We start from the raw sequence: 72089 nt of genomic DNA, 5'->3' as shown, positions 1-72089 counted from the left end.
TAGTCAGTGCTTATGAGAAAAATAACGGCTCAATTTTTGCACAGAAGTATGTACAAAAAAATATATACAAGCACTGAATTACAGGCTCCTGGCTTTGGACAGGTACATACAGAATATGTCGGGATTAAACATGTTAGCGGGCACCCAACCCACCACCTAACCGTACATTGACTGTTGTATGCATGGTAAACACTTTCAAATATGCTATGAAATTCGAAATCGGACGTGTGTATCTGTATGCTTTGTCATTGTTGCATCTGTTGAGTTATTGTATTTTCCTACCAATTCACACTTTTGTATACATGAGGATTTTTTTAAATGTAAAAATTTCCTCAAAGTGTTTTTCGACAATACAACTGACATTATGGATTGCTGTCTGCATGTTATGGTGGTAAATTATTATTTTCAAACATGCATATTGGTTTTAATAACATCAAAGCATAATCTAATACATGCAAAATTCATTGACAAACGCAATAGTTTGTCAACGAAGCGTACAGTATAAAAAGGTGTAATGACAACGAAGCGTACACAACATGAAAATAGAGACATTTTAAAACGTGTATTTGTTTGTTTCTAGATACAACATAAACAAACGATCTTTATAAGTTTGTTAATTTATACTATGAAGTTTTCAAAATGTAAGTTTTAAAAACTATGAGGTACGAGAAACATTAAGTTTTGAATGTTTAAAAATACCAAGCACGTTTTATCATTGATATCGTCGTGCGTTTTTTGATGTTTGTATAAAAAAATGTCACATTTTTGAAAAACCTTTTAGTAACTCATGAGTATTATGGCAAAGAATATATTGGCGCAAAATATACGAAGAATAGATATTGGATTGTCTTTATAAGTATGAATTCCTTACTTTCTGAACTCAGTGCTATACGGTGTGCTCGACTCGAACGCATCAACGTCCGGTTTCATCTGTATCGGGGGTATACAGGGTGTAATTAAGTGTGTTTAAAAGTTCGGTGAGTGTACACGGATCACATAGTGATTTCCGCGCTTTAAGTACAAAATAACCGTTGAATTGAGGATGTGAAATACCAATTATAATAAGTTTTTCTACAGGGACAGCCAAATTTACTAATCAAATTTTTGTATCTATGAAAGAATTTAGTAAACGATTTTAGTAATTTATGGTAAAGAAATTCCTGACAATAATTTACCAGTGATGCTTTGGTTACGCTCATTTAAATCTATGATATCAGTACACACACGGGCATACCGAACGAGTTTGGATATATAAACATCGTATAAACACCCTATGATTGAACCAACGGTACATCGCCGTCTAACAAAAATGTCGAAATGTACAAAAGGACAACTACATACTGCTGGTTAAGTTGATTTAGTAAAAGTAAGTTGTTTTGGGTAATTTGCTGAAGTATATTAAGAAAACTCTGGATTATTTTACGACAAAAATATCATCCAGATAACGGTAGGTATTGTTGAATGTATCAACCAAATGTAACAATGATGGATCTTTACTGAGTTTGGTCATAAACTGCGATTCATTGCTATTAAAGGAGCAGATTTAGTGTCCATAGGAATACCTACTGTCTGACATTACACTTTATCGCCGGAACGTACATATATGTTATCTAGCAGAAAATTTAAAGCTTTAATCATACCCTCATATTTCCAGTAAGTATATCTAGCATTCTTTCCTTTTTCGTGACAAAAAGCTTTAAACGAGTGACAGCAAATAAAATAACAATGCGATTTTTCGAACGATCATTTTATCAAATACGAAAACTTTTTCTTTATAAGATTGTGTGGAAGTGTTGTGTACAGAGTAGAAAAATCACAACTTTCAACAGAATTATAAAGACCACCAAAGGCTGTATTTTATCTAAAACCTCTTAAGAATTTTTAAAACTCCAAATATAATCAATACCATAATGAGGATTTTCATACATGTAAGCTTAATTACTAGTGTTGTCAACGAATACCAAAAACGTTTACCGGTTGACCGGACTTTTAAATGAAAAAAGATTTGATAGAAAAAAAGTTCAATGAAGGATAAAAAAAACTTAATTCACATAGTGTTTTCACTCAACCCCCCCCCCCCCCCCCCCCTTTTTAACTTAATTTGGGAAAAATTAATTGACCAATAGGGATACATGTAAAATCGATTCTGGATTAACAAAACTTGCAGCAATGATTACGGTAACTGTAAAGCTTGATAAGCTTAATTTTATACTAGGTGTAATACCACCATTTATTTTCCCCTATTAGACTTTGTTAAATTTGCACTTTTCAAAAAAATGTGCAGAATTTATCTTTGTTTCAAATAAAGAAATACTTGGCATGAGTAAAGTTTTATCCTGTCCAGTTCTATAGAAAAAGTTTCACATAACATTTCATTGCATATAAGAAAATAACCATCATTGGAAGTTAACCAATCAAATTTCTCCCCTTATTCTATCTGTGTTCAAGGTTTAGTCACCATGTAACCTCAAGATTACAAAATTTTCTATAGAAATCACAAATAAAAATTAATGGTGTTTTGAAATACCCAAGACATATGGTTATGACACAGAAATAGTTTTACTGCAATAAAATGTAGGATTAATTACCTACAACGGTCAAATTCAAGGGAATATTTTTTTAGACCTACTTTTTTGCAACCGGATGTGACGTACCATGATTTGGTGGTATTACACCTTGATGAACAAAATGGTTTTAGATCTACTGGTAGTACTATTGATCATTTGTCAACAATTACAAGTATTATTAAAACAAGAAAAATGTGTAAATTGTCAACTTTTGCGGCTTTTATTGATTTCAAAAAAGCATATGATACGGTAAACAGATTTTTATTATTTGAAAACTTGAGTCAATAGGAATTAGTAAATATGTTGAATGCTTTAAAATCTTTATATCACAAAGTACAGTCATGTGTTAAAGTTAATGGAAGTTTAACCCATGGTTTGATGTTCAATGTGGTTTAAAACAAGGGTGTGTTATCGCCTATTTTATTCAATATTTTTATTAATAATTTAGTAGATGAGGTTAAAAGTTTAAATGTTGGTATTCCGATAGAGGAAGAGAAGGTATGTATTTTGCTCTTTGTTGATGATATTGTTTTACTTGCTGAAAATGAATCAGACTTACAGATGCTCCTAGATTGTTTACTTATGTGGTGCCATACAAATGATATTAGGGTTAATTTGAGTAAATCTAAGATTATTCATTTTAGACCACCTTCTTTTCCAAGGTCTATTTATACATTTATGCTGGGTAAAGATAATATTGAAATAGTAATACAATATACTTACCTTGGTTTACATCTTACAGAATTTTTAAATTATGATTTAATGGCAAAAGCTATTGCTAAGTCGGCAAGTAGAGCTCTTGGGTTATTGATCGCAAAATGTAAATGAAATTGTGGCTTTTGTTATTCTACTTATACAAAGCTTTTTGACATACTTGTATGGTCAGTCATCGATTATGGTGCTTCAATATGGGGAACAAGAGAATTATCTTGCATAAATGCCGTTAAAAGCAGAGCGATGAGATTTTTTATGGGTGTAGGAAAGTATAGTACACCAAACTTATCTCTGTATGATGATATGGGCTGGATGCCATGCAATGTAAAGCAATGGACAGCTGTATTTAGATTATGGTCCAGATTTGTAAAATGGACAATGATAGATTGAACAAAAGGGTATGTATATGGTCATATAAGTATAAAAAATAAGCCAATTAAAAACTGGTGCTTCATAGAAATGACTAAGTTTAAAGAGTATAATCTTGAACCATATTGTAACTGTGATATATAATTGTTAACTAAAAATGTAATTAAGGATATAGAATGCTTAGCTATTGATTTATATAAAACTAAGTGCATAATAAGTTGGTTTCGAATGAAAATGTCAAACTAGGTACTTATAAATTTTTTTTAAAAAGAATTTAAGGTAGAAAATTACATTTGCAAAACTATTGCAGGGATATATAGAAGTGCTTTTGCAAAATTTCGCTGTGGTGTTGCGACCCTAAAATTTGAAACGGGCCGGTATCAGAACTTACCTGTTAATGAAAGAATATGTTTTAGTTGTAATGATACCATTGAAGATGAGAAACATGTAATTTTGAAATGTCCACTATATGCAGATTTTCGTGCTGTGTTGTTTAGTCATGCTAAATCTTTTTGTCATGATTTTAATAGTATGTCAGATGACGATAAATTTGTATTTATATTTAGTGATGAAAATGTTTCTTTTATACTGCCAAAATCTGCTTTGATATTTTACTGAAAAGAAAATGTTTATTATATTCTTAACATTTGTATACTTTTAATTTGTTTTATGTTTTATATTGTATGTATGTATATGTACATGTAAAATGTATATGTACATGTAAAATGTATATGTACATGTAAAATGTATATACCATTTTTTATAGTCTCTCATATCTCTTTTTAGAGTGGCTCTTATTTTATATTGGAAATTGTAATATTATGTAAATGTTTTATAAGAGGTGAGACTCAAACAAAATGGTTCATTCTGGCTATTCCTACATTTTGAAATTTATAAGTAAAATAGTAAAATTTTATGTAGGAGTTCCCAGAATTTTTGTGTAAACAATGGGATTATGTAGGATTATGTTGTAACAACACTATGCCGATAAGATCTAATGAATCAAGGAAAATGCAGGTAATTCTTGTAGAAAATAGAAATAAAGAATAATTTATATCACAATCTTTTATTTCATTTATTAATTTCAACGGCACAATTTATGTAAATAATATTCAAATGCACAATATGAATTCATAGCCATAATTGCATGCACAAGTAATTCCAATAATTTACAATAATATATACAAGTAAATAATATCATTTGTAATATCAAATGTTAAATCATTCTTTAATCAAAGCAATAAATGTTGAGTTACACTAAACAAAGCACCAAAGTTATGCTAAATTTATATTTAAATTTAAATTTAAATTTATTTATAGCACTCACATAGTAATACAACATATATTACCTAGTCCCACTAGGCCACGATCGCACTACGATATGTGAAAAAAATGCAAATGTTGACGAGCGTAGTGCGATCGTATAGATCGCAGTGAGGTCGTAACACGGTCGTGGTAATTATGGTCTTTGAGATCGTGATGAGCGTGGTCAATTTTGAACATGCTCAAAACAAGCGTGGTGCGGTCGTGGCGAAATCAGGTCGTAGTAGAAGCGTAGTAAGAGCGCAGTAAGGTCGTGGTAAGATCGCAAAGGCCGCTGTACCATCGTAGCGAGAGCGTGTTTCTATTCGGGGAGACTACGCTACGATATCAGAGCGACGTTATCACGACCTCTCTACGATCATCACGTTCTCACAGCGACAAAACAACGCTCCCACTACGACCATACCACGTTTACACCACGCTGTTGAAGACCAAAAATAAAGGCAACAGTAGTATACCGCTGTTCAAAACTCATAAATCCATGGACAAAAAACAAAATCGGGGTAACAAACTAAAACCGAGGGAAACGCATTAAATATAAGAGGAGAACAACGACACAACACCGAAACGCAACACACACAGAAACGGACCAAGCAACAGACAAAACACCACGAGAATAACAAATATAACATCGCAAAGTACGATTCTAGCACGCTCATGCCGTCCTCATGACGCTCTTCTTACGACCTGTCTACGTTCGTACTACGTCTATTTCGAGTTCTTGTCATGCTCATTATCACTGTCACATGAATGTATAAAAAAAAAAAAGCTGTCAAATAACTGCGAGTACATTCAGATCTGTTCATTGTGTCTTTTTGTGTCAGGATGTATAAGTACCCGGCCACGTTCACTTATATTTGTATCCATCTGATGAGTTAAGCCTTTTCAACTGATTTTTATAGTTCGTTCTTATTTTGTACTGTTATACTACTGTGTCAGGTTAGGGGAGGGTTGGGGTCCTGCTAACATGTTTAACCCCGCAATTTTTTTAATGTTTGTGCCTGTCCCAAGTCAGGAGCCTGTAATTCAGTGGTTGTCGTTTGTTTATGTGTTACATTTTTGTTTTTCGTTCATTTTTTTACATAAATAAGGCCGGTAGTTATCTCGTTTGAATTGTTTTACATTGTCTTATCGGGGCCTTTTATAGCTGACTATGCGGTATGGGCTTTGCTCATTGTTGATGGCCGTACGTACGGTGATCTATATTTGTTAATGTCTATGTCATTTTGGTCTTTTGTGGATAGTTGTCTCATTGGCAATCATACCACATGATATATTCAATTTCAATTGAACCATGGAAACACAAGACCATGTATTACATGTAGTAATGCTTCTTCAATAAATAACTCAGATTCAAAATCTTAACGACCAAGACATGATCCATTCTACCATGTTTTGCTCTTCTTCTAAGGTCAGATCTGTGTGCAATTTGGATCTTTTGTCCCTTTTTTCCAACTGATCGGCCATGCCTGACACATCTGTGTCATTCCCACTTTCGTCCATTGAAACATCTTCATTTGTTTTTGATGGACCAGCAACAGCACTAGTTTGAAATGTAGTTTTGTTTGAATGGTTCGACACCTCATAGGATCAAGATTAATATCAGAAGCCCCTCTGCCTCTACCTCTACCTTTACCCCTTCCGCCACGCCCACGAGTTCTGATGGATCTTGGTGGCATATCTGTGTTGTTTCCGTAAACGATTCTTATAAATGAGAAATAGAAGGAATGAAACAGTATTTATATGGAGTTCGGTGCTGACATTATTGTTGAGAGCGTAGTAGAATCGCGGTATGAGCGTGGTATGGTCGTAGTAAGGTCGTGGGACGAGCGTGCTATAATCGCAGTAGAAGCGTGGTAAGATCGTGTTAACGTTGCAATCGCATAAATCGTGGTATGGTCGTAGTGAGAACGTGAAAGGTCTTGATAAGAATAGTGAGGTTGCAGAATAAGCGTGGCGAGAACGTGGTATTATCGTAGCGGGATCATTGTAGAAGCGTAATGAGGACGTAGTAGCATCGTGAAAGCAACGAAAATGTACATTTTCATGCCGCTCATACCGCGACCTCACCACCATCGGATTTTATTTTAGATCGTGGTGAGCGTAGTGCGATCGTGGTCTAGTGGTACTGGGGCTAGAGAAAACAAAGTCTTAATCAATGTACAGGAGATGCCGATGAGAAGCAGCATCTCCATACTCGACTGGAGTAAATTCATTATTCTGTAACCTTATTTTCCATTATTATCTATGATAATTAAGTTTTTGATATTATATTCATTTTTAAAAATCATAATTAAATTTTGTTAAAATAATGAAATTAATATATTCTTTGTGCCTGTCCCAAGTCAGGAGCCTGAAATTTAGTGGTTGTTGTTTGTTTATGTGTTACATAGATATAGGAAGATGTGGTGTGAGGGCCAATGAGACAACTCTCCATCCAAATAACAATTTAAAAATTAAACCATTATAGGTTAAAGTACGGCCTTCAACACGGAGCCTTGGCTCACACCGAACAACAAGCTATAAAGGGCCCAACAATTACTAGTGTAAAACCATTCAAACGGGAAAACCAACGGTCTAATCTATATAAACAAAACGAGAAACGAGAAACACGTATATATTACATATTTGTTTTTCGTTCATTTTTTATATATAAATAAGGCCTAGGCCATTGATTTCTCGTCTGAATTGATATACATTGTCATATCGATGCCTTTTATAGCTGACTTTGCGGTGTGGGTTTTGCTCATTGTTGAAGGCCGTACGGTGACCTATAGTTGTAAATGTCTGTATCATTTTGGTTTCTTGTGGACAGTTGTCTCATTGGCAATCATTCCACATCTCCTTATTTATATTTGAGGTTGAAGTTGAAAGTGTGGGTAACTTTTAATTATTTTTTTTTATATACTTTTTTTCCAGACTTTCCAGACTTTTAAATGCTTTGAATTTACTACTTTTTCTTTCATTTTATTTTAATTTTTCCAATGCTTTTACTTCCTTTTCTTTCATTCTGGCTTTTCCTACATTTTGAAATTTATAAGTAAAATATTGTCTTGTCTTGTCTTGTCTATATTGATTAATATTGTTAATCCGACAACCATAAATTAATTAGACTTTGTCTCACAGCTCGGGACAAAATTCATCGTCGTCCCCAACCCCACACGAGGAAGGAGATTGTCACCCAGGCAAAACAACTTGGGTTGAAAGGGGTTAGCAGACTGTCGATATATGGACTGCTAAAGAAGGTGCAGGAAAAGATTTTGGAAGATAGGAAAGCCATTGGGGATAAAATTGAGGTACATTTGCCGGAGAAAGCGTTTAAAGATTTATTTACTACTAGGAATATGACCCCCCCCCCCCCTTATTGGCATGGACGTGCAGACCTCCCTAAAGGTCTTTCTGATTTCACGGATGGAAGTTATAGACGATTGGGCGTTGTAATGGGCAACACAATGTCATCATGCACTGTACCTTTGTAAAAAATAATCCAACAGGTAAGGCGAATGATGAGAACGAGGGATACTTTCACTCGGAAAACTAGATTTTCACCGCGGCCACGGATTTGGTTGAAACCCTTGAGGATATGGATGAACAGATCGTAGAAGGCCCAAAAGACCTTTCAAGAAACTAGGGAAATGGTGAATACTTCCTCGGTCCAGTGTGGGGTGTAGCCCTTTTCGAATGTACCTTTCTTCTTCGGAAAATCGCGGTGGTTTCATGGGAGGTAAAGGTTCCAATACAACTTGTTTTTCATGTTCTTTATGACTTGTGGCAACATGGGCCTTCTTGATAGCGGTGCTTGGTGATATTGTACTGGCAAACAAGATCGTCCCGGACATCGATATAGGTGTGTGTGGAGTTGGCTGAAAAGTATTTGAACATTTTATCTTTCATGGTGCGGCTCCAACGTTTGACAATACTCGACTTCTCTTCGTTCCCGGTAGAGTAGATATCGATACCATGCTTTTGAAGTAGCTGATTTACGTGTTTGTTGTAAAATTCAGTGCCTTTGTCTGTCGATAGCTTCTTGGGCACACCGCTTGAAATGCACCCGCACTGTCACCCCTTCTTTTTCTTAAGTGGTATCATCCAGCCATATTTGGAAAAGACATCGATAATGCTCAGGATAAATTTATTTCCTTTGTTGTCCCTGGAGAAGTCACTCATATCAACGAGGTCGTCCGCCAAGGTCCCATCCACACCACCCACTGCTACACAGTGTTTATGAAGTTAGCGTCAAACTGGTTTGTGCAACACCTCAGCTAGCTCATCGGTCCAGCGAACACTTTTTTTAACACCCAGACCGAATCCAACTTTGGTACCGATAATGGGTCCGACAATGCTGCAGTCCAAGTGTTAAGCGAGGCTACATTGTAGCATAGCTTTGTCAACGATGGAGTTGTGTGCGGATGGATCCTTATACTGGGCATAACAAATATCGTGGTGATGTGCTGCCTCGTCAACTTGATTAATGGGTTTTGACCAAGCCTTCGGGGTGCCATCGGGAAGTAGTCGCTTGCTAAGTTAAGTCCCTGGCATGGTGAAGTTGTGTCCGGGTAGATGCATTTCCATGGGTAATCGTTTGATTAGATTGTTCATGAACCCTGTACCGGTTGTAGCAACAAACTGATACATCTTCGCATCGCACACCTTGCAATATCCAACCTTTCACCGTCGCCCGTTGCTGGTCATTACCTCGCTGGTATTAACTGTGTCCGTCTTCCTACGACTTTCACACAGAAAATCACCGCTATTTTTGTTTTAATAAATGAACATTATATTTCACTTGTTCGCTATGCCCGTGTCTGTTGTGACGTTTTTGATTTTAACGAACGCAACCTATGTAGTACTGGTAAATTATTAAACCAGGGATATCGTTACCATAAATTACTTAAAACCTTTACTAAATTTTGTCATAGATATAAAGATTTGATTTTTAAGTTTGGTTGTACCTGTAGAAAACTTATTTCAAACGGGATAGCACATCCTCATTTTTACGGAAATGTTGTTAACCGTGCCCGGATATTTAGAAATGATCCATGTAAACTTGTTGCTCCTTTAAATAAACTTATTCTTAAAGGTTACCTATTCAACACTGTGATAAGATCATTGAATATTGTTTTTATTGATATACATATTGACTTTGTTATAAGTAGATTAAAAGCAAACTAAATATTACTATTATGTTATATACATATACATTTTCATGGACCTTCAATCTGTCGATACCTGTAACTTTGCATTGCACAAGGTCATGTTTTTTCTCTGGCTGTTTATAACGTCTTTACACTAAATCCATTGTATGTTGGATGTGTACGGATTGATTGCTTAGTCTTAGAGGCATGATTTTTTTATTAGTTGTTAATGGCTTTGAACTAGCTGTCTGATAACTGCGAGTTCTCTCAGGTCTGTTCATTGTGTCTTTTTGTGTCGGGATGTATAAGTACCCGGCCACGTCCACTTTTATTTTTTGTCTATCTGTTGAGTTAAGCCTTTTTCAACTGATTTTTATAGTTCGTTCTTATGTCGTACTGTTATACCACTATCCCAGGTTAGGGGAGGGTTGAGATCCCGCTAACATGTTTAACCCCGCCACATTATTTATGTATGTGCCTGTCCTAAGTCAAGAGCCTGTAATTCAGTGGTTGTCGTTTGTTTATGTGTTACATGTTTGTTTTTCGTTCATTTTTTTACATAAATAAGGCCGTTAATTTTCTCGCTTGAATTGTTTAACATTGTCTTATCGGGGCCTTTTGTAACTGACTATATGCGGTATGGGCTTTTCTCATTCTTGAAGGCCGTACGGTGACCTATAATTGTTAATGCTTTTGTTATTTTGGTCTTTTGTGGATAGTTGTCTCATTGGCAATCATACCACATCTTCTTGTTTATATTAAGGACATTTCCTACAGTGCCAACGCCCCCACGAAGAGTAATCACTACCTCCTACCTCAGCAATCGATAAGACGGTCGGTCATTGGGAAGTCAGACTGTGGTAAGACGACGCAGCTGAAGCACCTATTCCTGCGCGATGGATGTCTCCGACTACAATCAATTGTTCATCTTCGGATAATTCATTCACCAACCTATCTACCAGCTGTTGGAGCTAGCGCTGGAAAAAAAGCTTCCCTGAAGAAGATATCCGAGACATCCTACAGTGCAAGGGCATGTCACCCTACTCGTTGATCGATGTGGTCAACTCCTTACTACCACCACGACACCTGACTGGTATCGACATTTTTTTCATCCAGCAAGAAAGCGATGTACTAGACCCCCGATAACTTGATCCCAGCCGCAAAAACATCATGGTGTTCGCCGATGTTGAGAGAACAGAACACGTGTGAAGACAACAACAATTGTTTCAACCTGTGCCAGAACTACTTCACACTGCCCGGCAGTCGATTCCAGCAGAATGCTAAGAATATCGACCACATCCGACGCGATTTACTGCAACGATCTCACCAAGGAATAGGTTGACGCTCTGTGTAAGCATTGCTGATCCAAGCCATATGGATTTGTAACCGTCAATTTTAAAAGCACCAAGGCAAATGGAAAATATCGATGCAAATTAAATGAGTTATATGCGGTATAAGATAAGAATAGATCAGCTCGAATATTTCTTTATGTAACTGCAGTATGAAGAATATCTAGACACAGAGGAACCCAGCCCTACAAGTTCGAATGGCCCTGCAAATGCAATTTTGAGTGGGTTCCAGTCGATATGAGGAGCATATGTTGAAAATGCGGTTGCGTGATCCTTCATCCGATCTAAAGCATTGGAGGTAATTTCAACGCATGGAACTACACCCTTATGGTAAGGTGGAGCAATTTTCTCAACCCCAATGCCCTGCCAAGACGATTCGAGGCCACCAGTTCACATACCCATGACACTTGAATCTTTCGAAGAAAAGGGATCCGTATCAGCTGTGAAATACCTTCATGTCTAACTCATCTATTAGGGGCGTTCGCACAAACGCTTAGTTGCGTTCAACAGCATTCGATCTATTAGATAAATGACGTAAGTTGCAAGTCACCAAATGATAGATTCAAGACAGTAATATTCAGCATCGTCTCGACAAGACTGAACTTAGCCGGGACCTTTACAAGGTGTTCAAGCCTGTGGTTGAGGCTCAGCGAGAGACAGCTTCACAGATCACCGAAAAGATGGCAAACCTTCCTGCAACAGTTCCAGCCAGCCCTCCCTTCACCACCGCCAGATTTTAACCCACTACTCATTGCACCACCTACAGACACCGTCATTGGAGCTCGAGCATAGCAACATTTACAGCTCAGTACAACTTTTTCCGCCGACCACGCCTTTGGATTGCGATCTGAAAACGTTGGTATCTTCATCGGAAGCTCACCGGTTACTTTTGACGGCGATAATTTTTTCATGGATTTAGTGAAGTACAAAGGAACCCTTGGCTTCTAGGAAGTCATGGTGAAAAAGAAACCATAATCGTTCGAGCTCGACGACCCTGACGACTATGCAGAGATCCTGAAAAGTTCCGGTTCTATGTATAAAGGCAATTCCATCCTTTCAAGAACCCGAAGGCGAATAAGAATTACAAGTGGAAGGGAATCGTGTCCCACATCTACCAGAAGTACCGTATAGCGGGTTATTTTCGCGGGGTGTAAATTTTCGCTTATTTTCGCGGATAGAATAAAATCGCCAAAATAAAGTCCGCCAATTTAAAAGTGTACATGCAAAGGTAATGTTAAAAATGTTGAATCCGCCAAAATAATAACCGCCAAAATATTTCGTATACCTTATTCAATGAAAATCGCGAAATTTTACACCCGCGAAAATAACCCGCTATACGGTATAAGTTTGGCATTGAGCTGCAAACCTTGCTTTTTTCAACTTCAAACAGCTTCTCGATCGCTTGGATCTGTGTGCTTCAGCTTACCGAACATGAAATAATGGTGTGCGCAACGAAATTGTAACGATTTTCCATGCTATGAAAAAAGGTAGACATATCAGCATCGAAGAATATATGGCGCTTCATCATACCATCCTATAAGAAAATGTTGCAAATCAAGAAAGGTTACGCCTTAAGGTACGCATACGGTGGTAGAGGAGTGTTTGAAACAATCGCCAGTTTGGCTGGACACATGTTTACTTCATCTGCTACCAAAACCTCAGGAAGTAAGGCCGTGCGTGCAAACACCAATGCAGCCTTGAAAGGTGTTGAAAAAGGGGCCCCAAAACCGTCGACTACGTGGTTAATAAAGTGACCAGGCCCCGAAAACGCAGAATGTCCACTCAACAGTCCAATGTTCAACGCAGCAAACCGCAACAAATCCAGTTGAACAACCTGATCTCCGATTCTTGCATTGGTACCATCCACGATTTCGTGCAGCGCTTTAAATTAATACATAATGCCCAACATCCTTATAATCAGCGAAGGGTTGACCTTCGACGAAAGTCTCCAAGAATATCAGGTTCACGAATACGAACCTCAAACAGGTGACAACCTGAACTATCCAGGTGAGATCCGAATCAACATCGAAACCCAAGACTTGGTCCTCCATCCCGCTGAAAATTATCTCTTGGGGCGACTGAAAATAACCACGGTAGTGCATCTGTTTATGCAGATCTAGTGTATCTCATTAACAATGGGATCATGTATTTCTTGAAACCATCAGTTACAATTAATGCAAGCTTTCAAACCAGCTGATCGAACATCCCAGTCGTTGCCATCACCATTCTTGGAATGCTGATTTATCTTAACAATTTCTCCAAATTCCAAGGATTCAACTAGCTGTGTTACAAAGAACGATCTCCGAAGCCGAGGCCGAAAACACAGGGTTTGCAGCACGTCATGGGTTTATTATCACCAAGCCCGCCAACAAAGGACCGTTTTCATTCACCATACCTCTGAGACACATTTTCGGCTTTGCAGATGATAACAACAAGATTGTATATGGATCAAGCACGAATTGTCACTCGTGCGCGACTCGGACGACAATGCCATCCTGCTGCTGCCGTCAACGACGTTGCGAAAATAAACTTGAGGACGTGGCGAAAATCAATCTGAGTAAGATCTCTTGGTTTGTTCCTCACGCCCTTCCTTCCTTCTGATAAAAAAAACTGTGTTTATACAAGACCATCCAGAGCAAGAGTAAGATCGATTGTGTGATTCTAAAAGTGTTACCCAAAACTTTACGTTCCATTGGCGTTTGTCTGCCAAGAGCGGTCGGGAAAAACTGAGATACATCATCGTAGTTTTTCAGACCGGTAAAAGTACGATCGGACTCAAAATGTAACCGTGTTCGACCACTGCCAGTTGCGAACTATCTACGTCACTGTCATCGCAGAACGATATCCGGCGGTAGACTTCAATGCCAGTTTCACACAAACAAAGATCGCCAGAATGTACAAGAAAGTCGCAGAGTTCTGAAAAAACTACTTTAACATTAACCCCTCCGATTTCGTCGATCTGTACCAACTGCTTGTCATTGATGTGAGTTACCAGTCCGAGCGGTTGAAAGAGTCGATCGTTGACATTGAGATCTTGATCGAGTTCGAGCGCAAAGTACCTGCGAACACCGAGGTATTTGCACTTGTGATTTCCAACAGAATCCTGCAGTTTGAATTCGATGGTCAGAAGATGAACGTCGTTTACAAAAGGTAAACAACTAAGAAGTATGACGGTATCGAAGAGTGGACGCAAAAATATGTGACAATGGTGTACCATAAATAAATCGATAACACATGGTTGTAGTAAATTGATAAAAACACTAACCCCAAGCATGGGTTTTCTTTCATCGTTTCTAGAAACGATAGCCAAATCCTTACTCGGTTCAACCCCACTGCAACTCAAGGAATCCAAGACATACGAGATGGCATTGATGAACCTGGAAACCAATAACCCCATCAAGGAACAAGTATTTTTTGAGTTGATAAAAATGAAAATTAGATCTTTGTCTATTGGTTACAGTATTCAAAAAGCTAGAGAGGAAAAAGCTGCAACACTTTTACTTGAAAATCACATTCAAAGTTTGAAAATCGTATGAACATATCTCCTGAAGGTCAAATTCATGCAGCTTTAAACCAGAAAAAGTTAGAACTAAAAAATATAAGAGAAAGAAAAATTGAAGGTGTTTTTTAAGATCCCACGCTATCTGGCAAGAGAATGGGGAAAAGTGTTCAGAGTTTTTTGGTAAATTGGAAAAGAACATTTTTATTAAAAAAACGGTAACTGAGCTCATAGATGAAAAAGGAAAACATATATCAGATCAATCTAGAGTTTTACAAGAAGAAATGATTTTATTAAAACATTATACTCAAGTACAAATCTGGAATGTGATGATGAATCCTTTTTCAAGCACAATGTTAAACTCACATAAGAAGAGAAGGATTTGTGTGAGGGTAATATTTCTTTTAAAGAATGTGCAGAATCTCTAAAATCTATGTCAAATGGAAAGAGTCCAGGCTCAGATGGGTATACCATAGAATTTTACAAAGTCTTTTGGCGAGATATTGGACCTTTTCTTTTTAGATCATTATATTTTGGCTATATTTATGGGGAATTTTCTAAATTTCAGTATCAAAGTGTCATTACGTGTATTCCAAAAGAAAATAAAGATAGACGCTATCTAGCTAATTGGCGCCCAATTAGCCTTATGAATACTGACACCAAGATTGCTTCTGTCGTTATTGCTAATAGAATAAAACCTGTTTTACCATCTATTATCAGTGACTGCCAGAAAGGCTTTATTAAAGATAGATTTATGGGTGAGAATACGCGTCTATTGTATGATTTGATGCACTATTTAGAAAAGCATAACAAAACTGGTCTTTTACTACTAGTAGATTTTGAAAAGGCTTTTGACTCTATTGAATGGTCTTTTTTGAAAAAAAGCATTGAAGAGTTTTAATTTTGGGCCATCTATATGCAGATGGTTTGAATTATTTTATTTGAAAGCATCAAGTTGTGTTATCAAAGATGGCCATCTTTCAAGCTTCTTTAATTTGGAGAGAAGCTGTAGACAAGGTGACCCCCTCTCCCCTTATCTTTTTATTATAGGTGTTGAGTTACTTTCTATGAAAATAAGATCAAACCCCAAAATAAAGGGAACTTTTGTTCATGAAAATGAATCCCTTTTGAGTCAATATGCTGATGACATTTTCCTTGTTTTGGATGGAACTGAAACATCTTTGAGGGAGACTTTAAATTGTTTTGACTCATTCCAAAAAGTATCTGGGTTAAAAATTAATTCTTCTAAAACTAAAGCTGTGTGGGTTGGGAATAAAAAGTATTCAGATCTGATTCTCTGTCCTTATTTAAAACTTCAGTGATGCTATTCAAATTTTAAACTTTTGGGAATTAAATTCTCTTTAGATCTTGATAGTATGCCTGAAATTTATTTCTCCAAAAAGATAAAGGAAGTGTCAGGCATTCTTAAGAGTTGGCAACATAGAAAACTAACCCTAATGGGAAGGATTACTGTTATCAAGACTTTGGCACTTCCAAGATTAATTCACCTGTTGACTGCACTACCCAACTTGCCAGAATCAAAATTAAATGAGTTGAATAATTATTTTTTCAATTCATATGGAATGGAAAACCTGATCGAATTAGACGAAGTACTTTAATCGGAGATATTCCACAAGGAGATTTAAGTATTATTAATATACATTATTTTAATATATACCTTCAGATTGGCTGGATAAAGAGGGTTTCATCCAATTTATATGGTAGTTGGCAATCATTATTATTAAAATGCCTTGAACAGTATGGTGGAGAAAGGGTATTGCATTTTTAAAAGGAGAATATCAGAGATTTCTGATAGTCTTATCAATCCTTTTTGGAAGGATGTATTTTTTAGCTTTCATGTACCAATATTTCTGTTCAAGATCTTTTGTCATTAGATATTTTAAATTTCGCACCTCTAGTAGATTTTTCGTATTTTATTCAGTGGCATAGAAGGGGAGTGCAGTCTTCGTTTGACCTTGTTAACTTAGAGACTAAGGACTTTTGTAATTTTGATCAGATAGGACCAAGACTTCAAACAAATAATTTTTTTAAGTAGTATGGTCTCATTGCAAACATTCCAAAGTATATGAGAGAATATATTAAAGAAAAGATTGCTCATGTAAATTTTGAAACTTTTAACTGTATTGATAATTTTTTGGAAAGATTATTGTGTAACAAAAAGTCACGGTTTGTATACAAAGATCTTGTTGACAGAAATGTGCAACTGCCAACAGAAAGTTCTTACAATGGGAGGAATCACTAGGTATTGAAATTGCAGATTGGTCATAATATTATATTATTTTAAGAAAATCATGTAAAGACACTTATTTAAGAACTTTTCAATACAAATTTTTACATAGAATAATTGCAACTAACACTTTCTTGTATAAAGTTAAACTTAAAGATTCAAAGCTTTGTACTTTTTGTAATGTTTCTGATGAAACCATGGAGCATTTATTCTACGAATGTCCAATAACACATTTGATATGGCAAACTTTTTCACAAAAATTGAAAAGATATTTTGTGAACTTTACATTATCTAAGGAGCACATTTTTCTTGGTCTTCAAAATGAGAGTTTATTGCTGAATTTGAATATTATTATTGCAAAGAACTATATATACAGATGTCAATTGTATGAAAAGAAACCAAGTAGTATAGGGTTATTAGCAAAAATAAGAAAATATCAGAAAAACGAACATTATATAGCAAAGAAAAATGATACCACACCTTATTTTTAAAAATTCTGGGCCCCAGTAGATTACATTTTTACTGATTAGTCACCATTACTTTTAATTCAAATCATATAAAATAAAAAATGAAACTTACAGTTCATAAAGAGCTGATCTTTACAAAGATAACATTTTTCTTTGCAATACACAAGTTGATATATGTTATGTTAATGCAAGTGCGAGAGTGTGTGTATGTGTGTGATTGTTTCTTTTCCACTTTTTATTATAATGTTGATATTCAAATAATATATATTCACACCAGAAGAAAAAAAAATGTAGTCAATTTTTTGTTGTATATATATATATATCAAACCCCTTAACACCATAGTCAGGTGGTGATGTAAAGGGATTGTAAAAGCCTGACTACTGAAAAAAAAATAGAAAAAAAAATGACTCCATCCCTAACATGCATATGCATACAGGTATCAATTCCTTCTGCCACTCTCCCGACGATGGTACCAACTGGTTTTCCAACTCACTGAGCACAGGTTACTATGGCATTGAAGAAATCAACAATGAAATCCAGCGAAAGCTACGGCTCAACATACACAAAATGAAGATCATCATCGATGCCAACTGGGCGACACTTAGAGCAACTCTGACCCTCGCCATACTCTAAAAAATAGACTTCAACGTTGTCAATAGCATCAACACCGTCTTGGGATTCAAGTGGCAGATTTTCACGTTCGGTTTCATCACAAACGGCATATACAGAAGGGGGGCACATTGTAAATATCATCAGAATCAACAGCATTCTTGTAAAAGTGATATTATTGCGGCGGCTACACGCATATTTCAGACTAATTGTACACATCCTGCTACAAAAGCATGACATTTGGCATATACCTTATTCGACTATTACTCTTTCATTTCAGATACTGAGACAACTGCAAAAAGTGTCTCACTTCCGGTAAATTCCAAAATGGCGGTTATCATACTTAAATCAGCCTTATATCGAAGGCTAATATGTGAAAAGGTGTTTTTATCATGCTACTAACATAATATTAAATACCAACCTTTGTTATCTACTACCTTTGTATATCACTACAAACCATTAAAGTCTGAAATGGCCTATAGCTGTACTCAACTGTACTGATTTTTACTCGACAAGTCTGAATTGGTCTGACTTTTACTTGACATAACTCGACGCCAGCCTGAACCATACTCGACCGTACTGAATCTTACTTGACCATAATCGTTGCCGTTAAAAAATAGTCTGAACTATTACTCGTTCAATCTGAAACAGTCTTAACCTATTCTGAACATGTACTCGACCTACTTTTCCAGTCGAAACCTTACTTAACCAAAGGTCTGAACAATACTCGACCAGTCTGAACTATACTAGACCAAATAACCTCTACTTTTTTAACTGTTAAAATAAATTTCTGTTGAACTGACATATATAACAACAGCCAACAAAAGTTATAAATTGTTTAACCTATTATTATATTTAGGATAAAAAATATTATATTAAATATAATTTATATCAAAACGGGATAAAATTAAATAAATAAATTGTTTTACTGATTAGGGGTGAAATATAAAGTATCACCTCTGCTTGGGACAAAGCTATAACTGAGATCACACACCTGGTCAGAGGTATTAAATTTTAAATAACATGTATTCAAAATTGCAACATCCTGTTTAACTTAAATAACAAGGCCTTCCGAATATACTAGACAAGTAATACACGAATTTAAGAAAATAGGGCTTTCTTTTTACCTGTAAAACACATATGTACTTAGGTAATTATACCATATTCAAGTGTTTTAAGTATGCCATGTCTTTAATTTGACAAAAAATACTTCAATTAATTGAAATAAATGTTTACTGTTACTTTAGAACACATCTCCTTTTTTGAAAAGGTTATCAAGGATTGCTTTGGAAATTTTATTATCATGATTATATTAAATTCTTGGTTTAATAAAAAAAAATCAATCAAGGTCTCATTTTTGAAAATTTATTAAGTTGTTTGAAAACCTTCCATCCTTTACGGGTAGACTTTTCATAGATAAAGAAAGTCGAATAAGATAAGCGAAATGAGTATGTTAAATTTAATGTATGCCTTTTTGGGCTTCTTCGTGACATTTGTTGTTTTTAAAGTGATTAAGATGATAACACAATATTGACTGCTGTACCCCTATTTTTGACATTTTTACTCTTTGAGTATGTTTGTTTAGTTCATGCATCATTGACAATGTAATGGAATTTGATGCGACTGTCATACAAGTGAGAGATTTAGCTAGCTATAAAACCAGGTTCAATCCATCATTTTCTACATTAGAAAATGCCTGTACCAAGTCAGGACTATGACAGTTGTTATCCTTTCGTTTGATGAGTTTGGACTTTTGATTTTGGACTTTCCTTTTTGAATTTTCCTCGGAGTTCAGTATTTTTGTGTTTTTACTGGGTTTTTTTATATTATATTATTTTATATAATAATTAATTTTTAAGGCAGCTAAATCCAAGAGCAACATATACATGGAGCTGCAATTTTTTTTTTTTTTTTTTTTTTTCATTTGTAAGGCAGCTCAATCCAAATTCAACATAGACATTGAGCTGCAAAATTTTCTTATAAATTTTTTTTCTTATTTTCAAGGCAGCTAAGTTCAACATATACATTGAGCTGCAAAAGTTTCTTATCATCTACATCCGATTTCACCTGGATAGATGCACGCTTGATAAAGCTAGTTTGTCTAGCGAAATATTGCGTTTATTTTCATCATTTTGTAAATATTTTAAACATTCTTATATTTACATACTAAATAGTGTGTTAAAATTACATTGTTAGGCAATCTATTATTTTATATATATATATATTAATATAAAAATTACATTCACTGCATTATTAACTAAACCCAACTAAATTTCAAGTTGTTGTTCAACTATTGTCTTTTATTAAAAAAATATTTCCTAAATTGAGAACATTCAGTTGACAGATAAAGAATAGGTCTTGGTTGGTTAAGTATGATTCAGACTAGGTCGAGTACGGTTCAGACTATGTCGAGTATGGTTCATATTAGGTCGAGTACGGTTCAGACTGGTCGAGGACGGTTCAGACTAGGTCGAGTATGGTTTAGACTCGTATAAAATGGTTAAGGTCAAGTTCAGACTGTTAGGTATGGTTCCGACTACAGTTGAGTATTATCCAGACCAATTCAGACTGGTCGAGTACAAATCAGTACCCTACTTCTGGTATAATCCAACATGGCGCACATACTACTAGAATAACCTTATTTTAATATTCAACAATATTCCGACAAAAACATGGATCACAATAAGTATTTGTAATCACGCATTGACAGGTGCATTTGAAAGGTCATTGATACATATTTATCCAAAGCTTTTTGTCCTCCAAACCACAACCCATAGTTAGTCTACCCCTGTCACGGAATAGCGAAACAGTAATGACAGCATCATCAGTAACGACTATTCGAATCATGACTCATGCAAGGTCGTGTTTCATCACATCAGACACATGAATCATGATTTAATCGCAGCCTCTTAAAGTAAACATGGTTATAAACTTGAAATACATCACGAGGTCGATAAGATATAATATCATGAGCATTTTTTTATAAGAAGCAAGAGCTACAGTAAGGAGATGGGTAATACACAGAGGAACCCAGAGTCAAAACAAAATCCTCAAAATTGGCAAAGTGTTCTGAGGGATGACGACATAAATTAAAACCACTCTCAGGCATATGTAATGTTTAGAAGGATGTAAGGCAGATCTTTCATCAAAATGAACTTGAAGTTAAGTCAAGTGATACCGGTATACAGTAGTATAAATGCTAGAAACCAACCACAAGAAAATCAACCACAAAGTCCGGATGATAATCAAACTTGCGCAAACAGATCTTGACTTACAATAACTTTCAAAATATGACCTCTAATTATATATACACATGGACAAAAGTATTGCAACACCTTGATTTTTTATAAATTGAAAAATCTGCCTCTTATTTTGGAGGGAATATGATAAAATAGTTGTAACATAATATTGAAACATAGTTTATGATAACATTATCATTAAAACAAACAAAAAATGTATAAAAAAAATGTTTTATCCAACCACAATTTTAATAACAGAATAAAGTGTTTGTGTACAAAAAAATGCATTTTACAACTTTTACTGTAGTCGCACTTTACAATGTCAAACATTTCAAAATTAATCTTAAGATGGTTGTTCACATCATGGTTGATCGTTATACGCCAAAGAATTAGTACTTTGTGCACAGCCTCCATTCAAATGGATAACCGCCTCTTAACGTCTTCTGATTCCTGGCATAAATCGACTAAATTTTTGCTATGGTAGCAGCAACCATTTATGACAAAGGGGATTGTTTATTTCATGACGTGTTTGAACTGGGATGTCCTCTCGTGCACTTTACGCCAAATAATGTCCAATATATGCTCGATTTGGTTCAAATCCGGGCTACGATCGGGCCAAGGAAGATAAACCAAATGCCATTGGAACAGTGGATCTTCCTCCACGATGCTAATTTTAAACTTTGGCGAGCTCTGCACTTCATTGGATACGGAAAACTGTGTGTCTGTTCGTCGGCAAAGGTCCCAGAAATGGTCTTATCGCACGATAACCAGTAGCGATTAGTCGATCTCGAACAGTTCTGGTTTGAAGGCTCCAGTATGGCCACCACTCTCTTTTTAAGATTGTATTGTATGCAATGGGTTTTCCTCTGACCAACCTTAAGTATGCTTGGTTTTCCCTAGCAGATGGTAAAGGGGGTCTTCTTGATCTCGGAAGGTCTTTAACATCGTTTGTTGCCTGATTTTTATTCTCAAACTCATATCACAATTTTGATGACCAACAATACGTGCAATTGTCACAGCGACATTCCTGCTTTTCTCGTGCTGAGAATCTGCCATATTGCTGCAGTTAAGAGTTGTTGAGGACCAATTACAAGGTGTCAATCACACAACTTTATAAACTTGGTTATTTAAATTGTTGAAAACAATGAGGATAAAAATATCTGTTTTGTTGTTTACGGGTACAGTAGCTGCATGTGCAGATAAACACTTAATTGATTAAACTCGTGTGATATTTTAATAATGTTTAACTTGTTTCTGTCAACAAATTATATCTTTAAAACATATAGAGTGTTTTATTAATTTCAATTTCAACTTGGTGTTGCAATACTTTTTTCCATGTGTATATATGCCTGTACCAAGTCAGGAATATGACAGCTGTTATCCATTCGTTTGATGTGTTTGGACTTTTGATTTTGCCTTTTGATTTTTGATTTTTCCTTTTTGATTTTTCCTTTTTGAATTTTCCTCGGAGTTCAGTATTTTTGTGTTTTTACTTTTTACCTCACAAGGCATTCATTACCTTCTCATTGAAATGTAATGCATTACCAACCTTTTGGTAACATAATAAATGTTCAAATTTTTTTTTTTTTTTTACAACAAATAAATGTTCAAATTTTAACATAAAAAGATTGAATATTAACAATTTCAAACAATATAAAGTAAAATGACACTTCAAACGAATGGACAACAACTGTCAAATTCCTTACTTGGTACAGCAGTTGGACTCCCCCTGTATCCCGTAATGGTGAAGCTTATTAATTACAATAGAATGTGAACCTTAATTGAATGCCTTAGTAAAATTCATGACTAAAATATATGTTTGTTTACCGTTTTACATGTAAAGTGAGACAGTCACTATAAATTCAAGTAGTTGTGTTTTGCCGGATTGACCTCTGCGAAATCCATGCTGTAGGGGATATAAAAGGTTGTGATTATCTGCATGTTTCATGATGTGTTTAACTAATATGTGTTCTAAAAGTTTGCAAAAAATATCTGTGAGAGATATAGGGCGGTATTTTTCAGGGTTATATGTTTGGCCTTTTTGTAAACAGGAGAGACAAGGGCAGTTTATCCGTCATCTTGATCAACACCGGTTTTAATTGACTTGTCAAATATAATAGTAAGTATCGGTGCAATTTCATGCGAAAGTTCTTTTAAAATCTTGCACTGTTTGTCAAATTCTGTTTTGGAGATATTAAATGCTGGTGTGAATAAAGACTGGAATTGTGAGTTTAGTACCCCAGCTTTTTGTAGTGGACCAGTTAAGAGTTTGACATCTTGTCTAATTTTAGTCCGTGAAACAATAAAAAAATCATGTTTTTATGTTTAATGTGGGTCAAACAATTTTTCATAGTGCCAAAATTTGTATCATCTTGTAATGGTAATATGATGCTTTTATTGTATTCCCAGTATGATTTTCGTATACATTTCTGTACCTGGTGTTTAACCTATTTGTAATTTTCAGTATCATGATGCATTCCCAGATTTTTTTGATTTTTTTATAATGCCTATCTTTTTTTCTAATGAGCCGTTTTGTTTTCATTGTGATCAATGGGATGACCGTCCTTTGTTTTTGTTGTTTGATGTGGGATATGTGTGATATTTCACTACATTTGTTTTTTGTGTTTTAAAACTTTTCCACATTTCATTTACACAAAGATATTGCTGGTTTTCGAAGAGATGTTTATTAGAGGTGTTTATATAATTATTTATTGTTCAATTGTGCTCCAATTTGCTTTTTTATATAATGGAATTATTCTAGGCTTTTATTTAAGTTTTGATGAAGCTATTGCAAATTCGGCAAACTCAATATCATGATTAGATAGGCCGGGAATAACTTCAATACGCTGTATACATAATAACTTCTTTTCTTCTTTTCTTCGTAAATTCCTCCGCAACGGAGCACCCGTGTCACACGGTAGTAAAAAAAAATAGTTCTTATATTTTAATGTTAAAAAAGTAGTAGGTGAAGGGATATATTTACAGGCCATTATTTATCTTTTTATTAAAATTTAAAACACTAAAAAACAAAATATTTGCTATGTTAAATGAGTTTTAAATAGGATGTTGATAAGATAAAAGATTTAAAATAAATACGATTGGTGCTCAAGAATTTACAGTGATAATGTTTACATCAGTTTAAATAATAATTATTGCATTATTTACATGTATATGGTAACTCATAAAATTTAAAGGTGATTTATTTTAATTGGCTATATCCTTAAAAATGGTTACGAATGGTTGTAAAAGATAAAAAAAAAATAATAATAATAAAAGCTTCCACAGGTTTGGTCTTGATATATGTAAGTGTCCTTAATCTGTGGTCCTTATCAAGCCTTATATTACATGATTTAAACTTTTAATGCTTAAATTCATTAAAATTTAAAATATAAAATTTTATATAAAAAAATTTACAACCATTAGAGTTTGTGTCCATTGGGTGACAACCATTTTATACAGTCTTAATCCTCTTTTGTAGCAGTATTCTATTTGTATGAAGTCCATAGCATAGATCTCTGCTAATATTTTCAATTTGCACAGTTGTCTCTGGACTAAAGTTCATTTCATTGGCTACTTTTGTGCAGTCGATAATTATTTGAATTATTAAGGACTGGTTCCCTTTGAAAGTATCATTCCATTTGTTATCTCCAACAGACTGTATAATGATTTTTTTCAAATCCGGGAAAATGTTTTGCCTTTTTTCGTGCAGGGCTGGGCACTTGAGTAGGAAGTGTTCTAATGTTTCTGTTTCAAGCTGACACAGAGTACAGTGTGCTTTTTCTTGTTCCCTTTTGAATTTCTGTATGTCACATTCTAAAAGGTATGTACCAGTCAGTAATCTGGCTTTGATTTGTGCCTTTTTTACCTCATATGTTACTGATGGTAGAGAGTTCCATACTGGGTGAGTCTGGTGTATTTTGAGATCTGTTGTATTGCAGAATTTCAAAGTGGATTTTTCTTTCATATCGGTTTGTAGCTTACTTGTCCATTTATCGGCTATGGCTATATTAATTTGTTTTTTCCATTGAAATTTTGTTGGAAGTTTTTCTTTTAGCTCGTGAATTGGAGTTAAGCTGTAGTACTGTAAGATTTCTTGCACCCTTGGAAAGAAACTATCTGGATTTTCTGAGTTAACAATCAGTTGTCTTTCCATTAGATTCCTTAGTTTGGTGTTTTCACTTGCTAGGATAGAATATAGCAGGCTAAGTTGCCTCTTGTGAAGTTCAGCTTCAATTGGTATTGCGCTGATCTCATCGAGCTGCAGGTCACTTATATACTCTGGCTTGAATATCTTGTTGCATACTTTTCAAGTTGTGCTTTAATGCTTGAATTACTTTAGTGCTTGTAACATTATTCTTATATAGTACTGTACGTACTTTGATTTACGTTCGTTGAGTTACTTCCCTTTGGTATTAGTCTGATATGATTTATGTAAACCCCATATATTATTTGTATCATTATTCGTGTGGAATACAAATGAACACGCTACTTATTTTGTCATTCTTAATATCGCCATACACGGCCCCAGAGAATATTGCATGGTGCCAGATAAATACGGGAAATGGATCTTAACGGAGTTCCACAGCCTCTGATGAACTGGGATTCAACAAATCTAGTTGATACTTGGAAAAAATTCAAACAACATGAGGGACTCATCCTCGATGGACCGCTCGCCGAAAAAGACGAGAAGGTAAAAATTACTTATCTACTATTGTGGGTTGGTGAAAAAGGAAGAGATATTTATAACACATGGCAATTAAGTGAAGACGATGCAAAGAAACTTTCTGTCTATTTTGACAAGTTTCTTGCATATGTTCAACCAAAGCAGAACTCTTTACTTGCAAGGTGTAAATTTAGATATGAAACACAAAGTAGTGACACTGTTGAGCAGTTTATTACTCGACTGAAGCTCATTGCTAAAGACTGTAATTTTAAGGACACTGGCGAGATGATCAGAGACAGTCTTATTTTCGGGACAAGTTCGCCTAAAGTGAAGGAGAAACTTTTAAACGAAGGTGACACATTGACATTGGAAAAAGCTATTCAGATCGCGCAGGCATTTGAGTATAGTCAAGGACAATTAAAGGAGATGACAAATTTAGAACCGTCTACAGCCGTACACGAATTAAATCTTCCGAGACACTCGCAGTATAACAGTGCCTCATCTAGGAAGAACCGCAAGACGTCTGACCGAACTAGGACGGGTCCAGTCAACCTAGATCGAGTTAAAGTCGAGCCCCATCGTTATTCTTCACAGCAAGGATGTGGCAATTGTGGGAGAAGACACTACAAACACGAAGAATGTCCGGCGAAGGGAAAGAAGTGCAACAGTTGCCAAAAGTGGAATCATTTTGCCCAAGTATGCAGATCCAAACAAAGGGTAGACGAAGTAGTGCTAGACACAGATAGTGACAGTGACCAAGAGTTTTTATTGATTGTATAAATGAACATAATACCTTCATTAATGATAAGAATAAGGTAAAGAGTTTTTTTTCAAAACCAAGTAAGTTTAAGCTTGACACTGGTTCTCAAGTGAATATTTTGCCTAAACATATATTTGAAAGTCTCAAATTCAATGGCACTCTCAAAAAGTCCCCTCGTATCTTGACTGCTTTTAATGGTAATGCCCTGTCATCGCTTGGCGTCTGTTATCTCCCTTGTGAACATGGTTCTGTTAATAGTTAATTAGAATTATATTGTCTACATACTGATTCCCCACCAATATTAGGCATGCAGTCTTGCTTGGATTATGAATTGATCAAATTGGTATACAGCACTGAAACTACGTGTACTTCTGACTCTGACCCAATGACCAAGTCGTCAGTGTAAAAAGATTATTCAGATATTTTTAAAGGTGTCGGTCTTTTTTTAGGCAAGGCAACAATACACATTGATTCAGAGGTACCCCCAGTTGTCCATCCCCCACGGCGCGTCCCTGTAGCGTTACGTGGTCGTTTAAAGTCCGAATTAGATCGCATGGTGAACGCAGACATTATTTGTAAAGTAAACGGCCCCACACCTTTGGTTAATTCCCTTGTCGTTGTCGAAAAACCTAATGGTAAGCTAAGGGTATGCCTAGACCCGAAAGATCTGAACTCTGTGATTCAGCGTCTGCACTATCCGATCCGAACATTAGAGGATATTCTGCCCCAATTATCGAACGCTCATTGTTTTACTAAACTTGATGTCGGATCAGGTTATTGGACCATTAGTCTTGACGAGCCGTCTTCGTATTTTACTACCTTTAATACACCCTACGGTCGTTATCGTTTCAAGTGTTGCCATTTGGTCTAAATTGCTCACAAGACCTTTTTCAAGCGAAGATTGACGAGTGCTATGCAGAACTTGACGGTTTGGTCGCGATCGTCGACGACATACTGGTTTACGGATCAACCCGGGAAGAACATGACTCAAATCTGCGGCGAGTATTACAGATCTCTCGCGAAAAAGACATGAAACTTAACGATGATAAATTAGAGGTTGGGGTCACTGAGGTTACTTATTTTGGTCATGTTATAACCTCATCTGATCAGATGACAGATCCTCAAAAGGTCCAGGCTATCTCGGATATGCCACCCCCTTCTAACAAAGCTGAAGTACAGACTATATTGGGTTTGGTCAATTATCTTTCAAAATTTGCGCCCAACTTAGCGGAAATCACTAGCCCAATGCGAGCCATATTGAATAAAGATGTTGAATTTGCATGGGATGAACCCCAAATCGCGGCATTTCAAAAGGTCAAGGAGATTTTGACGAGGTCACCCAGTCCGATTCTTTCTTATTATGACCCAACCAAAGACTTAACTTTACAAGTTGACGCATCCAAGTACGGTCTAGGCGCAGTCTAACTGCAAGACGACAAACCGGTTGCTTACGCTTCGAAATCCTTAACAACATCAGAAATAAATTACGCACAGATAGAAAAAGAAATGTACGCAATTGTTTTTGGGTGTACCAGATTTCACCAATACATTTATGGCCGTAGTATCAGGGTTGAAACGGATCATAAACCGCTAGTTTCAATTATGAAGAAATCATTATAAGACGCCCCCGCATGATTACAACGCATGATTTTACGGTTACAGCGTTATGAACTCGATGTTGTACATTTGCCCGGAAAATGAATTCTCGTGGCTGATACCCTGTCGCGCAAATTTCTATCGGACACTTATCCTGGTCTTTCTGATAGTTTTGAGGCACAAGTTCAGATGATTTTTTCTAGTCTACCGATTAGTGATAGAAAGATAGAGGAAATCCAAAAGGCCACGTTGTCAGACCCCCAGTTTGATATTTTAAAATCTGTAATTCTTGAAGGTTGGCCACAATCTCGTAGTGAATGCCCAGCACAAGTTTTAGAATTTTGGAACCATAGAGATGAACTTTCTGTGAATAGTGGTATTATTTTTAAGGGACACAAAATTGTTATTCCAACTAGTTTGAGGGCCCTCATATAAGAAAAAATTCATACTGGGCACATGGGAGTAGAGAACGGCATTTGCAGAGCTCGCGATGTTCTCTTTTGGCCTAAAATGTCATTGGATATCTCGAACTAAGTGTTAAAGTGTTCAGTTTGTTTAATTTGGAACGTAGAAATTCTAATGCTAAAGAACCATTGGAACCGCACAAAATTCCTCAATATCCTTGGCAAGTTGTAGCAACTGATCTTTTTATTGGAATAATGCCGATTACATTGTTATAGTTGATTATTATAGTCTCTATTTAGAAGTCCATAAACTACATGGTACTACAAGTACAACTGCTATTAATAAGTTAAAGGGTACTTTTTCTAGACTTGGTATCCCTGAGACCGTTGTTTCTGACAATGGTCCTCAGTATTCGTCCCAAGAGTTTAGTGAGTTTGCGAAAAAATGGGATTTTAAACATTTCAAACTGTAAAAAATATGTTTAATAAATGTAAAAAGGATGGTAAAGACCCATATGTAGCTATCTAGGAGTATCGCATAACTCCTTTGGATATCGGATATACCACTTCACAGTGACTGATGTGCAGAAAACTCAAATCAGTTCTACCTACCACTCTAGAGGGACTTGTACCAAAAACACCTATATTTAACGAACTTCAGAATAAAATTGATTGTAAAAAGTCTTATCAAAAAAATTACTATGACAAGGGATCAAGACCATTAAAATCTTTAAATTCTGGAGATTCTGTCAGAATAAGGGGAAGTAGTGGACTCTGGAAACCTGCTGTTATCTCTAGTCAACACCCTGGTAGTAGGTCTTACATTGTAGAAAGTCAAGATGGTGGTATTTATAGACGTAATAGACGTCATATATTCGAAATACGACGGCAAGGTTTCAGAAGACGAAAATTGGACGAGAAAATAATCTTCATTAAAAAAGTTGAAATAACACCTAAAATAGGTTTGATACAGGGCTATAAGTGTATATTGATATACGACAAAGACGGATTGATATCGATTTAATCCCGATGTCTTGAAATTTTATTTAAAAGCGACATTTTAAAACATACAAAAATTTAATGTGCAAATGAATTACGAATTTAAGTAAACGGTCACAGCCAAAATAAATCAAAACCAAGATTGTGTTAGACAATAATTTTTTATGCAATTTGAAAGTGTGAAGGAATCTATGATATGTTATTGCCGTACTTTAGGGATATGAAGGGTTTCCAAATCAACCAAATGTTTTCACGAGGAATTTTGAAATAGCTTATTGTCAGCATATAAGTTGATGCAGTATATAACTTAGTTCATCTAAATACAGGACAAAAATGAGCAAAAAGTTGAGTGTTTTGACTATTTATTGACAAACTTGTAATGACAAAATTTCCGGTTAACGGTGGGCATAAAAACCGGAACCGGCTTTGATAAACTCGTATGTTCCGGATTCGCATATTCACTTTTAATATTTTATATATATAAGGTAAAGTACATGTATTCATTTGAATGAAGATAACACATACACTTTAAGTTTCAAATCATGTATAGGAGGTCCGGCAGAAAAAGGGTGCCGACAAGCAGGGCAAATAATGGAGGCGCAGCGGCAGCTGCAAAGAAGTCGAAACAGCAACAGGAAGAGGCGACTGCTAATATTGCAGATAGATTAGCCAGGAATTTACCTAGAACAAGTGGAACACCACCTGTACAGCTCGGCTCAAACACTGTGACAACTAATGTACTACCACAGAGTCCAATAATGATCCCAGCAACACTGCCAGCAGAAACAATTTACCCTGCTCCAGGTAATACAACATTACACCAACCCCTAATTAACACAGGTTATGCCTTACCCATTGAAACGGTTAAGGCGTCAGATGACATAGCGCGAAACGTTTCGCAAAATGTCAAACAAAAAGTAATAAATGGGGAATATGTAGATATGGGCAGTTTGTTAAATAATTCACAAAACATAACAGGAGTGAATCAAACACTTACATTTAATCAGGGACAGATTATATTACAACCTAAGCAACAGGAAACAAGAATTACCACAATAGGTATATGGACGGATGCCTTTTTAATATATATCAGTATTTATTGTTCTATACATACATCTCAGTTCCAAGAACTGTTGAAGTATATGCAAACTGTCAGGTTAGGGGCTAAACGCTATGCAGGTTTAGGATGGAAATTGTATGATGAACAGTTTAGACTACGTAGATCACAGGATCCTGCTGGATCCTGGTCTGTCATAGACACTGAGCTATGGTTATTGTATATGCAACCAGCAGGTCCAATTAATGGGCCAGAGTTCAATATTGCACAAAAACCAACAAACAATTTTCTTAAATGCTATGCATATAATTATAATGGGACGTGCACCCAACAATATTGAACATACAAACATGCTTGTTTAAAATGCAGTGGGGTACATCTGGTTATATATTGCACTAATAGCAAAGTGACTAACTCTAATAATCCTCAGTCACCTGGGATTGTTCAGAGATTCAGATCAGCCCGGCCTCAAGCACCACAGAAAACAGCTTCTAATTTTCAACCCTTTGCACCTAGGCAAATGCAAAATAACACAAGATTCCGTTCTCCTGGAGCATTTATGGGACAAAGGCAAAACCCCAGTCAAAATTAAATCGTTAAGAGAATTACTGTCAAATTATGAAAACAAAACTGATGCAGCAATGTTATTATTGGGATTTATAGAGGGGTTTAGATTAAACTATACTGGTCCAAGGATCTCGAGTTTTGCAAGCAATCTCATTTCGGCAGAAGTTCACAAAACCGAAACTAATTTAAAATTACAAAAAGAAGTGCATCTTGGTAGAATGTTGGGCCCCTTTTCAAAAATACCAATTTCAACTTTAAGAATATCTCCTATTGGGTTAGTTGCAAAAAATGACGGGGGATGGCGTCTTATAACTCACTTGTCATATCCTACAAACTGGAGTGTGAATGATTTCATTGATCCAGAAATTTGTAAAGTAAAGTATTCTTCTTTTGATAAAGTAGTTGGGATGATCTCTGAATTAGGAAATAACGTGCTTTGCGCAAAAATGGACATTAGTCAGGCCTTTAGAATTTTATTGGTTCACCCACTGATTTTGACTTTCTGGGAATTTTCTTTGATGGGAAATATTATATTAATAAATGTCTGCCTGAACGCTGCTCTATATCATGTGCCCTCTTTGAAAAATTTGCCACCTTTTTGCATAAAACAGTTGCATTGAAAGCTGGCATTGAGACTTTAGACCACTATTTGGATGACTTTTTCTTTGCTGGTGAAAGTTCAACGGATAATTGTACCATTTTGATGGACACTTTTAATGAAGTATGTAGGCAGTTAGATGTATCACATTTCTAGGCCTTGAAATTGACACAGTACTTATGTTTGTTAGAATCCCCCCCCCCCGAAAAACTGGATAAACTTAAATTTATGCTTGATCAGGTCTTGTCAAAAAAGAAAATGGCACTGAAGGAACTTGAATCAATTACTGGTTTAATGGCATTTTGTTCAAGGGCTATTACATCATTCATTGTTTATATGTTCAGAAAGAATTTGTCCCACTCAACAGTATCTGGCTATATATCAGGCTTAAGTTGCTTTAATAAAATCAACAATTTAGAAGACAATACACAGAAATTTGTGGTCAGAAAATTGATTGAAGGAATAAAAAGGTTGGGGGGCCCAAATCAAAAGGACACTAGATTACCTATAACAAGAGATATATTGGAAAAATTATTGAGGTCACTGGCGGTGATTTGCAAAAACGGGTATGAGACAAAACTGTTTATGACTTCATTTTCGCTAGCCTTTCATGGTTTTATGAGAGTATGTGAAAGAACAGTTGATTGCAAAAATAAGCAGATGCATACTGTAAAATTTGAAAATATAAAGCTTTGTGATACAAGATTAGAGGTTTTATTGACGTCATCTAAAACTGATCAGTTTGGTTCTGGAACAACAATCGTTAATTCTAAGCAGAAAAACAAAAATATATGTCCAGCACAAATAATGGCTAATTTTATTAAAGTTCGCCCACCTTATCTGGGACCTTTATTTTGTCATTTTGATGGATCCCCCCTTACAAGATACCAGTTTTCAGCATTATTAAAAAGGTCTCTGTCAGTAATTGGTATAGAAAACAATGGATTTAAGTCCCATTCCTTTAGAATTGGCATGGCAACTACATGCGCATTAGATGGTATTTCTGATGAACAAATTAAAGAAATGGGACGTTGGAAGTCGCAGGCCTTTTTGCGATACATTAGGATTTAAATGTGCCTGAACATTATATATGTACATTTATTTGTGTAAATATGTTTCTATTTGCTTATTTCGTAATGCAGTCTTGAGCTGGCATTTAAATAAATAGTATTATGTAAATAAATGGTATGTCCTGCATCAATATAAGCAAGTAATAATTGCTTTCTAAGAACTGCAGGACATGCTAGTTTGGATCGTTGGATCCTCGATTATTAAGCATGCCTTTGGGGAAGCCAGAGGAAGACCGGGAGGGGTAAACTTGGGGCTGCAGAGGATGGGAGTAAATATTTGGTGGCAGGGAAAATGTGGAGGTAAAGTGCTGGACATGAAAAAACAAAAAAGAACCATGTGAAAATATGAAGATCCGCCAACTATATTAGTTTTACATATTGGAGGCAATGATATAGGGAAAGAAAGTACAAAAACTCTTTGTGAACTAATAAGGAAACAGTTCAGTTGGATGCGTCAACTGATGTTGGACACAATTTTTGTCTGGTCTCAAATTATTCCGAGATCAAGTTGGCGTTATTCTGACAATATTAATGCCATGGAAAAATGTAGATTGAGGGTTAATACCTCTATATCATCATTTGTTTACCAAAACAGATGGTTGTTACATCCATTACCCTGAGATAAAGGCTAATGAATTATTCTTAATGAAAGATGGAGTGCATTTGACGTCTTTGGGAAATAACATTTTCTTGAATAACCTCCAGGGAGGATTAGAAATGATCATCAGGAATCTTGGCATTAATTTAACCTTCCCCGACTGTAATTAGATACAACTGTTATGTTAACATTTTATATCTGACGTTTCAAGTAAGTTACTAGGAAGTAACTTGAAAGTTAATATATTAAATTGTATTTGGCACAGCTTCGCGCAGCTTCACCCCCTCTTTTCAGTGGCGGTTGTCCAATCAGATCAAGTTGTTACTCTGATCTTATCGGACAATTTGACACATTTCGCTGCGCTGGATTTAACACATTCATATATTCAGTGAACAGTAATGATAGCTTCTGATTACCAGGGCTCATCAGTCAACTTCTCGTACCAGACATATTACTTAAATATATTTATATTAGTGGTCTGCCATAATTTGCGGTAGCAACATTATAATTCACATATATATTAAATACAGACATTGATAAATATATTTCAGAGCAAGATTGCCAATTTAAATACATATTATATATCAAGATAAAGCTGTGGCCAAATACTGCCGAAACCTTATTATCTATTGGTTATGTTTTGGGCCTCGAGGATAAAAGGATTTAAAATCTAGAATTTTAAAGCCCGTTATCCATTGGGTACAAACTCTAATATTTTAATTTGGGTAGGTGGTGGTTCACTGTTTGGTATTTAACATTTGTGTTGATTAGTTTGATCGCAACCTCGCTTTGGTCTTTTCGAAATACGACGGCAAGGTTTCAGAAGACGAAAATTGGACGAGAAAATAATCTTCTTAAAAAAAACCACCATCCTCCCAATGTAAATTAATTTTGTGTTAAATGTGTATTTGTTCTGAATGGAAGTAAGAAACCAGATACTGCTTTTAAGTTTATATTTCAGCTTATTTCTGCTAATGGTACTGAGATGGGAGAGTAGGAGACAACTAGTGAACATAAAGTAGATGTAAAAGTTGGACATTGGCAGAGCACATTTCGCTGCGCTGGATTTAACATTCATATATTCAGTGAACAGTAATAATAGCCTCTGATTACCAGGGCTCATCAGTCAACTTCTCGTACCAGACGTATTACTTAAATATATTTATATTAGTGGTCTGCCATAATTTGCGGTAGCCACATTATAATTTATATATATATTAAATACAGACATTGATAAATATATTTCAGAGCAAGATTGCCAATTTAAATACATATTATATATCATATATGTTATATTTTATTCAAGATAAAGCTGTGGCCAAATACTGCCAAAACCTTATTATCTATTTGTTATGTTTTGGGCCTCGAGGATAATAGGAACCAGAGAGGAAGTATCCCTTACTACTGTTGAAAATGACACTATTGTACCCCCTGTTCGTTACGAACCGCAGTGCGACCTAACTCCCCCTGAATTAGCCGAACCTACTTCGAACATAAATAACTCGCCTCAAATAACGAGCGATACAGAAACTACAGAAACCCAACAAATTCCTTCTGATGGTTTATACATTACAAGATCTGGACGTATAGTAAAGCCTTAAATCATTGAATCAATTTAACTTCCTGTATATGCTTATATATTATTCTTATTCATATATGGTGTTTATATAGATTAGACCGTTGGTTTTCCCGTTTGAATGGTTTTACACTAGTAATTTTGGGGCCCTTTATAGCTTGTTGTTCGGTGTGAGCCAAGGCTCCGTGTTGAAGGCCGTACTTTAACCTATAATGGTTTAATTTTTAAATTGTTATTTGGATGGAGAGTTGTCTCATTGGCACTCACACCACACCTTCCTATATCTATATACATGCATTTTGTGTCTTTTTATGCTTGTTTAATGAACTTTATTATGCAAGGACAATTATTGAACACTGACTTTATATTGGAACATTAATTGAATTTGTCTTTTGTATTTGTATAGCTTGTGTATTTTATTTTATTTTTATTTGTGTTGAGAAGGGAGATGTAACATTATTCTTATATAGTACTTTACGTACTTTGATTAACGTTCGTTGAGTTACTTCCCTTTGGTATCAGTCTGATATGATTTATGTAAACCCCATATATTATTTTATCATTATTCGTGTGGAATACAAATGAACACGCTGCTTATTTTGTCATTCTTAATATCGCCATATACGGCCCCAGAGAATATTACAGTGCTTTATCACATATTTTGTACTGATATGTACGTTTTTGCATGGCCAATAATAGCCGGAAGTCAATGTTGGTTATCAGCCCTCGGGAACGATATCGATATCAGCCCTCGAAATCCATATCAAGCCCCCGAGTTTAACTTCCGGTAACCTGTCAATCAAATGCTATTTGTAAACAAGTTGAATACAATGAAAAGAAATTTAGAAAGTTACAAATTAAATCTGCTGTAGAAGAACAGTGAAAAGTCACAAAAGTTCCCGTAAAATTTTGACGTCATGAAGAATTTAGAAAATATATATGACGCCATACTGGAATGAGAAGCGATATAGGATTCTTCCTAAGCATTTTTTTACTTTTGTAATGTAACACTTTAAAGTCGTTTAATATTTGAAATTCTTAGAATTAATATATTTATTGTTTATTATTTCTGAAACTGTTCACAAAACTTTGTTAACCTACTGTGATACGAACTTTTTTAACTCACAGTCGGATACATTTATTTATTTTTTTCGTTCAATATCTTTTTGATTTTTGATGAAATATCAAACATAATTTGGTGTTAGCTATTTGTTTTCTCCTGCTTGAAAATATGTGATAAATAGATTATAACATGTCATTTTCCATATGGTCCATGGTATCAGCCCACAACCCATATCAAGCCCTCGGGCTAAAGCCCTCTGGCTTGATATGGGAGTCTAGGGCTGATACCAGGGCCATATGGAAAATGCCATGTAATAATCTATAAGTATATAATAGCTACTACATGAATGTTAGTTTTTCATTTTTGCTCTAGATGCTTTAACATGTTTTAAACTAAGTCTTTAATTTGATGTGCCAGTTCAGTGGTCATGTTGATACCAGTATTGTTTTTCTTTGCATGATGTACTGCTGTTTTATGTATTGCGCTTATCATATATATACGGGCGTTTTTCAATAAAAGTGTGATTTTCAGACCCACAAAAAACGTAAAATCAGCTTGTCTAAAATTATATTTCAAGAGCTATTTTGAATACATCTATTATAGACCTGTTTGCAAATAAAAAGTGCAATCTTAAATACTCTTTAAAATGATATTATTTTAATAATTTATGTACTGTTTCGTAGGCGACATTTTTCCACTACAAAACTGCTTCTAAAAGCACATCTTATTGCGTTTAAATGTATGCTATATACATTCCAGTTTGTTTTAATTTATATACCAGAAAGATCTATTTTTTTCTGAATTGGAGAACCATTTTTTATCGATAAAGACTACACAGTACTTTACATATGAAGGTACAACTCATGTAACGTAGTGGACATTTTGATAAATTTCGTAGTTGACAAAACCGTTTCGTAGTGGACAAAAAGTTTCGTAGTTGACATCAACCCTATTCTTTGTTGATAAAAACATACTGAAAGTTACGCGAAACTTACACTTGTTATTTGTTTTGCACGAATATAATTGAAAAGAGAGTAAAAAACGACTGCATATTAGTGGTAGTGTCCACTACGAAACGGTTTTTCTGCCATACTTGTTTCGTAGGTGACGTGACTGTTTCATAAAAGCACGTACAAACGCTGTATACTGATATTGGTTTCATAATTTTAAAACCAGGAAGGAGATTTGGCCCGTTTCGTAGTGGACATTTACAAAAAAACGGTATCACTTTGGTCCATTTTATGTGCCCATTTTTGGTTGTCGACAACTTAACTGCCGTTATCGAAAGCATCACTTTTTTTGTAAGACCCTTATGTTTATATCTATTGCAAAAATTGATTTTATAAAACCGTTTATTAGCAAAATTTAATTATTTTGTTTCGTAGTGGACATTATCAAGTTTGTCAGGAATGTCAGGAACACACCTTCTAGAATTAGAAATCCTTTGTCAAATAGATATAGGAAGATGTGGTGTGAGTGCCAATGAGACAACTCTCAATCCAAATAACAATTTAAAAAGTAAACCATTATAGGTTAAAGTACGGCCTTCAACACGGAGCCTTGGCTCACACCGAACAACAAGCTATAAAGGACCCGAAAATTACTAGTGTAAAACCATTCAAACGGGAAAACCAACGGTCTAATCTATATAAACAAAACGAGAAACGAGAAACACGTATATATTACATAAACAAACGACAACTACTGTACATCAGATTCCTTACTTAGGACAGGTGCAAACATTTGCAGCGGGATTAAACGTTTTAATGGATCCAAACCTTCTCCCTTTTTCTGAAACAATAGCATAACATCACAACATAGAAAAACATACAATAAAATATCAATTGGCAGACTTAACTCAATCAAAAAACGTATGATTACACAATGAACGAATAAATTTGATCTGCGATATCTGAATACAAATGCACAGTAAATTAAATATTAGAGACAAACATTCATGACTAAAAAGCTAACAAACAAATTCAAACACACTGAGAAATATTTAACCAATCAATGTTCACTTCAGAAAAACAACCGTTTTTTTTATAATCTTGAACTTTATACAAATGTTGTGAGAATAAGTGAAAAATTGAAGATATTACAAATAATCAAAGCTGGTGTACAGACAAGATCCATATAAATAACAAAAATAACAAAAAAGCATTATAAACAGTATCAACAGGTCGAATTAACAAGAAAATACGATTTGAGAGTACTCGCAGTTACTGACAGCTAGTTAAAAGCCAAAAACAATTAATAGTAAAAAAGCATGCATCAGAGACTAAAATCGACTAAAACACATCACAGGGATTTAGTATTTTAACGTCATTAATAGTCAAAGAACATAAGAAGACATGACTTGTGCAATGCCAAAAATAAATGTATCGACAGGTAGTAGTATAGTGAAGAGCGACTTCTATAGAAATAAAAGTTAACGTGTCTGTGTCTCTATACATCTCGCCTCAAAAGATAATGAAATTTAGTTATGTTTTAATTTGCTAATGACAAAATCAATATTAGTGCCAATGTGAACTATATTCAGAGATCTAATTACAATATTGGTACGATAACCCTTACTTAAAAGTTTGTTTAGTGGTTCGATGAGTTTACAAGGATCACATAGTGATTTCCTCGCTTTAAGTACAATATTACCATAAAATTTAGGATGTGAAATACCATTTTTAATAAGCTTTCTACAGGTATAGCCAAATTTACTTATCAAATCTTTGTATCTATGAAAGAATTTAGTAAAAGTTTTAAGTAACTTATGGTATCGAAATCCCTGACACAACAATTTACCAGTGATGCATTGATTACGTTCGTTAAAATCTATGACATCAGAACACACACGGGCAAACCGAACGAGTTGCGATATATAAACACCGTATGATGGAGCCAACGGCACATCGCCGTCTAAAAAAGGAAAATTAACAATAGGAAATGAAGAATCGTCTCTTTTGTCGTAAATTTTAGTTTGAAGTTTCCCGTTTGAAATTGAAATGTCTAAATCTAGAAAAGGACAACTGTTGCTGTTTATGTTAGATTTAGTTAAAGTAAGTTCGTTTGGGTAAATTTCTGAAGTATATTTAGAGAACTCTGGATTATTCAACGAAAAAATATCATCCAGATAACGGTAGGTATTTTTGAATGTATCAACCAAATGTAACAATGATGGGTCTTTACTGAGTTTGGTCATAAACTGAGATTCATAGCCATATAGAAATAAATCTGCTATGAAAGGGGCACAGTTGGTGCCCACAGGAATACCTACTACCTGACGATACACTTTATCGCCGAAACGTACATAAATATTATCAAGCAGAAAGTTTAAAGCTTCAATCATGTCCTCACATTTCCAGTAAGTGTATCTAGCATACTTTCCTTTTTCGTTACAGAAAAAGGCCTTAAACGAGTTACAGCAAATAAAATTACAATGAGATTTTTCGAAAGACCGTTTTATCAAATACGAAAACTTTTTCTTTATAAGATTGTGTGGAAGTGTAGTGTACAGAGTAGAAAAATCATAACTGTCAACAGAATTGTAAGGACCATTGAAAGCATGTATTTTATCTAAAACCTCTAAAGAATTTTTAACATTCCAAAAATAATTAATACCATTATTTTCATAAGCTTTATTACAAAAGTTAATAACCAGTTCTTTGATAGTAGTAAGGGATGTGGTTAGAAGCACTGATAGATTAGTAGTAGAACACTTACTCGAAGCGGAGATGAAACGGAATTTAAATGTTTTTTTGTGTAATTTCGGTAACCAGTACATGGCAGGGACTTTCAAATGTTCGGAAGATGCTTTAAGCTGGGCAGTGACAGTGGTATGCTTGTTAACGATTTGACTCTCTGTGGTGCGCACTTACCTGAGTAAGGAATTGATAATTTCGTTTTGAAGAACTTTCGTGTAGTATATGCGTCACACCACCACTACATTATTTGCTGCCTTGTCTGCCGGTACGAACACAAACCGCTCTGCGAGTACCTTGAGTTTGTTTTTTATTCTAGAAATGGGTATATCATGGTTCCTATTATTAATTTCAGAACTGTTTTCTTAATGAGATATTCGAATATCAAAAGTATTCATAATTTTATTCAAATAACTGTCTAAAAAAAATGTATCGGATTTTTCACGTTTGCACCAATTTCTACAATAGGCAGACAGAGCGTCTTTAATGACCTGACGACACTGTTTCCAATCTATTGTAGATGGAGGACGGTATTTCGGTCCTTTCTTTAGAAAAGTTATGACTTCACGGTCATCGACTATGTTGAGGTCTCCTGTGATAACATGACCATAGGGAACATATTTAAAACTAGATGTTTCGCAATCTCAAGTGGAAGGAACATTATTTTCTATATTGACGTCTGTTGTAATTGACGTATAATTGAAAATCAAATTTCTGCTCGTTTTTTTATAAGAATACGAAATAATGGGTTGTTCTATATTATCAAAATATGGAGGTATTAAGCTATAGACAGAAGAGTCATTGAATATGCTAGACAAATTAATAAAATCAATACCTCTATTTATATATTTTAATTTGAGAAAATGTCGTTTATGATTTTCAGGTTTATCAATAATAGGAAAAAGCCTGTGATGACAAAAGGCTGTAATAATACGGGTGTATTCATAAAATGGGCTAAAAAACGAAATTTTATCACACTCCAGAAAAATAGCATATAATTTACTTATAGGTATCTGACCCAGTTTGCATAATACTTTATGTCTGCCATTATTCTTTATTATAGATAACAGATCAGCAAGTGTATAATTTATACGATGTTTAATACGTTGATTGCGGTTCTTGCGTTTACCATGAGACCTATTATTTCTAAGTCGTTTATCAACAATGTTAATGACATCGATATGAGTTTTAGATATGTTCCCCTGCCCTAATATTTTATCATTTAGACCGAGAGGATAAGCTGTTTGAAGTCAGTCCAAAACCATTCGCGAACTTCGCGTGATTTTTCAAATTGCTTGTGCGATTCTCCTGGTTGTTTTTGAACGGTTTCGAGCGGTTGGAATTTTATATATTTCAGATTATGAGTATGCTTATCTAAATGCTGATATACTAAACTTTTGAATTTTTTGGGTCTACGAAAGCGGTACAGATGTTCTTGATTTCTTCTGAAATACGTTCGTCCCGTCTGTCCCACATGTTGAATACCACACTTAGGTTGGGTTCAAGTTACCACATATATTAGGTTTTGAGTTTTTCAGGTAATATCACAGGTAATATCAGGTAATATCACAAAAAGCTGTTTATCAAAATATTCTTTTTTTACAATATTTGAGAGTTTGAATGTTGAACAAGAGATCTAGGGACATGACATTTTAGTTATTTTGAACCATTCGGGAATCAATATCTTATTTATCCCTCTAAAAAATAGTATATTTCTTTGCTTAAAAATGAAATCTAATTCAATGTCAGTGACTGATTGCACAATAACTAAGTTACTTGTAAAGATCAAACACATTTTTATTAAAGTGGCTAGGACAAGTAAGTTTTTATTAAAATCTTACAGAGCTTATGTTGTATTGATTTATGTATACCCGACTTTAAACAACTCGTTTATGCTCTTATGTTAAATTATGCTAAGTGTTATCCAACTAATGGAGGAATATATACAGGAAAGAGAAAATCCAGCGGGAGCGAAATAAAGTTGATTACTTTCCCTCTTACCTATATTCCCTTCGTGAAGCAAGAATTATGTAAACAAATGGCTCATAAAACATCGAATCCGTCATGCAGCATCAAAAAAGAGAATTTCCCTATTAATAAAATCCCATTTCAACAGTTTCTTTCGAAATCCACTCTCTTCAGATTTTTCAAGTTTGGCAGTAACTGTAATGGACATGCAGACCATCCGTTTTCCGGTGCAACATGCGATCTAAAGAGGAAAGTCATGAAAGTAGACCAAAATGAAAGTCAGTGGTATGGAATTTTGATGTCTCAGCTATTTGAATCAGGATACAGCTTCTTGCAGTCTAAATTTGATAAGAAAAAATCAACTTGTTCTGATGAATATATGACAGCATTGAAAACGCTGATCAAATTCTTTGAAGAAAAAGGTAGTTATCAGCTGTTAAATAGAGAATATCATATGGCTTTTTCAATATCTCATCCGTATCAACCCGAGACACCAGTATAATCCCAAGAACTCTGCTTGAGGGATTATATTGGTTGAGGGTTGACATAGGCGGATCCAGCGGGGGCCTGGGCCCCCCCCCTTTTGCGGGAAAAATTTGGTTGATTATATAGGGAATCATTGAAGCATGACTGGAGCGGGCCCCCTCTTAGGTCAGTCAGTGGGCCCCCCTTAGGAAAATTCTGGATCTGCCACTTGGAGATACTGTGTGTGAGATTGAAAAAGCCATATTATATACTTGTACATATACCTCAAGTTCATGTTTTTTTATGTGACATGACGTTGTACAGGTAAGGAGGTTTGAAATGACGTAATACACATTATAGGTTTGATATGATGTCATACTGATTACAGCTGGACAGCAAATCCCTGATTTGTCCGTTAAAAACCCGGATTTATTATTCGAGAATCAAGTGGAGATAATTGAAGAGAACGTCGTTGACAGATGTAGCTGCGTAGAAAAATAATTCCCCGCGGAAAACGACCCGGTAGAAAATCATGGTTTTGTTAAATTATAAGAAACTAAACGTATCACGAGCGGTATGCATGATATGAGAAGTTTAACAAGTATTTAAAAGATATGAGAAGTCAAATAATTATATCGTTGAATCGGAAATTCAAGTCATTTATTTTCAGCCTTCGGAACCGCCATTTTTGGACATCGACTGTCATTGATAAATATTCAACTCGGGACGAATTGACACAAACCCGTTTTACTTAGGAAAAATAAATATGAGAAGTTTATATTGATAAACTGGAGCATGGAGAACAGAACTTGGGTAGTCACATGTCGTTACCCTTCGTTGTTTACACACGAGCACAATTTCAGTACACATCACAAATTGGTAAGGCCCTGCGGGGACTCCCTTCTTTTTTTGTTGAAACTGCTCTGCTCTTGACTAAAACAGCTCCGAAATACGACAAACTTGCCACTAATGAAAAGACAATCAACATGTCCTTTGAAATGAACAAAATCTGTAATTATTTGTGTAATTTATTTCCCTTTTTCATGCCCCTGTACACAAAAATGTAAAAAATGTACAAAATTTGTTTTACTTTCTTATAAATCACACAAATATTATGAATTCTGCACATTTAACATGTAATAAAATGTACACAAACCTCCCAATAACATCCCTTTATCAGTGCATTTTTTTTGGGAAGTCCAGGTGTAAATTATTGTGACACTTGTTAGGTTTTGTCCTAAATCAGTGAAAAAATGGCATGTTCAGTGTAAACATTCTGAGATCAGATATATCATAGATAAATAACAGAGGAAAACAGTTTGAACAGAGTCAGATCCTTATTTTGTAGCTTTCAGATGTAATTTCAAATGAATGAAGATAATATCTGCACTTCATAATATGATATTGCTTGTGCTTGTTCCCTATTCATCTTCTAGGTTCTAGCAGTCATTCAATAATTGTTCCAAAGATGATTGTTCAATCTGCATCCAGTTTACCTATTGGTAAATTACTCTCTTTTATAATGAATACTTAGTCTAGTTCATTCATTTTTACAATTGTTAAGCTGCATGTACCTGCATTTGATGATTGAGGGTCAACATGGTATTTTTTTTTAATTCTTCATTATTACACATATTTCAGTATATATATAATGTTACCAGAAATGGTAATATATCTATGTTTCTGGTGGTACAATGTACATATTATTTGAGAACAGTATATCAATATATATGTTCCTGATATAATACTATATGATATATATATGAATTATATTTAAAAAAATCATATTCATTATATAATTATTTTTCACACCCCATGGCTCTAGCTGTTGAATGTTGTGATTGGGTTTTTTCCAATTTAAGAACATTCATTCATTCATTCATGTCTTTATTTCCTCATAATTGAGATACAATGAATACATACAATTAACTAAATATCAGACAACAAAATAGGTACACAACAGTTTTTCTCATATACAGACAAATATATACACTTTGGTCACTCAGAATTAAGGTCTTCTATAATCTCGATTGATGACATATCATGTATTGCATAGCCTGACACAACGGCCATATAATGCTAAGCACTGAACCACATGGGCGTGACATAGTCTCTCAAACGCAGAATATTCAACACTTAAATTTAATGGAATTCTTCCGAGCAAAATTTGATATATATCCTCATCGTCATATTCACTTAGCTCATAATAAAGTTGTAGCGGAAAATTCTCGATGATAATATCCCACCACAATTCGCGCAGCTCTAAAGTGCAAATGCAGGAACAGCATGCATGTACATATACATCACTAAAGTCATTTTCGCATTCGATGCACTTATCTCCTGATGAATTTGGTATATCAGCTAACAGTTTTGTAATAAAATATGAATTTCGTATTTTCTGCAAACGATTGTGCTTTTTTCCAGAAGTTTGTCATAGAAACTGTTTTATGGATATTTCTAAAAGGCACAAAATTGTCATCTAACGCAATACGGTTTAACCAGTTGACTGACTGATGGGAAACTACCAGTATCAATATATTCAGTAAGATACTGAATAAGTCCATATGTTCTTAGAATGTCAATGATATCCGGGATGTATCCATAGTGACGGCGGTGAGGGTCTATGAGGAATGAAAATAGACGAACCAAAATATTCTTTTTGAAAGATAATTGTTATCTAACGTACACAGTTTTTGAAAAAAGAACAGTTTTCTTTTGTGGATAAAACTCATAATCGGATGAATTCCAATAATGCTCTCGCAGATATCAATTTAAGAACATGCATTATTATCCCAGTAAATTACATATACATGTAATTAGTGAGAAAGCTATTTTCAGTTTTACTTTATTCTAGAAAAATATAAAATTTACTTTATCTTAAATGTTAAACAGACATGACTCAAGAGGACTGTATGGGTATCCATATTCTATGCTTAGATTTATATTATATCTCCCAAGCCCTATTAAGTTCCAAAAGATTTTAAAAAAAAATACTACTTTAAGAATTTATATTTTACAATATAACCCCTTTTCTAAAATGAGACAGCACACAACAAAACACATGACAGTGTCACTATCAGGCCAAATCTAAATATATAGTTAAAATGAAAAAAAAAAACACTGTAGAGAACAAAGTTCAGTATGAAATGCAATATTTTTATGACATTAATTTGTTCAGGAATATATTTTACTTTTTTAATCAGTCTCTCAATAGAAAATGAAATAAAGCCCTGATTTTGTTATTATCATTTATTATTTTTTTCAATTTTTATTACTTTGTAATATTGCTACTTTCAAACATATACAGTAGAACTGACTTTTTTGGTAAAGCCTTCTTATGGAGAACTTTGATAAATTCAATTTTTCATCAAAATTGTCAAAGGTATTTTATCCTATGCCAGTGACTAGAAGTTGTTACATTTCAGTGTTCATCATTAATAGGCCTCACATAAATAATTACTTGCATAGATAAACATATTTAGAATGGAAATAAACATTTATTAAGTTCACAGATATAACTGACATTGGGTCATAACTTAACAGAAATTGTCTAAAAACATTACTCTAGAAAAGAATATAATTATATATAACAGTAAAATTGTACATTTTATACTCAAAATCTTTATAGAATATATTTCCATGTAGATCTACTAAGAAACAAATATGTTTCTGCATCTGACTGAATGCTGAATCAAAATGAAGAATTTATGTGTATTCAAGAATAATTATAATTTATGATTCTTCTAAAAAGTATGGCATAAAATAATTATTTTCATATCAAAGTATATATGACAAAATAGAGATAGAGGTTACACACATGCAATCAGGGAATATGCTGAAACATTCCCCTCTTTAATGATGGAATTTTAACACCAAAGCTTTGGGTAAGTATTTTTTTCTAATAATTTACTGGTCCATAACCCCTCACTTTATATAAAAAAAATAACCATATAGAAAACTTTTTTTACATTTCTTCTGAAGCTGTACTGTAGTAATTTATTTTTTAAACTGAATAATGTGATATTTTTTGCAATTTCCCCCCATTTCTAGATGATTATCAGATATTTGTATGCATTATGTAATTACATAGTGAATGATTTACCAAAGCAAACATAAATTCTATTATACTTTCTCTCACTATTTGGGTCCTGATACCTGACAGGTGCCCTCATTCCAATGATTAATTGTAATATCCAAGGTATTTTTCATATTTACACATTTTGCTATCGCACACTGATAAATTATTGAATATTTTACCCCAGAATCACTCTTTCACATACTTAAATTGAGCGAAATGGTTAATTTCTCTCGTTTCTGATCAGCCGTCCCTTCAACGACTTTTCATTCGAGTTATCTCCCTTTGGCCGGTCGCCAGTTTTGGGACTGTTGAATTGACACAATGCCGTTTTACCTGGCGAGTTTTTGTATAAAAAGGCATTTCATGTTCATAATATCGGGAGGTATCATCCCTATAAAGGAAAATACGTTACCATTCCGTGTGTCATTTCAATTTACATTAAATTTTATTTACTGAGAAGTGTCACGGCCGCGGCTCGTTTTTTCATCTTTCCGAGTCAAATAATCAAGGAAATTCTATTGTTTCATTCTTAAATGTATAATGAAGTTAAAGTTTGAAACCTGCCGTTTTTAATTATGTATTTGGTTAAGCATGATAAATACACAAAGTAGCTTTACGCCGTCGATTTCGTGGCGTCATTGCCGTTGCTAAAAAATGCCATTTTTTGAAAAAAAAAATCACGTGACCAGAATAATAAAATCGACGCCATTATGAGATTTGCTGTCCGGCTGATTAGGGATTTGATAGAGACTTTGCAACAGTGATTGCAATCGATGATGTGACGTCATACAGATTAAAGGTGTGATAAAGCTTTTGCAAGCCAACCGTGCTGATATCGATGTAATCACAGGTGGCTGATACAGCACCCTTGCCGTTGATTGTATTACACATACAATGTATCTGTATTAACTACTAAGTATATAATAAGTGTTATTAACATGCATGTGTAATGGTGGTCACTTTGTTTACTTGTTTATTCTATATATTTGGGGAAATTGGTTTACTTTAGAATTACTTATAGTTCCGTAACTCTTTCTTCCGAGACCGGCCATGCAATTATCCTTGTCATGACTTCCTGTTCTGGCACGTGCCCAGCCGGGCTCGTTGTCCCTAGGAACTATAAGTATGACGTCATTCATCGGGTTCAGGGCAGTCTACACTAAGGATTTAAAATGAGCAGACGCTCATACTTTGGCTTGCGATGGAAACTTTATTTATACAAGTAGACTAGCCACCACCGTATGTAATTGTATGTTCATCCATAATGTATGTCTTCAAATAAACATCTTGTTTATATTCACCGTGGTTTTACGTACTTTGTCCAATATCCCAGAACTTGGGTAGACAACGGGAAAACGAAGCCAGTGGAAACTTCCACTCCCGTTACACATGTATGAGGGTAGGAAGTTTATTTACTGTCGGGCATCAAACATTTATTTTTGGCTACAAAGAAATGCTTTCATCAGGTAATGTTTTTTCATATCAAACAATTATTAAAATGAATATTGGTATTGAGTTCCAATTTTAATTACTATTTATTCCATTCCGTATAAGTTCTAAAATTACACAACTTTTTCATCCAGTTAAAGCTGTCTGGGACCCTGTTTAAACAATTCACCATGCATGACACTTTTTAGTGGAAGAAGACGTCAAGTCTTCTGAAGACTTACGGGGCTGACCCTTGGCATTGAGTCTCCGTGTGCCGCATTCATTTCGTGTATTACAATTTCAAAACAACTTAAGATTCCTGACACAGATTTTTACACATGATTAGGCATCTGAATCATTTTATTTGTAAATTATGATTGTAAAACAATCACTATCGTAAATATGACCCTTTTATTTATGTAAATTATTAGATTTCATCTCATCCACATGAACGTTATTTGTTTACTTGTAACAGGATGTTTTAACTGTAGATATTCGTATTACGCATGCGTGAATTTGGTATCGGGACAACTCGCCCTGTTTACAAGTTCGCCCTTGAAGTTACGAATTTGCAATCTTGTGACAAGAAGATTTTGTTTTTATATAAATAAAAAGGATATATAAAGTGTTGTCTTTATTCATGGTTTTCCTTTGTCATGTGAATTAGATGCCATTCGTAACATACATGTGAACCTCCCGACGGGAGTACAAACTCCCGTTTTCAGGGGTCTCCTCCCGTCCTCCAGTTTAGGAGAAAAAACTCCCGTGTATGAAATATTTCATGAATGAAAATTTTCAGACGCCATATTTGATCATTTCTCACTACTGTACGGGTGTAATTGACACCTGTGTTAAATTTTACCTGAACATCAAAGAAGATGTATAATTATATGGCTTCACTTGACAGCTTGGGTGTCAAACATACTGGTAATCAACGATGTTTACCTCCGGCTTACTGCCGTTGTGTTATCAAAACGATGTGTATTGGGAATATTGAAATACTTTTTTGTTACTTCCCTTTGTTTTATCCTGTTATCAGTTATTTTGCTTTTAAAAATGTAAATTGTAAAAAGACTATAATAGATTACTATTTTAATCAAATAATCATAAAAGGATGTTGATTAAATGAATTTAAATGATTTTGGACAAATAAAAAAATTAAAATTTATAAATTATTTTAGCAATCTAGACCTTTTTTCAAGGATTAAATTGAAGTTTATATGATAAATTTGTTTATTACTGATTAGTAGTCGACATACAATGTGAGCAACTAGACTAATAAAAGGTCTAGTAGATAGATTAATTCCTAGTAAAATCTTGAAATTTAAATTTGTAAATGTTAGGCCACAACAATTTAATTTCTTGTTCTACGGATTTTTGGACTCCAAAAATTGGGGCGAGCGAGTTGAAAATTGTAATAAAAAAATATTTAATTTGAAAATTTTTGAGGCGAAGCTTAAAAAGTAAAGGCGAGCGATTATATTTTTTTTTGTTAACATAAAATAGTAGGTTTTGACTATATTAAAACTTCATTGATCACTTGACCCTTAATTTCTTTAATTTATGAAGTATTTTTACCCTGTTCAACAAGAACTAATTGATTAATTAAATCTGGTCTATGTATGTGTGACTGAAAATGAGACAATTCTCCATCCAAGTCATAATCAGGTTCAGAACAACCCCTTAATGTTATGATTATTAACTTATGAATATCCATTTTATGAGGTTATGAATATCCCTTTTATGAGGGGTCAATATAAGTTATAATATATTTTTTTTGTAAAAACACTTTAAGTACAAAAGGGCTTGTATTTTCTCAAAGAACTATAATATTTGGCATTAAATGGTCAAAAAATGTCCAAGAATTTTGTAATATTCCTGGACTTTAACCATGTTAACACATTTACTTTAACAGTTTAATATTATTCAATACAAGTGGACCCATCCCTCTTTTAGAAAAGTTGTTTAAAATATAATGTATTTCTCCTCTTTTTGAGTAAAAAATTCTAAGTTGTCAAAGGTTTTGTATAGTAGCACTATACAAATCTTTAGTATTTCTATTTTCTTTTCTACAACAGTAAACCTGGTAAAATGACCCCTTCAAGGCCAAGTTGTATGAGGGAGGGTTGGTCCCAACCTGATAATAACAAACATAGGTCAAAGTACAGCCTTTTACACAGAGCTTTGATCAAGACCAACCAGCAAGCTATAAGGGACCACAACTTATTATTGTACACAATTCGAACAGGAAAACCAACAAACTAATTTATATTTCCAAACGGGAAAATACCAATGAACCACATCAACAAATGATAACTGCTGAAGGACAGGTCCCTGAATCAACAGGACAGGTGCACAAACCTGCAGCGTGTATGACCGTCGCCATACATTATAATTACAGTTAAAGGCAAATCCTTCAGAAGTTCTTTGTACTTTATTTTAACAACGAACATTTTTTTTGTAGGGAATATAAGTGAAGGGGGAAAGAAACCAACGTTTTGTTCTGTACTGGTATTTCCGCTATAATGTATTTATATCGGAGCACTCCCGCTTGGAATAAATTGGTTTCATGCTGAAACAAATATTCTCGCAGATATTTACAGTGTTGTGGAATGTTGATAGGTTTAAAATCGTAATATAAAGGCAAGACTGTGATTTTAAAAACAAATGTTGCGATCTTTTTATAATATTTACAAAAAACCGGTGCGGGAAATGGACATGTTTTCATTTCCGGATGCGGGAAGCGGGAATATAATAAAAATTAAAAAAATCTGTTTTGAAAAAAATAGGTGCGGGCAGGTCCGTCGAACAAGGAATCAAATTGGTGTGGCCTTAGTATATATTAAAACCATGCAGTACTAGTGTTAGTGTATGTTATTTTTTTTAATTAATTTACGATGTTGCAAATATACATGTGGAGCTTATTTCTTTCTTATTTGTCTATACATTTACAAATGATAAGGAGATGGAGACATGAACAAAAACATATACAGATAAGATATATAGATATAACGATTCATTTGCAAGCAGTGAACAATCATTTGTCAAAAACAAAACAAAACAAAACAAGAAACAGATTCTTCTTATTATTTTATTTTATTCAAATAGAGAGGCAATAAGGGAACTATAAACATTCCAATTTGATGGAAATTTGAAGAAAAAACACAATTTCTACATCATTTGGTTACATTTACGACAAAATTTATGTCGATAAAAAAACATGATGTTTTGACCATTCAGTACTTAATAGATGCATAGTTCTTGGGGAAAAGTTTCATCAAATAATATGAATATAAATGACTTTTTTTGTGCTCATTTTTTACAGTGGGTTGTGATGATCTTCCAGTTAGGTTACCCTCATTTGGAGTGTTGTTCCCAACCTGTTAAAGGTCCGTCTTTGTGCATAATTCAAAATTGGAAATTTCAACAAGCATCTAATATTCTTAATCTGGAAAATAAACCCTGGTCTGCTAGCTTCATGTATATTTTTTCTACCGATTTAATATATAACTAGAATCATGCAAACAGACTTAAGGAAAAGGCATGTAAGTTCATCATACAAATATGACACTTTTTCTAGACAATCATGATCTTGCAAAATACGTCGCTAAAAATTGTAACCTTTAAAATTGTTGTTGTGCAGCAAAAACCCATATGGGAACTTTCAAAAGTTGCGCGGTATGTAACAAGTCTTACTATTTTTATGCTCCATTTATGGGCAATATGTTTTCTAGTCTGTCCGTCCGTCCTGCTTCTGGTTATAAAGTCTATGGTCGAGGTAGTTTTTGATGAAGTTGAAATCCAATCAACTTGAAACTTAGTACACATGTGTTCCTCTTGATATGATCTTCTTAATTTTACTGCCAAATTAAAGATTTTACCTAATTTTCATAGTCAACTGAACATAGAAAATTATTGTACGGATGGGAAATCCATGTACTTATGACCTTTTCTTGTTTGAAGAAAAAAAATACATTTTAACGATAATGGAACAAAGCAGCCTGGGTAAGTGGGGCTGCTTTTATGGTAATTCAAGTTACCTTTTATTCACCTTCTTCCACCTCAGAGCTATCAGCTCTTTGATTAATGAGACATGTTTAAACTAAATGTAAATACTTCAAACAAAGTATTTTTTATTTCAATTTTAATTTTGAAAAACATGAAAAAGGGGATCATACTCTATATCAAAGTTTCTTAACGATCGCTCTCTAAAGTTTTTCTCCCTCAGCTCACTACTGATGACCTCTATTTTGGCGGCCTTACCAAAACAGGAAGTTGTATAAAGGATTGTTTTTCCCAGATTGGACTATATAGCGATAAGGTGTATAGAACTAGACAGATAACTATGTATTTTATTCAAAGTCTCAAGCAAACAAGACTGGAAAAGGAAGTAGATTTCTGCGCAAATGCCAGAATTTAAAAAATCGTATTCTAGCATGGAAAAATTAATACATGTATTAATATTTCCATGCTAGAATATGAAAATGTCATTGTTCAACAATACCAGGGTTTTATTTATCAAAAGGACATTGTATAGGGGTGAATAATGCATCAATTGCAACAAAGTTGGTTCATCAGAAGTATTTGCTGTGTGTGAAAAGATTTTGTTGCATGGGTGGATACCCCATATCTTTTCTTTTCAGTCATTGTATATATATATATCAAGTCTAAATTGAAAACTACGTTCAAACCCATGATTGCGTTGGATAAAAACCGCAATTTTTATACGTGTGCATGTAAAACAAATTTCGTTGTATAAGAAGGGTCTAAAAACAGCACAAACAACATTTTCCAAAAGACCAAAAAAGTGAAAAAGTATATTTAAACAAAACGCATTTGACTAACAGGTCGAACAACTGATGTTCTTAAACCCTGCCGACTGCCATTGGCAATTGCCAAATAAAATTGATCACAAGATGTAACAAAATGGATCTTAATATAAATTTAATACTAAACAGAAAACCGAATAAACTTGTGGCCAAGATGCTATGCCACAAACACAAGGTGTCAATAGTTTTATATATATATATATATATATATCTACATTGTATTTATCTTGCATATATAATCATCTGTTGTTAAAGCTAATCTTGAATAAAAAGCAATTGTATATCTTAGAGAAGGTTTGAGAACTCTAAATACAATTAAGTGATGCTTTGCTCATATACATGTATATATATTTATGTTTTTTTTCATATTAAAGTTCAAATTTTGTATACACACCAACAACTTTTAAAACTCTTGTTGAATCTTTTGTTCATGTTTGACCAGAGCCAATCTTCTAGTAAATACAATTAGATCCTTAAAGTTTCTGTCATTCTGACATGTCCATCATCAATTGCACATTTGCTTGACACATCAAAAAGGGAGCATTTAAAGGATCTATTTCTAATTAGACTAAACCTGACCATATTGTTAAACTTCATTGTGTCATTCAATCCCATAATAATGTACTGATGTCTTTATTCAGCTGTATTTTTTTTTAAATTCTGCTTCTAGAAATCCATGAGAAAAACATACAGAATGCTTTGGAAAAGATGAAAAGTACAGAAAATAAAGAAAGTGTATTGGTGATGGCATTAGCAGAACACTTGTTGGGAAAGCTTTCTCCAGGACAACAATATGTGGTGGATTCAAGGATAAAAGAAAAAGGCAATAATTGTACAGAAAGAATAAATAACAAATGCCATTGTGGCTGTGATACAGAAATCTCTTTTGGTGCCACTGGAATAGGTAAATAGTAGCATGTCATCTAGTTCTCTATAAACTCATTCCCTACCAGGCTATACATATTGTACTTGTACTTGGACACATATATCTTTTAAGAAAGAAAGATCCATGATGCTTGAATTAGAAAAGTTAAAAAGGCCAATTAAAGTACAAAATTGCAGAGCATTGAAAATCAAAATTCCTGAATGTTTTGCCAAACATAGAATATCTAATCAAAGAATTCAGATAGAGAAAAATATTCAATGACCAAACATCACATTACCTCACTAAATGTCTCAGGCAATGTTGAATTGACAAGAATTTATAAAAAAAGAAGATGTGGTATTATTGCCAATGAGACAACTATCTACAAAAGACCAAAATGACCCAATATTAACAACTATAGGTAACCGTACGGCCTTCAACAATGAGCAAAGCCCATTTGACTATTTTCTTTTTAGGTCCTTTTTAAACATAAAACTCTCTTTGTGAATTAGAAATAGCTTTGAGAATTTCTGATGAAAACTAACAATAGAAAGCACTTAAGGAAACAAATGTGTATCTGTTTTTAAAGGCAGTGCTTTAAGGCCTGACTTTTAAGTCATGAGGTTCATCTTTTCATACGCAATCTTTGCAGGGGGTCTTTTGGCCAGAAATAGATCCGGAAATGTTCGAATTTCTCCTCTTCTTTTTATGGTATAATATGGTTTTTGTTTCTTTCATTTACATTGGGGACTAAAGAAACGATCAGTGTGTATTGTTCGTTTTATAGAACTTGTTATTAGTGTGTATTTTGCATTATAAGCAGTCAACCTGACTACAAACTATCATTATGTGTATTCCGTGTGGAAAGAGGTCGGGTCAATTTCGAGTGTTATCTGACATCTAAAGATTCTTTAATTAGTTCAGACGTTGATATTATAATGAAAAGTCGACTGAACATGATTAATATTGAATCTTCTATAATTCAAAGCGGAATTCGGTTTATGAACGAGAAACCGTAAAGCGTTTTCAATTTCGGTTCTAGTTATGTATGTTGTCTACCTATTATCCTGGTTCCCGGTACTACGTTCCGGGTATTAGCTATTTGATATATGTGATGTGTAACATTACAATCGGGTACCAGCCAATCTACGTGTGTATGTGTACATGATTTCCCACCAAAATGACCGATTTACAGCTAAAAAAATAGTCCATAAACGTTCCGTATAATGATATGCAAATTCATAATTAATCGTTACTTTTTTTTTATCTTTGTATAATAAATATAACAAAATGGATTCCACAAAATTGAAAATACCATTATTTTACGAGGATTTCTCATAATTTTCTCACTTCCGGGCGCAGTAATACGTATGTTTTGAAGAAGCTCGAAGAATTTGACAAAGTGAATTGATAAGGAAACGGATAGATATACGTCCTTGCTATCAGGTAAAACAATTTAAATGTACAGAACAAACACATTTACTTCACACAAATAGTACAGGCTTAAGCTTTTTATTGTCTTACACGACTGTAGTCTAGTGTTTAAACGACGGCGGTGACCTACAAGGTACGGGTCATACTGGGTCAAGTCTAAATATGTAAACATATCCACGTGCTATTGTAAAGCAAAATTATATCCGGGTGAAATTTGATCCGGAGGAAAAAATGTCACAGTAGTTGTTGTTATTTTTTTATCCGGAGGAAAATATTTCCCTGGGATATTTTTTCCTTTGCCGTTAAATTCTATCTGGGTAGTTCACTTAGAAAAAACGACGTATCCTTTACAAATACTATGAAATAATAATAGTGTATTTGAATTAAACCTATTTTGTAAAAAAAAAATGTATTATAATGGGAATTATTTCACAATTATCATTGAAAAAAAATCCTGAAAAAAATCTAGTAAATATCATTCGTTTAAAAAGAAAATTATCATTAAACATAAGAAAGAAAACCAGAAATAATTTCAAAGATTAATTTGTAATTGTGAAATAATATCATGATTAAATAAGGTAAGTGAAATACATGTAAAAGTGAGTTGTTTTCAGATCTCAGTACAAATATAAATTAAAACGTAAAGGTAGAAATATAGTTGCATGATCTTGCATTACTACTGTTAACAGTAATGGAAGAATTTGATTATGATAATATTTTTAATATTTAAATAGTCTGGAGACAATGATGTTGTTGTTGATTATATGGAAATCAGATAAATTATAGCATAACAATATATTGGAACAAAAGCAATTTTAACAGCTGGATAGTATACTTACCTGTGAAATGTTATCTGTCTTATTAAAAAATCATGTTGTAAGTCATCTTGTTATATAAATGAATATATAAAAAATATGATTCAAGGAAAAATTTCACTATGAAAAAGATTCAGGAATATATTATATTACATTGTAATATCTTTAAGATATAAATTGCTCATAATTACCTCCCTTTGATAAATTATGCAAATTTGTTTTACCTTTGTGAAACATTTTATAATTAATGTCAGGTATATATTGATTGCGGGTAAGTTACATACTAGTTAGTGGAACTATATTTCACAAGGTTCTGTGAAATATGATACGGCAAAGATATACCGGTACATACTATCCGCATAACACAGATAGATTTTCACTCCTCTGGAAAAATTCTACCTATGAAATACCATGCCTGGAAAAAATTTACCGTGTCAAATTATACTCAGGAGAAAATATCACAGAGGAAGAAATAAACCGTTACACTATTAGGTAGAAAGTATAGTAATGCAACATCTACAATTTTTCCTCCTGTATACATCGTTTAACCAGATATATTTCTCTTTCAAATTAATACACTTAAACACGGATTGTATGTACGTATCTTTTCTAGTGTTTTCTTGTCCTTATTAAAGTTCATTTGTTGATGTTTTAATATTTTTGAACGACTGAACACAGGAGTGAATGAATGCAACAATTATATATACTGAAGACTTGGGCTGTACAATGATAGTGTACGTATATCATACTGATAATTATTCTAGTAGTAATTATGTTAATTTAGGATGTAATGACGGGAATTCATGAGTTATGCCTCAAGCTTTCTGAAAAAATATCAATGACAATGTAAACAGGAACAAAACATTGACATGAATGATGTTCTCTTCTATGTTATAGTTATTTAGGTATGTGTGTTGCACAAGTTTAAAAAAAACTTAAGTTATAAAACTTTTTTTCAGGGCACAAACCCACTTTAAAGAGACTTGTCTACTGCCATACCCATCCTATTTTCATGCACCATTTGCAAGCAAGAGACTGAATGGTTTGCAAAATGAAAAATCAGGACGGTGTCCAATTAAAACAAAAGAACTAAACTGGATAAATATTGTAGGAGAAATCTAGAGGAAAGTTTTGATTTGTGAAATTGGTTTTCCTGAAAAGTCATTCATCCTAGCCTGCAGAAAGGAACTATAACTGTCCACCACCAACTGACAAGCTAATGTTGAGCTTCACATATGGAATTACTCAAATACCATCAATGTCTATGTTTTCAGCACAGATTTCACAAGTTATGACAAAGCTGTGCTTTTTTTTATACCTGTTAAAGAGTTGTATACTAAATTTTATTTTTTTATCAATAAATATATATTGTGTCATTTAAGAACTTATATTTTGCCAAAAGATGCATACTAGTGAATGAAAGTGGTGCAGTTCATTTTCCTTTGGTATATAGAATTGAATTACAATTGTTCATGTTATTGGAATGCTTATAAAAATAAGGAGATGTGGTACAATGTATATGATAATTTTTATCAAGCATATTGAAAACTTCTTTTTCATTCATACCGGTAGATTTTGCCTGGAGTTAGAAACATATCTGCCAACTTTTCAAAATGCACATGGGGGTTTTACGTGAAAGATGGTCCATATAGTCATACAAAACCTTCAAGGGGGCCTTCAAATGGAAGCAGAACAAGTTGCCCCACTGGCTAATCGCCCCACTTTTTAAAAAACCGCCGTAAACTGATTTATCCAATCGCCCCACATGTGAAATTGGTTAAATCATGTTTAATATTACTCCTGCCAACTAGCCCTACTTATAAAAAATGGTAATTTTTAGATTAATATATATACAATTAAAAATAAAAACTCGCACCACTCTAATGAAAACTAATCTACACAGAATACAAACAAACCGAAAATTAATTTAATTACTATTATTGATATATACTGAAATTACAATTCTAAAAAAAAACTGATTGTTGAAGAATAACTGTAAGTTTTGAAGCTTAGTTATTTGCATAACAATTGAAAAGAAACCAGTTAAATGTATCAAAATGCAATATAAGGAATTTAACTTATATTCAATGGAATAACATATTTTTCCATAAGTGGGGCGAGTTGGCATTTAATACTAAATTCATCCTGGTTAATAATATATTTATCTAGATTACACCCATTTCCATTAGGTGGGACCAGTTGGCAGGAGTAATATTAACAGGATTTAACACAGTTCACAAGTGGGGCGATTTGGTAATCCAGGTTGGGGCAGTTTTTTTGTCGAGCCTGCGACTTTTGTCGCAGAAAGCTCGACATATGAATAGTGATACGGCGGCGGCGATGCTGGATGCTTCATAATTGTATATGGTTGCCTCATGTTACGAAGATTCTGTCAGTCACATGTCCAATGTCCTTGACCTCATTTTCATGGTTCAGTTACTACTTGAAAAAAAAGTTAAAATTTTTTGTAATGTTAAATTCTCTCTTATTATAAGTAATAGGATAACTATATTTGGTATGTGCGTACCTTGCAAGGTCCTCTTGCCCGTCAGACAGTTTTCACTTGACCTCGACCTCATTTCATGGATCAGCGAACAAGGTTAAGTTTTGGTGGTAAAGTCCATATCTGAGATACTATAAGCAATAGGTCTAGTGCATTCGGTGTATGGAAGCACTGTAAGGTGTTTAGTCCAACTGGCAGGTGTCATCTGACCTTGACCTCATTTTCATGGTTTAGCGGTTATAGTTAAGTTTTGTGTCTTGGTCTGTTTTTCTTATACTGTTTGCAATAGGTCTTCTATATTTTGTGTATGGAATGGTTGTAAGGTGTACAGGTCTACCTGGCAGGTGTCATATGACCTTGACCTCATTTTCATGGTTCAGTGGTCAAAGTTAAGTTTTTGAGTTTTGGCCTTTTTTTCTAATACTATATGCAATAGGTCAACTATATTTGGTGTCTGGAAATATTTCATGATCTACATGTCAGTTGCACAGGTTTTATTTGACCTTTATCTCATTTTTTACGGTTCATTGCTCAGTGTTAAGCTTTTGTGTTTTGGTCTGTTTTTCTTAAACTATAAGCAATAAGTCAATTTTATTTGTTGTATGGAAGAATTGTAAGCTGTACATGCCTACCTGGCATGGTTTATCTGACCTTGACCTCATTTTCATGGTTCAAAGGTCAATGTTTAGTTTTCTTGGTTTATGTTAAGATTATGTGACAGTTGTAATAACGCTTTATTATTAGGACTATCAACATAATATCAATGATTAGTAAAGAAGGCGAGACATTTCAGTGTGTGCACCCTTGTTTTTAAAGTGGGGCGATTTGTCATGGATTCCCTTCAAATATATTCTAATGTGGTTTTTGGCTTCTTTGTGCATTAACAAGCTCAGCCATTGTTGAATTAATTGTTTTCTTTAAAATAGTTGACAAAATTGCTCTTACAAAATTTCCATTTGGGAGCCTCGAGCTCGATGGGGGAAATACTCTGCAAATACTGACAGTTGACAGGTATGGTCATCAAAAAAGTTGACATGTTACTATGTACATTTACCACTATGTTACTTGATGTCCTTGCTATACACACAGTACAGAGACTAGTCAATCTTTGTGAACTATTTTTTATGGGAGTCATAGAATATATGTATACAATCAATTATTGAAAATAGTCTATTTATATTGAAAAGGAAAAGTTCTTATATGTCTAAAGAAGAGGGACGTTAGACACCAAAGGGACAGTCAAACTCATAAATTTAAAGCAAACTGACAAGGCCATGGCTAAAAATGCATTTCATGGGAGGCACAGAAAATATACTGTAAACAGTAGACTAGATATAGGTGAACTAGGTACAAAAGAACTCTAAATCTTAAATTCTACAAACCACCTCTGTTTTATGGAAGATAATGATATAACTGGACTAGAAATACACACAACCTGTAATTAACTGCCTTTACAGCGCTTTCGCGCTTTGATTATTTTGCCTGTTGTCCTATCCATCTGTCAGTCTGGCAAATCATTTTTTTCAGACTTTTTCATGCTTGAAGATATTAATTAAATATTTGGTGTATTGTACTATCATGACAAGTTACAGGTCAGGTTCAATTTTCACAAATTTTAACTTTTCTCCATGTTCATTAAAATCCCTTTCCTAGAATTAAATGTTTGATGAAATCTTTATGAAATACTAGATTAATGTTCAAAGGGAAATAACTCCTTTTTTAAACCTTCCCTAGATTAAAATTTTGATGGAATACAAGATTTATGTTCAAAGGGAAATAATTCATTTTTAAAAAGATTTGTAAAAGTCATTGTAAAGATAAATGACATTTTGGATTTTTTCCTTTTCTTTAGTAATTTGTTTGAAGAATTTAGTTGTAAATTTGTTTGTTATTTTATGTAGTTTACACCATGACAAGTTATAGATCACATTAGTTTTTTGTTCCATTACAATGATTTTTGGAAAATGACGCGCCAGCGGCATTCTTCCATTCCTATTGACCAGAACAACAGGAAGTCGATTATTGCCTCCGCCTACTGCACTTGGTTTCATATTTATTTTACAAACTAACTGGTATCTGCTTGTGTTCCGCTACACTCGAACAAAGTGTGTTAGTCGGACGGGAACCAGTTTACATACTTTATTTTATTTAGTACAACAAAAATGTTGACCTGTCCATAGGAAGTCTTGTATAATCCGCGCTTTTATTCTCAACAATTGGTCCTTCCAGTGGGGATGCGCACTAAATAGTACAATTAGCAAGAAATAAGAGAACAAGTTCAATATTCGCGGAGAGGTTGTTTGTTTACATTCCGCCATCTTTGTTATTGCTATTATAGAGGGCGCTCTCATGATTTTTCAAACTTATTATTTTAACTCGTCCATATTAATAAGGTATTTCTATTTAATATCAAATTAAAAGTGATAAATATAAAAACTAAACCTTTCATTACAAGTTTCTCCTTTCTGTTCAATACATTTAGAATTTGTAAACTACAAAACGTAATCGGTTATTGTTCATTCCGTTTTGATGTTTCATACCGACTTAAAACTGGTTTGTATAAGCTTAGACCCTTCATACATTAATGTGATAGGTATATTAAAGACTGTTTTACAAAAGGATGGAACTTTTTTATTTTCAAAATCGTATTATCGTGATATCTGTCATGTACGGATTTCGACTTTCACCGGTTAATTTCTTCTTTTACACGTGCGTTTTAAACTTCCTTTCAAAACATCGCAAAGTTTCAAAATTGTTTTTTAAGTGAATTAAACTTATTTCAACGATCATGAAGCGTTCTAGAATCACTTTAAACAGTTTCTACTTCTGTTTGATGATCGAAAACAGGGTTTCTCAAGAAAATACCGCAAACGATCGCAGAGGATTTGAAATGTTCAACTCAAATCGGCACCTGGTTAAATCGGCATATAGTCAAATCGGCACCTATTTGAAGTCAATTTGGGAGCCCTTATCACCTCTTCTTTTTATATTTTTCATCAATGACATTGCTGAGGAGCTTGAAACAAGTAACAACGACGACTTCGTTTGTGTGAATGGTATTTTGATTCATCTGCTACTTTTTGCTGACGATACAGTTTTATTCGGTAAAACACCAGAGGCACTGCAGCTACTTCTTGATAAACTTCTAAAATATTGTTTAAAATGGAACATTGAAGTGAACAAAGATAAAACTGAAATAATTGTATTTCGTAATGGATGGCAACAAGTCAATCACAGTTGGTATTATGACAAGCACGAGCTCAAAGTTGTGAACTCTTTTGTTTACCTAGGGAATTTATTTCACTATAACGGAAAATTTCAGCAAACCCAAAAGAGACTATCCCAGCAAGCTAATAAAGCTCTTGCGTCACTCTTTAATTCATTTAAGATGCTGTACATATCAACTCAACAGAAATGTGAAATGTTCGATAGTCTTGTTGGATCGATCTTAAGCTACGGTTCTGAGATATGGGGGTTTCATCATGCCAAGGACATTGAACAGGTTCATAATAAATTTTGTAGATTTGTACTTAAAGTTGGTAAAAATTCACCTATTTGTGCTGTTATCGGTGAACTTGGACATTTCCCAATGTATATTATTAGAAAACAAAGAATACTTAAATATTGGTTGAAAATTGTTACCAAGAAACCTCCTATTGTATTTGATGTATATAAAATGTTGGTTAATGATGCTGAGAATGGTAAAACAAACTGGGCGTCAAATGTTCGTACCTTGTTAAATGATCTTGGTTATAATTTTTTATGGTATAACCAAGAAAATGTATTTTTTTCATATGATGTTTTGAAACTACGCCTCTATGATCAGTTTATACAAAACTGGCGTTCTAGTATGTTCGATTGTGAAAAATTGGATATTTTGAAAATGTTCAAAATTGACTTTTGTTTAGAAAAATATTTACTTCTTGATGTCAATGTTAAACTCTTATCACAACTTAGATGTGGTTCACTTAAACTCAACATTGAAACTGGACGATATAATAATGTGCCTCGTAATGAAAGACTTTGTCAATTAATGTTGCAATATGAAAGCTATTGAAAATGAATATCATTTTGTAATGATTTGTCCAGCCTATAGACATCTGCGTTTAAGATTTTTGCCTAAATATTATTGTTCTTGGCCTAATATGTCAAAATGTTTATCACTTATTCAAACAAGTTCAAGGACTTTGGTATTAAAACTTTGTTGTTTGTTAAATGAAAACTGGAAACTACGGTCACAACTGATAAAGTAGATTATATATGGTACTATCTGTTTAATATGTGGTGTTGTTTTTTTTGGGTTTTTTTTTTTTTTTTTGTGTTATTATTTTGCTTTCTGTTTTCATTTATATTATGTCGCTTACTATATTATATATGTTGTTGATGCTATAGCATTATATTATATGCTGATTTGCAATAAACTTATTACAAACTTACAATTACAATAATATTTGTTATAATATTTTCTATTCAATCAACTTATAACTTTTACAAAGTACATAGTTAATTAGTTGTTGTGTATAAAGGTAAAAAACGAAGCCCTTACCCAAGCTGTTACTTAACAATGAAACCATTAGAACAATAAAATGGAAAACTATTAGTCCCTTTCAATAAATCTAACTTTCATGCCAAATGGTAGCTAATTTTAGGTGTTTTTTTCAGGACAGTTTAAACTACATCAAACCAACAATCCTGTAAAATGCTCAACTGGTTAAAAAATGCATAAAAAATGAATATTCAATACCTTTAATTCCTAAATATACCTCATATATATAATTAAAAATACATGTTCCAGACCATGAGTATTTGGACTGTACGTTCCGGACGGTATACGTATACTCGTACAGTCTGACAATACTCGTATGGTCGGACCGTATGAGTAAACATGTATGGTCCAGTACGAGCTAACCATTTATAACAATCTTTATTTTTAGTTTTTATAAATTTTTATCATTACAATTACTTTTAGATGGATCAAATGAATAATTGAACAATTGAATTTAAATATTTGTTTAATTGAATATCTGAATCCTATTTTGGTACTCTCTCCCATGGTGACTCTTACTACCACAATTAATGATAAATTATTTACATTTACATGTTTGCAGTTCATTCATGTTCCTTTGCATTTGCATTATTTTATAAAGTTTCTAATATTCTAAAATTGTAGTTCCACATCATGTTAACTTCCGATAATGTGAATTTCTATGATCATAATTCAATTAATGTATTACTAATCGACAAGCTAAATACAAGATATTAACATGATGAACAGATTTAATAAGCGTGAATTTTTGTATTAGTTAAAAAATTACGTTTTTATTCCAATTACTATTGGAACTTTTACATATTAATTTGAGAGTTTAGTTATGTTGAGCTGTAAATGAACTTTACATGCATTTGTAACTCATAAACTTAAGCAACTTCTTAATGATATTAATCAGATTATTTTGAAAAAGTACCCATACGGTCCAGACCGCACGCGTACAGTCCAAATACTCATACGGTCTGGAACATACACATTTAGTGGAGAAAAATAAACATATACAAAATGTACATGAACCCCCAAAAATGTGAAAGTAAATATTTTCAGACAATCCTTTCCTTAGGTACTTAACTCTTTTTGCTTAAATACTAAAAACAAATCTGGCAACCCCTTTCTTATTTTTACTCTTTTTGCTTAAAATACTGTTTAAAATATATATTTAACATGGGTGACAAATTGACTATATAGGGTGTCGATTTAACCAGGTGCCGGTTTGACTATATTTTTTTTAAATTACCTGAGTTTCATTAGACCTTTGATAACAGTAACAACAAGATTATTTAAAATTAATTATAATTTTCTGAGAGAAGGGACTATGTACCAGTGAGAAATATACAAGCCTTTCTACGGTATTTATTTGTACAATTCAGGTAGTCTTGACCTATTCATTTGTCTTAAAAAAACAGTCACTTCACACACACACATATATACGAATATCAATTATATGCTTACAAGACATGTTGCATTGTTAAATTAATTACGGTATGTGAAAATCAAGACTTGCATAAAAAATATCCCAATATTAGAGACATTGGCGTCATTTTTCCTCAGAGCTTTCAGCTCTTTGATTTAACCAGTAGAGGACAATGCATTGCCATGCACAGAATGCTTGTTCTATCTTGACTCTTAAAAAAAACTTGTTGAATTTTAAATGACTTTATTATTATAGGAAATGTAGATGTATGGCATGGATTTGTAGACATTATGATGACATCTGCCAATCACGAGCCAGAATCAACTGCCAGTGTATATTTGGCTTTAAATGATGATGGACCCTCCCGTAATAAAAAAATGAAAACCTCAGGTAAAAGTTTTTTAAAACTTAAGATCACACTTAAAAGGTAAAGAATGTCAAAATTGAAAGTGAAAAAAGGGTAAACCATTTGATTTCACAAACCTCATTATTAGCTCACCTTGCTCAAAAGGACCAAGTGAGCTTTTCTCATCAATTTGTGTTCATTGTCTGTCATTGTTTACAAAAATATTCTTCTCTGAAACTACTTTGCCAAATAAAACCAAACTTGGCCTAAACCTATAATATGAAATAAAACAGACTTAGAAAAATCCTATTGCAAGTTTGTACTATCTATTTATATCTTTAGTCATGTCAATATCATGTTTATATCTGGTTATGTGACTGTCAGTAGTCTTGGTAGGTCATATCAATAGTTAAAATTAGATAGCACCTAGACTAAAATACACATGAAATACTGATGCATATCATAAAACCTATGCATTGTGATTTTTTTATTTAAGACTTTTTTTATAATTGGATCAATGTTAACAGTATGCTCTCAAAAAAATATATAGAAGGCTTTTCATTTTCATTTTCTACTAAACTATCTTTAAAGTGATTTATAGGTTCATCAACTATTTTTAAATTTTTGTAATTTATCTATGAATAAGATGAAATAAATTGTTGTCAATTTAGATTATCATAAGATAGAATTATATTTCTCAGGCTTTTCATGCTTGCATTACTGATTTATAACCAAAAAATACAATTGAGTCAACTAATTTTGTGCATTATAATCATTGTAGTACTCACATTTATTCATATTCGTCAATTTCAGATAAAAATGAAGAGGATAATGACAACAGCTTAAGTGATTGCATTAAAGAATCTTGTTTAAATAAGGTTCAGGATAAAGCCACTGCAGAAACAGTTGTGTTTTCCTTAGCATACCAGATAACAAATCCAGGTTCTGCAAGATTCATACCACACATTATTATATGTCCAAATGAGTTTTATATTGTAATGTATGAACCTGTTCATGATGTTTTAGTGTGGTCCTCTGAGTTTCCACTAATATCTCAGCCGGATTTTAAATTACAAGGTGTGTCAATTATTGCACTTTGGATGGTTTTGCATTACAAATTATTTTGTAATAGAGTTGAGGAACTATTTAATGATGTGAGTGAAATAAAAGCTGACTTTTTAAATCAGTTAGATGTTGAAAATTTGGATATATACAAAAACAAGTTGAATATTGGAGTTCAATCATTTGGCTCAGCACCACATATAAACCTTGTCCATTCTCTTCGTGAAGTTGACTTTGTTTTTCCAAAGTTGAAATTAAGAAAATAAGAATTGCTAAGTGTTTTTATTATTGTGTAAGAATTATTTCTCTGTTATTACTTAATGCTAAGGTCGTGGTTATTGTAAACAGTTGAGGTATACATGTTTGTATACTAAAACATTTAGAGTATACTTCCAGGATCCATGTACAAAACTTTGACATATTTGGGATTTATGTTCATGGACATAACATATTAAGAATGTAGGTTCCCTGTATAAATAATTTTAGGGACGACATCAAAAGTACAATGAAGGATAAAAAACTTAATTCACATAGTTTTTTCACTGACCCCACCCCCTCCCCCTCCCCCTCTTAACTTAATTTGGGAAAAATTGATTTACCTATATGAATATATGTAAAATCGATTTTAAATTAACAAAACTTGCAGCAATATTAACCCCCCCCCCCCCACCCCCAAACTATTTGATTTAAGTTTTTTTATCCTACAATGTACATCGATCTTTTGATGTCGTCCCTTACCTATGTAGGATATATATCTAAAAAAAAAATATTTGAAGAAACAAAGATTTTGTACAATCTATAATACTAAAATTGCGAGGTCCAAGTTGTCAGCCTTCATCAGGTAAAAACGACAAATTTAAGAATTCAACTTTATATATACAATGTAGCTCATATAGGACAAAGGTGTTGATTGAAAAATACACCACTCCAGACCCTTTTGTTTTCCACATAAATAACAATTCCAATAATTAATTGGTTCCGGGTCGAATCTGATACCGACACCAATATTATAATATATATTCACCTGTTACCCATTACCTTATATGTACTCCTGACAGGTGCACCACCAAACCGTGTATTTCGGATACTACATGTACTAGACGGGTCATAATCACAGGGTTGACACTACTAAATTCAATCATTGTCAATTTGTTCCCTATTGTAGTATTTTTATCAGTAAGACTTTCTAAGATGACCATATGAATACTAAAAATCTGCACTTGAAAATAAGGCGTATAGGTAGTTTTCAATTTGTTAGCAGGCATGATGTAAAACAGTGAATCAAAGAGTTCAACTTTATTTATAACTTATATAGGACAACGCTGTTCATTCACAAAATACTCCATTCATGGACGTTTTGATTTCCAAATAATTAATATTGCCAATAATTGACAAGTTCCAGGTCGACGGGTTCAAGCAGAAAGATTTTGAAAGCAGAGAAAACTGTGCATCTTATAATCGACATGACTTTATCTGATGACAATACCAATACTACAATAAGACTTACGCATAGTTATATACTTTAATTCAGTCATGGACTCTAATCTTCTAGTATCTTTGGCAAATACGCCTTACATTTGGAAAACAAATATTAAATTCTTATTCTGTTTAGAAATTTTCTCTCAGTTCGTTTTTTATATGTTCATATTTTGTACCTGCACAACACCTGCAGTATGTTTGCTCCTTGTACAAAACATTTGAAGAATGCATGTTTCATGTAAGGTGAAGCTTGAATGATGTACCTTCACAACATTTAAACATAAAATATGAGAAGATATAGTATGATTGCCAATGAGACAACTCTCCACGAGGAACCAAATGACACAGACATTTAAAGTAATTGATCACTGTACAGTCTTTAACAATGAGCAAAACAAAGAAATATGCATGTTGCATGTTCAAAACATTTGAAGTTTGTGTGTAGAAGATATTCTACATTTGCAGTTTCATGTTTCACTTTGACAAAGCAAACATATGATTATATGTGATGTAGGTACAAAGATATGAAGTATAAAATTGAGAATGGAAATGGGGAATGTGTCAAAGAGACAACAACCCGACCAAATAAAAAAACAACAGCAGAAGGTCACCAACAGGTCTTCAATGTAGCGAGAAATTCCCGCACCCGGAGGCGTCCTTCAGCTGGCCCCTAAACAAATATATACTAGTTCAGTGATAATGAACGCCATTATGTTTGTTTAATGTATAAACCATTTGTTGAATGAAATAATTGTGATTCATGTATTCGTGCATTTAACAGTCTACGAGTGTGGGATCATTGAATGAAACATTCGGAAGTTTCATTGACAACACATTTGAATTTATCATGTTCCAAGTCAATCATTAAAATATTTAATTGTTGTTCAGCATTATATTATGTAAAAATTCAGTTATACACTCATCTTTATCTTTCCAAAATACATGGTTATTATTTCAGTCCAAAACTAAAGAACATACATGTACATTACGACAGGTGTTTTTTTTTTCGGTGGAAAACTAAACTTTACAACAAAAGAGATGATTTCAACTTCCTAATTGAGAACTTTCTGTTTCTATGAAGCAACATTATAGTAACTCCTGCGTACGGAGTGTATGCTCTCCAGTTGATACAATAATCTAGGGATGTAATACATGAGCTATTATGTATCTGTATGAGTACGTTGAATATAGCAATTCTTACTTTTACTTAACGGGAGAGAGATACACCGATTGACGATGTTGGAGAGCAGTCTTCAACTGAAGCTCTCAACTGTATTTGTGCATACAATACTGTCTTCCAGTTCAATGAGTTGGTTCCAATGTAGTATGCTCTTGACAACGAACAAGTTCTTATATGTATTGGTGTTTCAAGGAATAGTGTCTGGTGCCTTTGTATTGTTTTTCATTGAATTTGTCACTACATGTATATACTAGTCACTTTCAAAACTATCAATTGTTTTAGGTTTGATTTTCTCTTTGGTTTACTTTTTACTAGAAAATCTTCGGGATTAATAGCTGGGACCAAACACGCAACCACTTTGTATAGAAATAACAGCCGTGGACTTGTTCTTCTTGATTGAAGATTGTCTAATTCTAACTCGGCTGGGATTTAAGTGACCGACCCTTCTTCTCTGGACCTGTAGTCGGCTGTCATGAATCTTGCTGCTCTACGTTGTATCTTTTCCAATTGATTTACATCGTGTTGTGTATACGGATTGCATACTATGGCACAATATTACATCGTCGATTTTACTAATGATATATATATGCGGTCCTATTGCAATCTGTTTTGGCCGAAACTTAGATTTCTTCTTGGAAAATGTGACATGGTGGTTTATATTGTATTATTCTTTGGTATGATTTATATTTACTGACAGCAAAATCAATATTTTACCGATAGCACAATATTCAAAGATCTAATTACAGTGTTGTATTGGTATTCATTTGGAAATTAACCTAATTTAAAGGATTTATAAGTTAACACAGATTGTATCTAAATTTGTAATCTCCATACACAACATCACCGTAAATCTTCGGATGAGCTATCCCGTTCGAAATAAGGTACATCCAAGTCATTTGTGTTTGAATAGATGACAATGGGTCCTTAATGTAGCCATGCTAGATCTTTTTTTATCACTCCTGATTTTAAGATGGCACGGAAGACATTATCTTGAGAGTTATTCACTTTTGTTGTGGAAGAAAATAACGTCTTGCTAGTTGAGATGCTTTATGATCATAAGACAAAAAGATACATAACAATAACGTTACGTTACATTAACAATAGTGTGAGCAAAAGTACGGGAAACAATTAAATAAGTTAACGATCTAAAGTCTATTGGCCTATATTCACGACACTTATCTTGAAAGTAATCATGTGTTTTAATGATTTGCAGAAACTATGTGCACCATTTTAATCATCAACTGTCAACTTTCGCCTTTTTCTCTTGAATTAAGAATGATAGTTTGAACAGTTACTTTGTTTTATATACGCACTTGCATACATTTCCTTTCAAATCAAAATTTATATAAAACTCATGAACAAATGCGAAAAAAGTCATTTTTAAATTTTAGCAATGGGTAGCAATATGCACATTAATTTATCAGTATCTCATGCTTTGTAACTATTAAAAAAAAATAACAAGATGTGTTATGATATCAAAATTTATTCCGACACTTTATTTAAATGCTTTTAGTCCTATTCTTTCCTTTGTCACGTAAGACAACGACGACTGATACAATAACATTATGATAAATAATGTATTACTCAATGGTGGGAGTATTAATTTGAAATGCAAACCGTAATTGTTCTACACTAAATGCAGTTATTTTGTAAATAATGTCTCCATTACTAACTATACAGAATTAAACGGTAACAACGATCAGGAAAGAAAACACATTATGTATAAAAAGGCAAGCGGTACCTTTTTAACTTGTCAAATCTGTGTTTTAATCATCTGAAAGAGTCAATATTTCAGCTTATTTAAGTTACAATTATCATTAATGTGTTTGTAACAATGAACATGAATATTATCCGTGATATTTCCTGTATTATATGTATTTTTGAATATGGAATTATTTTTGCCATTGACGAATAAACACCAATTCAAATGACAGTCGGTAGATAATCTTTTACTGTAGATAAATTGCTTTTTCATTGTTTTTTTCCCACTAAAGTTATTAAATACAATTTATATAAAAGATTTCTGTTTATAACCATGTCAGAATTATTTAAGTGAAAAAAGAAGATATTTAAAATTAGCGCCTTTCTTAAAATTGGAATTGCCCAAACAAATTTGTATCAGTTCTGGGAAATGTTCCATCTCTTTGCAACTTGATACAATCTTTTTTTAAATGCCATGGAAATTAGATTTAATCATTCAGCTTCAGTGTCATACTATTTATCAAAGTAGACAAATTATCTAAAAATGAAATAAAAAGCCATAGAAATGGAAGCATATATATATTTATTATAAATTTATTACTTTGGGATACCATGCGGCAATTTTTGTTTATAGTGAACCAAAAGGTAAAACCATTTACACAGAGGAACAATGGATCAGTCTTCTTCAGGTTCTTATTGACAACATATTTAATGATTTTGGAGGTAGATTTTTTAAATTAATTTTTGGAACGAACTGTCTTCTCCTTGCCGACCTGTTTTTATTTTCATATGAGTCGTAGTTCCGTCAGACGCTTGTCAAAAACAGGAAGAACAAGGCATCCAGATTATTTAATTTTACAATCAGCTATATTGATGATGTTCTTCCCATTAGCAATTCAAACATTTCTGATTGGATTCTATAGAAATGTTAAATCTCAAAAATAATGAACTCCAATGATAATTATAAACTGAAAGTCCTTAATTAAAAGCTCAAATACATCAAACGAACAGATAACAACTGTCATATTCCTGACTTGTATCCACATTTGTCTCCGTTTTCAGGGTTCGACCTCTTCGGTCTTATCCGGCTGCGCTCAGCGAAGCATTTTATTGGACATACACGTCGATTTTGACATACGCGTTCATCTTTATACCATAATCTATGACAAACGAGACGATTTTAATTTTGAAATTATCAATTTCCTCCACCTCAGTAGCATTACATCAACTTCTACTGCATATGAGATATATATTTCCTAACTGGTATGTCGGGAGCTTGCAGTTGCTACTTTTTGAAACCTCACCCGTTTCTTGGAATAAAGCTGATGAACCAATGATCAAAGAACGTCTCGTGCTCTTCTCGGAAGGTACATGTACCAAGAGCTTGTCTGTGAATATTCCGTATCAACTTCAGAAATAATACATGATGAACTTGGAGTAAAGATTCTGGGTACTGACGTTGTTTATCATCTATATAACTTGCTATGATATATTTCTTTTAAGGTCAATGAACAGTAAATGGGCTATGTCGCAGATTTTGCTAAAAAATTGCAGACAACCTTGGCTCGTTGAACTTCAACTGAAAATCGAAAAAATAATACATTTATCTCTTTTATTATCTGAAAAATTGCAGATTGATTTCTTTTAATATGGGTGAATATTTGTATAGAAAGCACATAAAATCGGCGAAAAACCTTCTAAAATTTGTCTTAAAATCGCCAAATCTGTAATTATACTCCATAGATTTTTCTTAAATAACTATATATTGTTGACATATCAATTTCTGTTTTAATGATATAAAATAATCATA

At 33.7% G+C, this 72089-nt stretch overlaps 2 protein-coding genes across 2 annotated transcripts; both read left to right on the top strand.

The window, feature by feature from the left end:
• Positions 1 to 26081: 26081 nt before the first annotated feature.
• On the top strand, positions 26082 to 26963 carry LOC134711118 (uncharacterized). Its single transcript, XM_063571563.1, has one exon. The coding sequence runs from the start codon at positions 26082 to 26084 to the stop codon at positions 26961 to 26963; it is 882 nt and encodes a 293-aa protein (XP_063427633.1).
• Positions 26964 to 42181: 15218 nt separating this feature from the next.
• Positions 42182 to 66191, top strand: LOC134712739 (uncharacterized). Its single transcript, XM_063574578.1, has 4 exons — positions 42182 to 42556; positions 53605 to 53838; positions 64767 to 64901; positions 65671 to 66191. The coding sequence occupies exons 1-4, from the start codon at positions 42205 to 42207 to the stop codon at positions 66183 to 66185; spliced, it is 1236 nt and encodes a 411-aa protein (XP_063430648.1). The 5' UTR covers positions 42182 to 42204; the 3' UTR covers positions 66186 to 66191.
• The last annotated feature ends 5898 nt before the right edge of the window (positions 66192 to 72089 follow it).

This window comes from Mytilus trossulus, chromosome 3 (genome assembly GCF_036588685.1).
Source record: "Mytilus trossulus isolate FHL-02 chromosome 3, PNRI_Mtr1.1.1.hap1, whole genome shotgun sequence".
In the NCBI taxonomy this organism is placed as follows: Eukaryota; Metazoa; Mollusca; class Bivalvia; order Mytilida; family Mytilidae; genus Mytilus; species Mytilus trossulus.
This window is presented reverse-complemented; position numbering and strand designations above follow the sequence as displayed.

Excerpts from the sequence above, each read along its gene's own strand:
- LOC134711118 (XM_063571563.1), top strand. The coding sequence starts at position 26,082 with ATGGATCTTAACGGAGTTCCACAGCCTCTGATGAACTGGGATTCAACA.
- LOC134712739 (XM_063574578.1), top strand. The coding sequence starts at position 42,205 with ATGGCTCATAAAACATCGAATCCGTCATGCAGCATCAAAAAAGAGAAT. Across the intron at positions 42,557-53,604 it reads CAAATTCTTTGAAGAAAAAG|AAATCCATGAGAAAAACATA; the intron begins GTAGTTATCAGC and ends TTCTGCTTCTAG. Across the intron at positions 53,839-64,766 it reads TTTTGGTGCCACTGGAATAG|GAAATGTAGATGTATGGCAT; the intron begins GTAAATAGTAGC and ends TTATTATTATAG.